This window comes from Arachis ipaensis, chromosome B8 (assembly GCF_059453495.1).
Source record: "Arachis ipaensis isolate K30076 ecotype BB chromosome B8, ASM5945349v1, whole genome shotgun sequence".
NCBI lineage: Eukaryota > Viridiplantae > Streptophyta > Magnoliopsida > Fabales > Fabaceae > Arachis > Arachis ipaensis.
This window is the reverse complement of record NC_142443.1, coordinates 73,597,520-73,669,608: the sequence shown is the minus strand read 5'-3', so window position 1 is coordinate 73,669,608 and position 72,089 is coordinate 73,597,520. Positions and strand designations below refer to the sequence as shown.

General features: G+C 38.3%; 1 protein-coding gene across 1 annotated transcript; it reads left to right on the top strand.

Annotated features, from left to right (window-relative positions):
* Positions 1–22,815: 22,815 nt before the first annotated feature.
* Positions 22,816–64,294, top strand: LOC107611161 (uncharacterized). Its single transcript, XM_088495630.1, has 2 exons — positions 22,816–23,659; positions 64,131–64,294. Exons 1-2 carry the CDS (start codon positions 22,816–22,818, stop codon positions 64,292–64,294), a joined length of 1,008 nt encoding a protein of 335 aa, XP_088351756.1.
* Positions 64,295–72,089: the final 7,795 nt, after the last annotated feature.

The window sequence follows — 72,089 nt, the reverse complement described above, 5'->3', positions numbered from 1 at the left end:
TCCTAAATCCTAAGAGAGAGGAGAGAACATCTCTCTCTAAAACTACATCTAATCCTAAAATTGTGAATATTGTATCCATTACTAAGTTGTTCTCCGTATATCTTTTGATTCCTCCATTCTCTAGCTTATATTCTGTGTTTTTGGTTTGGATTTGGGCCGAAAAAGGGCCCAGAAATCGATGGAGGCGTTTTCTGCAGATTCCTGTACGTGGCGTCTGTCACGCGTTCGCGTGGGTCACGCGTTCGTGTCATCTGAGAGTTTTCCTTGTCACGCGTACGCGTCGGTCACGCGTACACGTCATTTGTGTTTTGCTCAAGGCACGCGTTCGCGTCGTCTACGCGTTCGCATCGCTGCATTTTCGCGCTAGGCACGCGTTCGCGTCGTCCATGCGTTCGCGTCGCTGCCTTTTCTTCAAAACTCCATTTTTGTGTTTTCCTTCCATTTTTGTAAGTTTCCTTTTTGTCCTTTAAGCCATTCCTGCCCTATGAGATCTGAAAATACTTAACACACAAATCACGGCATTGAATGGTAATAAAGGATAATTAAAATTAATATTTTTAAAGCATAGAAAATATGTTTTTCACATATATCATAAAATAAGGAAGGGAAAGTAAAACCATGCAATTTACATGAATAAGTGGGTGAAGGATTGAATAAATCACTTAAATTGATCACAAAATACATCGTAAAATTGATGCGTGGCAGAAGTTACCAAATTTAGAGATTTTAATTAAGAGACAGCGTTGCACGTATAGCTCTTAATCGGCTAAGATCTGCCTCACCAATTTAAAAAGGGTTGTCACAAATTTTAGAAATAAAATGTTGGGAGTATGAGTCCCAGGTCGCCTCCTAACGAGTTGCAGGAAAGAGTGCTATTTTATTAACTAGGGGTTTTCAGAAAAATTGAGTTTTGATAATGAGTAATTAAAATGCTTAAAAATTAAAACAATAAAAATAAACTTGAAAATGATTATTAGTACTCTAAATAAAAGGCCTTGACTGGGGAAATAATTAAGTGGAACTTCTATCCTTGTTGGGATCTTCTCAAGTGTGGTGTAAAAAGGTTGTTGTTCTCACTCGATTACCCCTTACTAAATAAGGGAAAGTATGGTGATTGAACTAACTCTTACCCTCAGATCCTATTCCTCTCCCTTGGGGAGGTCTAGTGTTAGTAGGTATGGAATTAGCTAACAACGTCCAGTTTAACCAAGCACTTGAGCATTCCAACTCAAGTATCACCTCTTAATCAACCCCCATGTCAAGTAGAAATTCTACTCTATTGACATGAAATTAATAATAATAAAAATATGAGAAGACATAATTAATTAAAATAAAATAGAGAATTAAAATTAATTAAATTAAAAATAACTCTATATATTAATAAATTCAAAACGCAACATAATTATCTGAACAGAGTCAATGAGTAACTAATTAAAAAAATAAGGGAATAAGGAAACAAACTAAAGTAATGTCTTCAACGGAGGTAATGAGTCTCAGCATCCAAAAATCCAAGCAAAAGCATAAACTATCAATGTAACACTAATCTAGATTCAGATCTAAAACTGAAGTAATCCTAATGTGATGAATCTGAATGTCTGTGGATGCGTGTTGAGTTTCTGCATGTTCCCTAGGTTTAGTCTGTATTTCTGGGCCGAAAACTGGGTCAAAAAGTGGTCCGAAATCGCCGCCAGTGTATTCTGTTATTTTTGCATATCGCGCAGGTCACGCGTACGCGTCGTCCACGCGTTCGCATCAGTCAGAGATTTTCCTTGTCACGCGTTCGCATGGTTCACGCGTTCGTGTCACTCGTGCAGACTCCAATCCACGCGTTTGCGTCAGGCACGCGTCCGCATCGTTGCGAATTCTCCATTTCGTACGTTCACGTGGGCCATGCGCTCGCGTCATTGTTCGCTGGTCATCTCCTAAGTTTCTTGTGTTCCTTCCATTTTTGCAAGCCTCCTCTCCAATTTCCAAGTCATCCATGCCCTATGAAGCCTGAAACACTTAACACACGGATCACGGCATCGAATGGGATAAAGGAGAATTAAAATACATAATTAAAAGTCTCTAGGAAGCAAGTTTTCAACCATGGAGTGATTTTGGACAGGAATTGTAAATACATGCTAATTATATGAATAATTGGGTAAAGATTTGATAAAACCACACAATTAAACACAATATAAACCATAAAATAATGGTTTATTATCATGCTTTCAAGGTTTTGCTTTTCATCTAACAATCAACAAGTATTTGATGCATGTATGCAAGTATCATGAGGTCTTTTAGAAGGTTGTAATGGGGTTGGGATAAGGGTAGGATGAATACATGGCTAAGTGGAATAAAAGATTGAATCTTTGATTAGCTTAACTATCCAACTCAACCTATATCAATCAAATCACAACAGTGCATCCTTGCCACCCATTACTTCTTTTCACACACACATTCATGCCTTAGTTTCTATTCAAAACACATATGCATTTCTTATTCATTTTTTTCTTTCTTTGGGATAGCTTTTGTCCCATCTTATTACTATATTTTTTTTCTTTCATTTTATTTTTTTTCTATTTCTTTTTCTTTTTTTTTTTTTTCCTATGACAAATGCATATGGTTAAAGCAAATTGATACATGAATGTGTACCCATTTTTCTAAATTTTTCAATAAGTACCCAAAACAAAATTTTTCTCTACCAATGCTCCCCAAAATTTCCTCCACACTTAAATGACACACACACCTCAACCTAAGCTAATCAAAGATACAATTCAAGGTTATTCATGATTTTCCGCTTAGGGTTGTAATGTGCTAACAATTAGAACAAAGGGGATTAAAAAGCTCAAAAGGGGTTAACAAGGGTAGATTCAAGGGAAAGCCTATATGGGTGAGTGAGTTTAATTCAAAGATGGCCTCAATCATGCTAAATTCAATCACAACATCAGACATTGGAAATAAAGAATCAAGCAAAACTAATATTACAATCATAGAAGGTGATATAGCACACAATGAACAAAAATTGTGGTTATAATGTGTAACCACTCATTAAAGTTCAAAGACTCACAATGTATTTTATTCTATCTCTCTTCTATATTCCAAAAAGAAATCATTCAAGCAAGTTTGAAAACAATTTTCTCAATCAATTCAATAGAATGCCCTTAAACAGAATTCTTTGAAATCCTTGTTATTTTTCACTAAAATTATTTCATATATGTATGTATGTTGTGATGGATGTAAATTTTTCAAAATTTCCCAGTTCTTTTCCTAATTTTCAACAAACAAAAATTAACATGAACAATTAGGATATAATTGAACTAGGTGCTATGATATTCATATCATCCAATCACAACTTCTATCTATAAAATATATACTATGAAAAAGAAAATGCAATGCAACAATCAAGAACACTCAAAATATATACAAGAAATATAATAAAAGAAAAAAAATAAAGTGCAAAGTGTTCGAAAAAGAAGGTTAACGCCCCAAAATGACAAATCCTCCCCCACACTTAAGCATTGCACGGTCCTCCGTGCACGAACACGATCCGGGGAGAATGTCTCTAAGTTCTTCCACCTTCGGTTGGTAGATGCGGGGGCTCGGGTTGTTTGGAGATTGCCAAGTCCCATGTATGCTCGGCATCTCCATCCTCGGTTTCCTCCTCCTCTCCCGGCTCCTTGCCTTCATGTCTCATCCTCAAAAAGAGTGAATAAGGTATAATTAGGAATCATAGGGCAAGTAGCACAAAAAGGTAAAGGAGAGAGTAAATAAGCATCTAATTGAGAAATTTTACATAGTAGTGTGGAATACACACAACGGCCGGTTAAAGTGGCATCCACACAATGAAAAGTAAGCATGAGTTCCTTAACTAAATGGCCTAAGATGCAAGCAATGAATGAGCATCAACTAAGCACATGAAAACTTAGGCAAGTACAACAAAAGTAAATTGAATGTAGGAATTATTGGATATTGAAGTTGTACAAGTGAAAGAGCAAAATTGATATAAAATAGCACACCCAACAATAACCAATGCAATGATGAAGAGAACTACCTATTCATCTTTAAGAATAATCAAATAATCACATGGAAAGGTGCTTGCTACAAAAAGTGACAAGTCTTGATAAGAATCAAGTCAAGTCAACACAAACAAATGCAAAGCATTAACAAGAAGCAAATACCTTGTGATGTGATTATATTGACTTAAAGACCATGATGAACAAGCAATTCTATTCAATTCAATATGTACTTGTTAAAAAATGCACCAAATAAGAGACAAAAAGTCAATTTCTAAATCAATTTGGTGCTTAGTAACTCAAGACAATGATCAAGTATATGATTGAAATTCCAATCCAAAATAACATTATAATCATTAAAAAGTGCACAATTCTTGATTAGAATGCCAAACAAGGATATAGTCTAACACATATGGTAGCTACAACACATGCATTAAACAAAAAGTTCATCCAGGCATTATGTCAAACACATGGGGTGCAGTGCACATATTCATCATTTCAAGCAAAAATTCAAGCATCGACAACCCATAAGTCAAAATTGAATACTTGCAATGCAATAAACAATTAATGAAGCAAAACTCAAGCTAGATTATCAAAACTAAATAAAGAAGATGAAAATTAAGCAAGTAAATAAACAAAGCAGAGAAGGTAAAACAAGAAAATTAAAAAGTTAAAGAATGGAAAAGAAAGGGATAGGCAACAGTGGCACTTGTGTTAGCCACTGCGAGGCTCACGGCGACGGAGTTTTGCCGGAGAAGAGAAGAATGGGAGAAGAAAAAGAAAGAAGGAAGAAGAAATAAGAGAAAGAAAGAAAAGAAGAAGAAAGAAAGAAATAGAGAAGAGAGAAAAGACATGTGCGGACGCACAAGGTTGTGTGCGGACGCACGGAAGGAAGGGGGTATGCACGCACAGAGGCATGCGGGCGCTGCGAGCAGAAGATGTATCGCAACCTGTGCAGACACACAAGCTGTGGCAAACGCACAGAATGGAAAAAGAGGTTGCGTTCACACGCACAAGGGGTGTGTGTGCTGCGACCAGAGGGTTGCCAAGGGCTGTGCGGGCGCACATCTCTATGCGCGCGCACAAGTGGCCCTTTTTTTTTTAAAGTGTGCGGGTGCACGCAAGTTGTGCGGTCGCACAGGGGTAGAGAGGGGGGTAGTGTTCCCCTGCACGAGCTGTGCGCAGGCTAGGAACAGAGGGAGCGTTGAAGGGTGTGCGTGCGCACGTAGCTGTGCACACACACAGGAACTGAAAAACAGGGGAACTGTGCAGACGCACAAGGCTGTGCGTACGCACAGGTCTCTGTTCCTACGACAAAAATTTTTCCTCTAAGGTATCAAACTTGGCATCCAAAACAGGTTTTCAAGTCTCAAATCATCATAAAACTCCCAAACACATTATTTCACTAAAATTAACTAACAACCATAAAAATAAAACTAATCCAACCAAGAAAAATAACCAATTATTCATGAAATAGAAGCTAAAAGAGAGAAGGTTAGAAGGATATTACCATGGTGGGGTGTCTCCCACCTAGCACTTTGGTTTTAAGTCCTCAAGTTGGACTTTTTGGGTGAAGCTTGTGTCATGGTGGCTTATGCTTCCACTCATCCTTGAGTTGCCAACCATGCTTGCTCTTCAAAAATCCTTTGGGATCCCACACAAATTACATCAAGCTCCCAAGCAACCTCAAGCAAGAATTTGGAATCCAAAATTGTTGGTTGCACAGTTGTATGCTCGGATCCCACACTTTAGTTTCTCTATCATCCTCTTGTTGACTTTCACTTGTGCCCTTGGATGAATAATCTCTCCAAGCACCTTTGAAGCACCTAATTGAACCTTGTGATCTTCCCAATTGGACCTTTCACCATTCATACTTTGAATTTCTTTGGAACCCAACACCCATTCCTTCACCATTTAACACTCCAAGAAGCACCTTTAGTTGATAATCCGTTTCCAAGAGAGCAAATTGATGCAGTCCTATAAAGCTCATCGAGGATATTGTTACCCACTCAATTTGTCCTTGGGGTAGAGTTATCCTATCAAGCTCTTGCACTCTTGCTTCCACTTCATGGGTGATCACCTCTTCCTCACCACTCTTTTCTAGCTCTTCCCCTTCTCTCTCAAACTCTAAAGGGAAAGCTTCCTCAAGATCATTGAGGGGGTTGACCAAGGTGGACAAAAAATCATTGATGATGCAATCTACTTCTTGATCAACTCCCTCAATTCTCCATTTAACTCTTCTGATTCACTAGCTCTACTTTCCTCCTCATGTTGCAACTCTTGTTCTAGCATTACTTCTTTCCCTTGAGGCTCCATGTTTTCCTCCTCACTACATTCCTTCGTTGCTCCTCCACATTCCTCAAGGAGAATGTCTTGATTGCTTGAGCGTAGAGAGGCTAAGCGGTTTACTGCGTCGGCTATGGTAGCCATAAACTCCCCTTGTGTCCTTCGAAACCCTTCTTACTCTTGAAAGAATGCTTGAAGGTCTTGTTCTTCTTGGGGCAAGGGTTGGAAAACTTCATATTGAGGTGGAAGAGAAGTTTCAAAAGTTGGGAGAAAGGTTGTATATGTGGGAGGTGTGTCTTGTGGGTGGGGATATTGAGGTGGTGTATAAGGGAGTGATGGTTCATATGGTTGGTAGCAAGGTGTATAGACATTCTGATTCCATGGAGGTGTGTGGTGTGGTACTTGAAGGTTTGGTGGTTGGAGGATATGTATGGGGTATCCTTCATATCCTTGGGTTTGATATTCATATAGGGGAGAGTGTGGCTCGTTGTAGTATGAGGGAGGTGTTTGCCATGAGTGTTGCTCATACACAATTGGATCCTCCCTTACTTGGTTCTCCCACTCCATGAAGCAATTCCAATTTGAATTCATCATACCCTACAAAATACTTACAACCAAGATCTAAGCAACAAAGGTGATAGCTCATAGAGAAAGTAGGAAATAAAAACAAAATACATTAACAAGCAAGAAAAACAAACACCTAAGTATAAACGAAAATAACCGAACAACCAAAAAGTAAGATATTCACACTATCAACATATTTACAACAACCAAAAGATAGCACTCAATTGCATCCCCGGCAACGGCGCCAAATTTGATAAAGAAGAACTATTGTCGATCTAGAATTTCTCAAAATAGAATATGTTCGTTGCAAGTATAGTCTAGACCAATAATGAATTCCCCAAATCAAATGTTTAAATTCAATACAAAATAACCGAGATCAAAAAAAGGGGGGTTTTGAAATTGAAAGTGTCACGCTTTTGGTTGTGGAGGCAAAGGGGGGTTTTGAAATCAAGGAACGAAAGATTAAAATAACTAAGCAATATAAGAACTAAGAGATGATCAAAATTGGGAATTAGTGCAAGTAAAAAGGAAAGAAGATCAAAACTAGTGAAAATGTTATAAATGCAATAAAAGGGCCTTGACTTGGGAATGGGGATCCAAGGAATCCTATCATCGCCATAACCACAACTATGATAATTATGATAAGTCAGTCTCGCCTAGTCAACCCCAACCATCGAGTGTAACAACCCTAATTTTCGAGTACGCGAGATCTTTTCTGAAGGCACGGATTTCTCTGGAAGATCAATAAAGGAAACACCTCTGATATATCATCAAGCATCTCAATCCTCAATGTCATTATGTCATCATTAAGCTATAACTTCTTTCGAGGCAAGCTCGATAACGCAGTAACGAAGAACCTAGTTTTTGAACCGTATCGGTTAGGAGTTTTGATTATGTTTTTTGTAAATAATCTCAGTTTGATGAACCGGACTCGATTTATGAGAGAAGAGAGATAATAGGATAATATTATCATTATATTATTATTAGAAGGTGCTTGAATGATATTATAAGGTTACCTGGTCTGTTTTAGTTAAAAACAGAAAATCAGTTTAACCGGGTTCACAGCTTACTGGTGTAGCTTAGCACCAGCACTCTCTGATGACTTTAGCAATGCTAAGGCCTCATTATACATGTTTTATTCTCATATTAAATATGTTACTAGTGTCATTTATGCTAGTAGCTCAGAAAATAATTTTTAGAGATGTTTTTACAAGTGTTCCGATACATCTAGTTTTAGTAGTTATACACCTGAGATATTTTAATATTATTTTAACCCACCTCCAAGCCAACCAATCACAACTCACCCTACACCCCCAAGACCTCCAAGGCTGTCTCATTTCATTATTTTGTCCGAAAATAACAAGAGAGAAAAGAGAGAAACTTTCATGAGCACTTAATCTTCAAAGCTTGATTTCTTCTGAACTAAAACTCAAATCAAAATTCTGATTTCACCAAAATGATCCTCTCTTCTTCCTCTACATAACCATGTAACTTATCAAGGCAGAAAATTAGGTGAGATGGCTGTCTCCCTCCTTCTTCAATTCGGTTTTCAAGGAAACATGCTTAAATAAGTGTTTTCTTGATGTTCTTCCTTAGATCTCTTGCTTAGCTTGACTTATGGGCCAAAGATCTTTGATTTCCTGAATGTTTAAGGTGACGATAACCTTTCTAAGATGCTGCTGAAGTTCGTTTAGTTGATGGTTTAGAGTTTTAAAGTTGTTCTTGATGTGTTTTAGGAGGAAAAAGTGCTTTAAGAACACTTCAAAGAGTAACCGGATTTGGAGCAGCAAATCAAGGTAGGGTTTGACGAAATTAATCTTGTTTATTTGTGTTTGAGTTGTTTGAATGTTGTATGATTTGGCTGTGCTAAAAATTGGTTGCATATATGATTGATTCTTGGTGAAAATTTGGCAAAATTTTGATAAAATTTGATGAAATTCAAGATTTGAGTTCATGTTCTTGGGGCTGTTGGAAAAATGAAACCCTAGGCTTAAATTGAGGTTCAATTTGTGTTAAAATCATGTGGAAAATATGGGATTTTAGTGGCTGCTAATTTATTATGAATTATGGTAAAAATCGGTTGCTGAAAAGAGTGAAAAACGGGTAAAAACAGAGAAAGAATTTGAAGAATTTATGAAGAACACGAAGAACACTTTGAGTATGATGAAGAACATTTAAGAACACCTTTTAGATCTTAAAAAGGGCAAGGTTGTAATTATTTTGGTGTTTGAGGGGTTATTTGGTAATTTCTAAAAGTTAGGGTGGTAAAAGTAGAAATATTAAAAGTTACGGGTGGTAAAAAGTGAATTTTAAAGGTTAAATATTAAAGTAAAGTTAATTTTCAAAAATTTAATAATAAAATAATAAATAATAATAAAATATTAAATAATAATATTTAATTAAAAATAATATTTTAATAGAAATAATAAAATAATGTGGAAAAGGCAGTTTTCTGTAAAAGCTTTAGAAAGACAACTTTAAGCGCAAAATCTCATAATTACCTTCATAAAATACTTAGGGAGTGGTAATAACATGTTAGTGAGGCAAAGATAAATGAAAGATAAAAAGTTAAAGAAAAGATAAACACCAAAGAAAAGTCTGTAAAGTTTTAATGACAGAAAATAGACAGAGATTAGTAAACGAACTAGGAGCAACATAGTTAGTTCTTGAGTTGCACCCAGGGTTAGGTATAATATGAAAAGTTAAACTGTTTCAGTATAGACTTAATGAACCTATACTTGGGACAGGCTAACTATTCATATCGAAATTTACATAAGCTTTAAATACATACGTTAAGAAAAGAAAAGAGTAACCAGAGTAGAGTAAAGAGATATAGAGAACAGAATAACCATAATAGAGTAAATAGATTAAGAGAAAAGAGTAATCATATTAGAGTAGAAAGACAAAGAGAAAAGAGTAATCTGATAAAGAGAAATGGTTTGAGTTAAGATGTTGTAAAAGTGAAAGATGTAAAGTTTGTATAGTATGATTGAACAGAGAAAGAAAGAGGTACTGCATAAGAATGTGAAAGTGATGATAAATAATGAGAATGATAATGAATGATGATAATGAGAATGATTATGTGATGATCTGTTGCGTGAAGGCAGTCAGATAGATGGTGGTACGACCACTGAGAGTGCTTTCCTGGGATACTTAGCTATAATGCTATTCTGTAAGTCAGAGGACTCTTACAGAGGTATCGAGAAAACAAAACTAGCATATACTCCTGTAAGTCAAAGGACTCTTACAGTGAGTGTGTGTGTGCTCTTGTAAGTCAAAGTACTCTTATAGTGAGTGTGTTGAGCAGATATAAGTTAACTAACTCCGCCATGCAAGTCAAAGGACTCTTGTAGTGGGTTGCTAGTGCCACCCTGCAAGTCAATGGACTCTTGCAGTTGTTTGCCTCACAAGTCAAAGGACTCTTGCGAGGAGCATTTCCAACAGGGAAGCCTTACCTGGTCAAAGGACTCCGGGTAACGTCGGGAGCGGGTATGTAACCGACAAATGATCTCATTACCTGCACTAGGGCTAGACATGCATCATACTTGGTTGTGCATTTTCTCTATTATGTTTGTGGCATGAATGTATGCTTTCTTTGTTTGTATTCTATTCTCTGTGTTTGTGGTTGTGTTATTTTTTTGTATTCTTCCGTTTGTGTTCTGCTATCTGTTTTTTCTATCTTCTCTATTTATCTGTATCTTCTATTTACTGCATTCTGTATTCTGCTATTTACCTGCAAAACAACACGGAATTAATTAACTTAACTAATTACCCCGGCCCTACTAAGAACTCCCCAGTTCTTACCCCTTCTCTCTCCCTTCCCCCTTCAGATGGAAGTAAGAGTACCTTACCGTAATTCGTTGATGATGGTTCTGCAAAGAGGATTCTGCTCTAGATAGTCTTCTGAGTCTAGGGTTAATATCGTTCTCTGGTTATATTTATATACTGTGAGACCAGCCAATGTCTACACCACATTTGTACGTGAACTTTAACCTAAATCTTGTGTACGAGACTCCTGTTGTGTGGCCACTTGATGAGGTACCAGAGAGACGTCATATGGCAATGTCTGATCATAAAAAAGGAGTAACAAATGATGTTCTACCTTTTGATGATATTCCACCTGACTTAAGTTTTGAAGACTTAGAACGTACTTTCCCTCGCTTTAGTAGTTTAGAGGGACTAGGTGAGTATAGAGTCTAGGCTAGCCTGGGCGCCAGCTTAGGGACTTCTTGAACAGGTCAGGGCCTGGGATGTTGTATGTATATATATGTATATAGTTATTATCTAGCTATATCTAGGGGTATCCTAACTAAAAGTCTATACTTAATAAAAGCTAGATCACTGAATGTTGTTGACTGCTTGTGATGTATTTATGTGTGGTTGTTTATAACTGTTTTATCTGTTATCAGTTGTGGATTTATTATGAATGATTCCGTCTATTAATCCAAATGTTTTCAAAAAAAAAGTACCTCGCAAAATAACTACGTTTTTAACAACAAATCAGTCTCATATAATAAATAATAGATAATAATTAGGAAGACAAGTTGGTAGCGCTCAATTTCTAGTATGATCATGACGTACCAGAAATTGGGTCGTTACAATTTGGTATCAGAGTAGTTCGTTCCCAGTAGAGCCTGGGGAGTGGACTGACTAGGCTTCATTGCATACTCTGTTGTGTGTCTCATGCTGTTAGATCTTCAAGAAACATTTGGCATGAATGTCTATGAGTGCTCATTTTGGTAATATTCGTGCCTAGCTTGAGATATTAAGATTGATCACCTTAATATTGATTGTTTGATGCGGATAAGACCTCAATGACTGTGAATAGGCATGGTTTAATTGAGCTCCGAATGATGATTCGACGTGAGCCACAGCTATCTTCATAGCTGTTATAATCTTCATGGATATGGCTGTGTGAGATTTGGATGTTGTAAGGAACGAACCGATCTCTTCGTTAGGATGTCTTGAAGGAAATAGACCGCTTGAAGAAGGATTCTTGCACACGGTTGAAATTTTGAGGGCAAAATTTTCTTTTAGGAGGGTAGAATGTAATAACCCTAATTTTCGAGTATGCGAGATCTTTTCTGAAGGCACGGATTTCTCCAGAATATCAGTAAAGGGAACACCTCTGATATATCATCAAGCATCTCAATCCTCAATGTCATTATGTCATCCTTAAGCTAGAACCTCTTTTGAGGCAAGCTCGATAACGCAGTCACGAAGAACCTAGTTTTTGAACCGTATCGGTTAGGAGTTTTGATTCTGTTTTTTGTAAATAGTCTCAGTTTGACGAACCGGACTTGATTTATGAAAGAATAGAGATAATAGAATAATATTATCATTATATTAGTATTAGAAGGTGCTTGAATGATATTATAAGGTTACCTGATCTATTTTAGTTAAAAACAGAAAATCGGTTTAACCGGGTTCACAGTTTACTGGTGCAGCTTAGCACCAGCACTCTCTGATGACTTTAGCAATGCTAAGGCCTCATTATACATGTTTTATTCTCATATTAAATATGTTACTAGTGTCATTTATGCTAGTAGTTCAGAAAATAATTTTTAGAGATGTTTTTACAAGTGTTCTGATACATCTAGTTTTAGTAGTTATACACCTGAGATATTTTAATATTATTTTAACCCACCTCCAAGCCAACCAATCACAACTCACCCTACACCCCCAAGACCTCCAAGGCTGTCTCATTTCATCATTTTGTCCGAAAATAACAAGAGAGAAAAGAGAGAAACTTTCATGAACACTTAATCTTCAAAGCTTGATTTCTTCTAAACTAAAACTCAAATCAAATTTCTGATTTCACCAAAATGATCCTCTCTTCTTCCTCTACATAACCATGTAACTTATCAAGGCTGGAAATAAGGTGAGATGGCTGTCTCCCTTCTTCTTCAATTCGGTTTTCAAGGAAACATGCTTAAATAAGTGTTTCTTGATGTTCTTCCTTAGATCTCTTGCTTAGCTTGACATATGGGCCAAAGATCTTTGATTTCCTACACATTTAAGGTGAGGATAACCTTCCTAAGATACTGCTGAAGTTCGTTTAGTTGATGGTTTAGAGTTTTAAAGTTGTTCTTGATGTGTTTTAGGAGGAAAAAGTGCTTTAAGAACACTTCAAAAAGTAACCGGATTTGGAGTAGCAAATCGAGGTAGGATTTGACGAAATTAATCTTGATTATTTGTATTTGAGTTGTTTGAATGTTGTATTATTTGGCTGTGCTAAAAATTGGTTGCATATATGATTGATTTTTGGTGAAAATTTGGTGAAATTTTGATGAAATTTGATGAAATTCAAGCTATGAGTTCATGTTCTTGGGGCTGCTGGAAAAACGAAACTCTAGGCTTAAATTGAGGTTCAATTTGTGTTAAAATCATGTGGAAAATTTGGGGTTTTAGTGGCTACTAATTTATTATGAATTATGGTAAGAATCGGTTGCTGAAAAGAGTGAAAAACGGTTAAAAACAGAGAAAGAATCTGAAGAATTTATGAAGAACTCGAAGAACACTTTGAGTGTGATGAAGAACATTGAAGAACACCTTTTATATCTTAAAAAGGGCAAGGTTGTAATTATTTTGGTGTTTGAGGGGTTATTTGGTAATTTCTGAAAGTTAGGGTGGTAAAAGTAGAAATATTAAAGTTACGGGTGGAAAAAAGTGAATTTTATAGGTTAAAGGTTAAAGTAAAGTTAATTTTCAAAAATTTAATAATAAAATAATAAATAATAATAAAATATTAAATAATAATATTTAATTAAAAATAATATTTTAATAAAAATAATAAAATAATGCGGAAAAGGCAGTTTTCAGTAAAAGCTATAGAAAGACAACTTTAAGCGCAGAATCTCATAATTACCTTCATAAAACACTTAGGGAGTGGTAATAACATGTTAGTGAGGCAAACATAAATGAAATATAAAAAGTTAAAGAAAAGATAAACACCAAAGAAAAGTCTGTAAAGTTTTAATGACAGAAAAACAGACAGAGATTAGTAAACGAACTAGGAGCAACATAGTTAGTTCTTGAGTTGCACCCAGGGTTAGGTATAATATGAAAAGTTAAACTGTTTCAGTATAGACTTAATGAACCTATACTTGGGATAGGCTAACTATTCATATCGAAATTTACATAAGCTTTAAATACATACGTTAAGCAAAGAAAAGAGTAACCAGAGCAGAGTAAAGAGATACAGAGAACAGAATAACCATAATAGAGTAAATAGATTAAGAGAAAAGAGTAATCATATTAGAGTAGAAAGACAAAGAGAAAAGAGTAATTTGATAAAGAGAAATGGTTTGAGTTAAGATGTTGTAAAAGTGAAAGATGTAAAGTTTGTATTGTATGATTGAACAGAGAAAGAAAGAGGTATTGCATAAGAATGTGAAAGTGATGATAAATAATGAGAATGATAATGAATGATGATAATGAGAATGATTATGTGATGATCTACTGCGTGAAGGCAGTCAGATAGATGGTGGTACAACCACTGAGAGTGCTTTTCTGGGATACTTAGCTATAATGCTATTTTGTAAGTCAGAGGACTCTTACAGAGGTATCGAAAAAACATAACTAGCATATACTCCTGTAAGTCAAAGGACTCTTACAGTGAGTGTGTGTGTGCTCCTGTAAGTCAAAGGACTCTTACAGTGAGTGTGTTGAGCAGATATAAGTTAACTAGCTCTGCCATGCAAGTCAAAGGACTCTTGTAGTGGGTTGCTAGTGCCGCCCTGCAAGTCAAAGGACTCTTGCAGTGGTTTGCCTCACAAGTCAAAGGACTCTTGCAAGGAGCATTGCCAACAGGGAAGCCTTACTAGGTCAAAGGACTGCGGGTAACATCGGGAGCGGGTATGTAACCGACAAATGAGCTCATTACCTGCACTAGGGCTAGACATGCATCATATTTGGTTGTGCATTTTCTCTATTATGATTGTGGCATGAATGTATGCTTTCTTTGTTTGTATTCTATTCTCTGTGTTTGTGGTTGTGTTATTTTTTTGTATTCTTCTGTTTGTGTTCTGCTATATGTTTTCTCTATCTTCTCTATTTATCTGTATCTTCTATTTACTGCTTTCTGTATTCTGCTATTTACCTGCAAAACAACACGGAATTAATGAACTTAACTAATAACCCTGGCCCTACTAAGAACTCCCCAGTTCTTACCCCTTCTCTCTCCCTTCCCCCTTTAGATGGAAGTAAAAGTACCTTACTGTAGTTCGTTGATGATGGTTCTGCAAAGAGGATTTTGCTCTAGATAGTCTTCTGAGTCTAGGGTGAATATCATTCTCTGGTTATATGTATATACTGTGAGACCAGCCAATGTCTACACCCCGTTTGTACGTGAACTTTAACCTAAATCCTGTGTACGAGACTCCTGTTATGTGGCTACTTGATGAGGTACAAGAGAGACGTCATACGGCAATGTCTAATCGTGCAGATGAGTAACAAATGATGTTCTACCTTTTGATGATGTTCCACCTGACTTGAGTTTTGAAGACTTAGAACGTACTTTCCCTCGCTTTAGTAGTTTAGCGGGACTAGGTGAGTATAGAGTCTAGGCTAGCCTGGGCGCCAGCTTAGGGACTTCTTGAACAGGTCAGGGCCTGGGATGTTGTATGTATATATATGTATATAGTTATTATCTAGCTATATCTAGGGGTATCCTAACTAAAAGTCTATACTTAATAAAAGCTAGATCACTGAATGTTGTTGACTGCTTGTGATGTATTTATGTGTGGTTGTTTATAACTATTTTATCTGTTATCAGCTGTGAATTGATTATGAATGATTCAGTCTATTAATCCAAATGTTTTCAAAAAAAAAAGTACCTCGCAAAATAACTACGTTTTTAATAACGAATCAGGCTCATATAATAAATAATAGATAATAATTAGGAAGACAAGTTGGTAGCACTCAGTTTCTAGTATGATCATGACATACCAGAAATTGGGTCGTTACATCGAGGAGTAAGTCAAGCAAGCATAATTGACCATAATCCATAAGTCCTAACAAACTTACCAAACTTGTTGATAAAGTGCTAGCGTTAATGGAAACAAGAGTCAACTAACTACCCAAGAATTACCACTAAATGTTGGACATTGTGACTCTAGTATCCTAGGAACTCAAACCACAAGCCAAGGTGAGAAAATCTACTCAAAACTTAAAGTTGGCATTTTCACAAACACCTTGTGTGCATAAAAGTAAAACATGGGAAATTGTAAAGGAAAATGGAAAACTATAACCAACTATCAACAAAACCAATCATAAACAGGTAATCAAACATAAAGGAAGCATGAAACATAAAATTCATTGATCAAAACTTCAAAAAACACAAAATTGCAAATATGAACAAGTAACTTGATCCAAAAGGAAATGAAAGTAAAGACAATGTAATTAAAAAAGAAATTGAGAGTACTTATAATTAAAGAAGAAAAATCCAAAAGAAAAGCTTGCTATAAAATGCTACAATGGAAATGGAAATTAAACCCTAGGAGAGCTCTCTACTCTACACTACTCCTACTCCTAATACTATATGAAAACTATGGAAAATAAAATCTAAATCCTAATGAAAGCTTCCAATTCATATGTGTTGAATTCTCCTTATATAGCACTCCAAAATTAGCATCCAAGCCTTCCAAAATGGGCCAAAAGGCCTTAGAAAATGCACAGCACGCGTTTCATTAACAAAATCACGTGCAGAGACCTGTGCGGACGCATAGACATATGCGTCCGCACACTTGGCTGAATGGGCTCCTGTGCGTTCGCACGCTGGCTTGTGCACACGCACACTTGGCTGATGCAGTCTTGTGCGTACGCACGCTTGCTTGTGCACACGCACACCTTGCTGTGTGTGCTTTTCCTTGTTTTTCTTCATGTTTTCTCCCTTGTACATGCTTTCTTCCACTTTTGGTTATCCATTCTTCCCTCTAAGACCTGAAAACACTCAACAAACATGTCATGGCATCAAATGGAATAAAAGTGGAATTAAATTGCTCATTTCAAGCACAAAAATGCATGTTTTCACATTTAAGTTCAAATTAGGGATCAAACACAAAAGTATGCTATTTTGGTTCTAAAGTGTGAGTTCATGTGCGAGAATCCATCCAAATTGAGTCAAAATATACCATCAAATATGGACTCATCACGTGATACACCAGGCTGGGCGTGGCATGCCAACCCCATCATACACCATGGGCGTGCCATTTGAACTTGTGGGCATTGCACGCCAGTTCACTAATCCAGAAGGGGACACACACTGGGCATGCCACTTGGTATCGAAGGCGTGGCACGCCAACTCTGACCCAACGCTTGGGCGTGCCACTTGAGGACCTAGGCGTGGCACGACAGGCTTGAAGGAGTCACACCAACATGGGTGTGTGATGAGCGGATATTTTATACGCTTTTTGGGGGTATTTTCATGTAGTTTTTAGTAGGATCTAGCTACTTTTAGTATATTTTTATTAGTTTTAATGCAAAAATCACATTTCTGGACTTTAATATGAGTTTGTGTGTTTTTCTGTAATTTCAGGTATTTTCTGGCTGAAATTGAGGGACCTGAGCAAAAATCTGATTCAGAGGTTGAAAAAGGACCGCAGATGCTGTTGGATTCTGACCTCCCTACACTCAAAATAGATTTTCTGGAGCTACAGAAGCCCAATTGAAGCGCTCTCAATTGCGTTGGAAAGTAGACATCCAGGGATTTCCAGCATTATATAATAGTCCATACTTTGCCCAAACTTTGACGACGCAAATTGGCGTTTAACGCCAAGTCTTTACCCTATTCTGGCGTTAAACGCCAGAAACAGGTTGCAAACCAGAGTTAAACGCCAGAAACAGGCTACAACCTGGCGTTTAACTCCAAAAAAAGTCTTTACACATGGAAGCTTCAATGCTCAGCCCAAGCACACACTAAGTGGGCCCCGGAAGTGGATTTCTGTGCTATCTATCTTAGTCTACTCAATTTCTGTAAACCTAGGTCACTAGCTTAGTATAAAAACTAATTTTAGAGATTTATTTTGCATCTCATGACATTTTTACACTTCACATTGTATTTCTAACGGCATGAGTCTCTAAACCCATGGTTGGGGGTGAGGAGCTCTGCTGTGTTTCGATAAATTAATGCAATTACTACTATTTTTCATTAATCACGCTTGTTTCTATTCTAAGATATTCACTCGCACTTCACCCTGATGAATGTGATGATCCGTGACACTCATCATCATTCTCACCTATGAACGTGTGCCTGACAACCACCTCCGTTCTATATGCACTAGCTTGAGTGTGTATCTCTTAGCCTCCTGGTTCACGATCAGTGTCTTCGTGGTATAGGCTAGAATTATTGGTGGCCATTCCTGAGATTCGGAAAGTCTAAACCTTGTCTGTGGTATTCCATGTAGGATCTGGAAAGGGATGACTGCGACGAGCTTCAAACTCACAAGTGTTGGGCGTAGTGACAGACGCAAAAGAATCAAAGGATTTTATTCCAACATGAGTGAGAACCGACAGATGATTAGCCATGCGGTGACAGCACATTTGGACCATTTTTACTGAGAGGATGGATGGTAGCCATTGACAACGGTGATCCACCAACATAAAGCTTGCCATGGAAGGAGACCTGCGTGCGTAAAGAAGAAGACAGTAAGAAAGCAGAGATTCAGAAGACAGAGCATCTCCAAAACCTCAATCTGTTCTCCATCACTGCATAACAAGTATTATTTATTTTATGTTAATTACTTTTCATAAACCCAACCATTTTTATTATTAATTTCTTGACTAAGAATTACATAATAACCATAGCTTGCTTCAAGCCGACAATCTCCGTGGGGTCGACCCTTACTCACGTAAGGTATTACTTGGACGACCCAGTGCACTTGCTGGTTAGTTGTGCGGAATTGCAAAAGTGTGATTGTGATTTCATGTACCAGCGTGCCACTTGAACACCATGGCATGGCACGCCAGTACAAGTTTTCAGAGGAGGAGGTGAAGGTCCAAACACTTGGGCGTGCCACTTGGTATCGAAGGCGTGGTACACCAGCTATCATCATTGACTTGGGCGTGCCACTTGAGTCTTAGGCGTGGCACGCCAGCTATAATCTTTGACTTGGGCATGCCACTTGATATCGAAGGCGTGGCACGCCAGTTTCAGCAACCAAAGAAGAAGAGGACTGGGCGTGCCACTTGAGCTTCAAGGTGTGGCATGCCAAGACTAGAAAACCATGGGCGTGCCACTTGAATGCTGGGCGTGGCACGCCAGCTACTAGAACAAGAAACCATGCACATAATACATGGGCATGGCACGCCACCTGTTGGTCGTGGCACACCAGTTATGTTTTCCAGAAACGTTAAGAAAGTTCTTGTGGGCGTGGCACGCCACCTACTGAGCGTGGCACCCCAGTATTAAACTCCAGAGAGGAAGATGAGTTGCACACAATGGGCATGGCACGCCATCTACTGGGAGTGCGTGCCACGCCAGTTCAAATTTCCTGGGAAAGAACAAGAAGAAAAAGCCTGGGCGTGCCACTTAGGCTCGAAGGCGTGGCACGCCAGGCTAACCAAATGTTTAAGAAGACCCTGGGCATGCCACTTGGGCTCAAAGACGTGGCATGCCAAGCTAATCAATATTCAGAAAACCCCTGGCGTGCCACTTGGGTTCGAAGGCGTGGCACGCCAGGGAGGTTGATGCAAGGGGGAGTGCCACTTAAGGAGCTGGGTGTGGCGCGCCAAGCCAAACTTAGTGGCTAGGCATGACACGCCACTCAAACGCCAGCCACACACCAAGCTAAAGGGTCACGTTTTATGAGTTTTCCTTTTCCCTCCAGCTGTAATTTTCTTTTCTCTTTTGTATTTTCTTAATTCTAGTGATAGGAGTAGTATAAATAACCCTTAGAAGTACTGAAAAAGTTATTGGAAAGTTAGCTTTTGGACTTATAAATTTTAGTTTCACTTTTTACACTTCACTTCATCTCTTCCATCTCTTGTACTTTTTTCTAAGCTATGAGTAGCTAAACTCCCTCTCATTGGGAGAGGGAGCTCTGTTGTACTTGATGGATTAATGATAGTGAATTTCTTCTTCTCTTCATGTTCTCTTTGATTTGCTAGAAGGAATTTCGTTCTTCATGCTCATGTTCAATCATCTTGGGAAAGAAGTTGAATACAAAATGGGTTTCATGGGAACCTTGGAAAAGGAAACATGAAATCATGCTTGAAATCCCTTCTCACAATTGAGTAGATCTGGGTTTTGGGATTGGATATAGTGACATATAATTCACCCACTATTTGGATCTATGAGGATGTGTGGTATAATCAGGGACCAAGCATATCTCTCTTTATGAGCAATTAGACCAAGGAATTGGCTGATTATCAAGATTTGAGAGATTGAATCACCAAGGGATTGAGGGTCAATCAATCTAATTGCCAAGAGGTCAATGAGTTGCATGATTGAAGATGAGATGAGCTGGATTTAATCCAAAGAGAGCAAGATCTCCTAATCCCAATAAATTTTCCCTATTCTTATCTTCCATATTCTTTATAGCTTTTTTTATATTATGTCCTTCCCCATTCCCATTTATAATTCAGTCATTTACATTCCAGCACTTTACATTCTTGCCATTTACTTTTCTGTACTTTACTGCTTCTCTTTACTTTTGAGTCATTTATATTTCTGTTCATTTAGAATTCTACAGTCACCATCTATATTGCTCAACTTGACTAATTCACCTAGTGATTAAAATTGCTCAAATCTACCAGTCTCTGTGGATTCGACCCCACTCCTAGTGGGTTATTACTTGACGATATTTTTGGTGCGCTTTCCAAAAGAACAGATTCATTATTTTATATGGGGAGTGAATTCCGGTCATCAAATTTTATGGCGCCATTATCGGGGATTGGTTTGAATTTGACAATGATTAAATTGATGGGTAGCTAGATTAAGCAATTTTAATTACCCTGCTAATTCCTTTAATTTCAGTCACTTATTTTCTTCTTTTTTCATTTGATTATTTCAGCTGTTCATTGTCTATATTTCCATTTTTTTTCACTCCATCAACTGTTTGATTAATTACACGAACCAAACTAACCATAAGTCTTAACAAGGGTGATTCCTTCACTTGTCCTCTGCTTGCTGTTTGTTGAATGTATGATAGGTAGAAAAGGAAAAACTTCATTCTCTTTTGATAGTCAACCCGAGAGGACCTTTCTTAGATTAAGGAGGGAAGCAAGAGGCAAAGGAATAGTTGGAGAGGATATAGTGAAGGAAGATCTGGGAGTTACTATGGAGGAAGAGGTGCATAACCATGTTGGAGAAGATGCTGGCAATCATGTTGGGCAAGAAAGGAGAGTTCTAGGCTCTTACATCAACCCAAATCCAGAAAACTGTGGTAGTAGCATTCTGAAACCAACAATTTATGCTAACAACTTTGAGTTAAAGCCTCTACTCATCACACTTGTTCAAAACAATTTCTCATTTGGAGGGAGTGTCCAAGAAGACCCCAACCAACATCTGACTATATTCTTGAGGATTTGTGACATTGTAAAGTCAAATGGTATACACCCTGACACCTACAAACTATTTTTGTTTCCCTTTTCTCTTAGAGATAAGGCATCAAAGTGGTTGGAAGCATTTCCTAAGGAGAGCTTGACAACTTGGGATGATGTTGTGAACAAATTCCTAGCAAGATTCTATCCTCTACAAAGAGTCAATAGATTGAAAGCTGAGGTACAAACCTTTAGACAACAAGATGGTGAAACTCTTTATGAGGCCTGGGAGAGATTCAAAGACTTGACAAGGAAGTGCCCTCCGGACATGTTCAATGAATGGGTACAACTACACATCTTCTATGAGGAGTTATCATATGAGTCAAAGCAGGCTGTAGATCATTCTTCAGGAGGCTCACTCAACAAGAAGAAGACAATTGAAGAAGCCATAGATGCCATAGAAACTGTGGCCGACAATGAGTACTTCTATACCTCAGATAAAACTAAAAAAAGAGGAGTGATGGAGCTCAATTCTATGGATGCTTTGTTTGCTCAAAACAAAGTGATCACTGCACAACTAACAGCTCTAACCAAGAAGATGGAGAAGAACCAAGTCTCAGCTGTCCAAGCTCAAGCCCCTCCACAAGAAGGAGATACACCAGAAGTTGAATATGAATGGGAGTAAGCAAACTATGTGAATAATTCCTCTAGACCACCATATGATCCCAATGCCAAGACATACAACCCAGGTTGGAAGAACCACCCAAATTTTGGATGGAGAAACCAACAAAACCACAGCCAAGATCACAAACCATACCACTCCAACCAATACAACAATCACAACTCCAACCATCAATCAAGCAACAACAGACTCTACCACAACTGACAAAATACACCCTACCACAACTCACAAAATGCACCATACCACTCCACCTAACAACCATACAACAATCACCCTCAAGATGCATTGTCCTCAAACATGCAACCATGTGATATCAGCAACTTTACAAAATTGGAAGCTGCTATAGCATAACTAACAGGGACCGTTTCCACTGTTTTAGAGAGACAAATGCAAGCTGACAAAAAGATAGACGCAAACCAAGAGGAGTTCAGATCTAACATAAGGAACCAAGGGGCAGTAATTTCAAAACTGGAAGCACAACTAGGGAGCTTGTCTGAACAGATACCAATGCCTACACATACATTCCCTAGTGATACCATGGCCAACCCAATAGGGGAATGCAAGGCCGTCACACTAAGAAGTGGGAAAGTTGTGGAGGAAGCATTCCCAAGTCAAAGCAACCAAGAAGAAGCTGCAAATGAATCTGAAACCAAGAAAGAAGAAGAGACCCCTGCACCATCCCCACCAAAGCAAGTCCTAAAGTTTTATGTGCCAAAAGCACCCTATCCATAAAGGCTGAGGAAGGATGGGAAGGACAGCCAATTTTCTAGGTTCCTGGAAATCTTTAAGAAGCTCTAAATTAACATGCCTTTTGCTGAGGCATTGGAGCAAATGCCACTCTATGCCAAGTTTTTAAAGGATCTCATGACAAGGAAAAGAAACTGGGGAGAAAAGAAAACCATAGTGCTCACAGAGGAATGTAATGGCATCATACAAAAGAAGCTTCCACAAAAGATAAAAGATCCTGAGAGCTTTCAAATCTCCTGCATCATAGGGGATATTAACATTGAGAAAGCATTATGTTATCTGAGAGCTAGCATCAACCTCATGTCCTTGGCCATGATGAAAAGAATGAGAATTGAAGAGGCCAAACTAACAAGAATGGCACTTCAATTGGCTGATAGAACATTCAAGTTTCCTTATGGGGTGGTGGAGGACTTGTTGGTGAAAGTAGGAGAGTTTATCTTTCCAGCTGATTTTATTGTGCTAGATATGGAGGAAGAGGCCAACACATCAATCATCCTAGGAAGGCTATTCCTAACTACTGCTGGAGCTATAATTGATGTTCAAAAAGGAGAGTTAGTCTTGAGATTGCATGAAGAGAAGATGGTTTTCAATGTCTTCAAAGCAATGAGTTATCCCAAGGAGTCCATAGGTGAATGCATGATGGTGGACACAATGGAAAAGATGGTTCAAGGTGTTTTAGAAGAAGAACAAGGTGAAGAAGCTATGGAGCTAGAGCAACAAGCTTTTGGTGGGGAACTACCAGAAGAAACCATGGAAGATTCAATCATGTTGAACCACACAAGCAACAAGGATGTGGAAGCACCAAAACTAGAGTTGAAAACCCTACCTCCAAGCTTGAAGTATGCCTACTTGGGTGACAACAACACATACCCAGTAATCATCAATTCAAGCTTGAGTGAGGGTGATGACTCCATATTTTACGATATATTTTGGTTTGATTTGAGTGGATTTCATCACATAAACCCACATTTATTCATCTAAATAGCATGCTTTTGAGATTTCTTCCTAAATTGTGCTAAAAAGTGAAAACATGCTCTTTTGTGCCTAATTTAGTCAATTTTTATTCACTTTAATCCCATTTGGTGCCTTGATGTATTTGTTGAGTAATTTCAGGTTTCCAAGACATATATGGGTTGAAGAAGTGAGGAAAAGAGCATGCAAAAGGGAAGAAACCATGAAGAAATGGAGTTTGGAATTTCCAGCACCCGTGCGTACGAACAAGTATGCGTGCGTACGCACAAGAAAGATTTGTGAGCGATGCGTACGCATGACCGACGTGTACGCGTGACCCGAGTTATGTCAGCCCATTAATTGCAAATCGCTGGGGGCGATTTTTGGGCCTCTAGAACCCAGTCCAACTCATTTCTGGAGCTATATTAGGCCAAAGGAACGCTGAATAAAGGGGGGCAATTAGAGTTCTTCTCTTAGTTTCTAGAGAGAGAAGCTTCTCCCTCTCTCTAGAATTAGGATTTTTAGCTTAGTTTCCTTTTAATTTCAGCACTTTAATTCTTGTTTTAATGTAGTTTCCTTTATGTTTTCTTGTTCTCTTGTCTTTATCTTCTTAATTCCTCTTGTTATTTTCTTTATTTTGCTATTTTTATGTTCATGAATACTCTTTTTAACTTTAATTTTAATTAATACAATTTATGTTTTCATGTCATTTATTGCTTTCTTTAGTTGTTATTGCTATTTTCTTGCTTTGGTAGCTTTAGAATTTATTTTAATGTATTTTAATATTATTTTATTTTCATGCACACCAAGTGTTTGATAAAATGCTTAGATTAGTTTTTACTTAGTTTTTCTTAACTCTTGGTTTGGATTTGTTGACTTTGGTGATCCTTGAGTCATTGATGTCCATTCTTGTTTGATATATTAGAGTAGTTAGTTGATTTGGTTTTCCTTGACGCTGTGTGACCCCTTAGTGTTGACATAGGACTTTGGGATTGAAATCAACTATACCTATTTGGACTTTGTGGTCAATGATTAGGATAGGTAGCCTTAGTCCTCAATTACTTGCCAAGAGGTTTCTTGTATTTGAAGTTTCCTTTCCCTGCATTTAATTGCTTTGACTTTTATTGCTTTGATGTTAATTTCTTGCATGTTTAGTTTTCACACTCTTGGTTGAGAAATTAGGTGTTTGGGTGGAATTGAGTTGTGGATGTTCATTCCGCATTGTGTGAGAATAGTTAATTGGTTTGGTTTTTGTTGACGCTAGTCTTTCACTAAGTAATTAGTGAGTTGACTAGGACTTATGGATTGAGATCAATTACGCCTTTTGACTAATTCTCAAGGAGGATTGACTGATTTGGATTGATTCTACACAATTGCCATGTTTGTAGTTCACAACTAGGATAGGTGATGCCAGGGCATCTTGGCTAGTTTTACTAGCCATTTTTTGTATGCTTTAGGTTGGTTTCATGCATTTTCTTAGGAAATAAGCAAGTATTTGGTTGAAAATGCATTCATACCATGATTCAAGCAAACATTGTGAATTTTGAATGATTTTATGAGAATTACGCATGAATTGAATGATAAAATGGATGATTCATAATCTCATGATTGGTTTCAGGTAACAAGAAGCAGAGAAGAGCCACGTTAGTGGCTATGTTAGTGCCACTAACGTGGCCATTAACGTAGAAGGAAGGAAAGTTTGGAACGTTAGTGGTAAAAGTAAACACCACTAACGTTAGCGAAGGGCAAGAAGACCCACGTTAGTTTCCACGTTAGTTACATTAACGTGGGAGCTAACGTGGAAGAAAAGAGAAGCCCCAACATTAGTGAGAAAGTTAATGGCATTCACTTTGAAGAAGGAGCAGCGTTATTGGCAAAAGTGAGTGCCAATAACGCTAGCGAAGCAAAAGAAGACCCACGTTAGCTTCCACGTTAGTTACATTAACGTGGGAACTAACGTGGAAGGAAAGGGAAACGCCAACGTTAGTGGAAAAAGTGAGTGCCACTAACATTTGCGAAGCAAAGGAAGCCTGACCATTAACGTGGGCAAAAATCTCACCTGGAAGCCTGACCATGCCTTCTTCAAACAAGAATAACTTGAGCCACAAAACTCCAAATGAGGTGATTCCAGTGGCATTGGAAAGTAGGATTCCAGAGCTTTCCAAGCATATATGGAACTACATGATGGACACTAAATTTGAGTGAGAAAACCTGCCCCAAAAGTGCAAAGATGAACATGGTATCAACCTGTAGTAAGGCCAGCTGACCTCTTCACCTTCCAAGAAGTGTAACTCGAGCTGTAGAGCTCCAAATGATGCGCTTTCAAAAGCGTTGGAAAGTAGACATCCAGGGCTTTCCAACAATATATAATAGTATGGGGTGGACATTAATTTTGAGATCTAGAACCTGGCAATATTAAGCCCCTGATCGCTAACGTTATTGTGACTCGCTTTTTCCAGTAACGCTAGCGACTATGCCAGCGACCTTGTCCACTTCAAAGGAGCATAACTTGAGTTACAGAGGTACAATTGAGGTGATTCCAATTGCGTTAGAAAGCTGACATTCAGAGCTTTCCAAAGATATATAATATTCTATAGTGGGCATGAAATTGGAGTACAAACCAGAGGTATTTTTTAAGCCCCAAAACACCAACTGGGTAGCAAGTGTGACGTTAGCCACACTAACTTTAGCACTAACGCCACACTTGTAGTGTTAGTGTGGCTAACGGCAGCAATAACACCAAGTCACCCTGGACCTCAATTTTATTTACTTCTCTCTCAAGTCCACTTCAAAGCTCAAGCAAGTAAGCCCACAATTGTCAACTAATCAAGGCCACAAGAAGCATCTAGAATAGGAATTTTCATTTAATTGTAATTTACTTTTAGTTTCATTTCATTTTGTAATTTAGGAGAGCCTATATAAGGGCCTTAGTTTTTACTTTCAATTAATTTGGGAATTGGGGGATTGAAGAGGGGTCTTCGGACTCCCTCCCCTCACACACTTTTCCTTCTCTTTCTTTTCTTTGTACTTTTCATTTATGAATTTTGAAGTTTCAATTTTACTTTTAATCTTCATCTTTACTTTTCTGCACTTTCTTTCTTTTCTATTTTGGTAGAGTAATGATCAACTAACTCTTTTCATTGGGTTAAAGAGCTCTATTGTGATTCATCCACTTGGGTAATTGTCTTGGAAGAAAAATTTCTCATACTTAGATTTTCTCTGAACCTTGGAAGAGGAATGAGGAAATCATGCTAGAAATGCTCTCTCACATTGGATTAGATTGGGGGTTGGATGGATATTGTGACATTTAATCTTACCAATACTTTGATCTATGAATGTGTGTGGTATAATCAGTGACCAAACTTCATCTCTTCCCATGAGCAATTAAATCAAGGAATTAGGAAATTGTTCAAGCTTAGAGAGATTGGATTGCTAAGGAATTGGGATCCAATCACTTAAGATTGCCTAGGAGATCAATGAATGCATTGATTGAGGAAGAGATGAGAATAAACTTGATCTGGAGGATTGCAATATCTCTTGATCCCAATGTTCATTTTATTTTTAGTTCTTACATTTACTTTTCTTGCCATTTTACTTTTCTGCACTTTATTGCTTTTCCTTTCTTTTCTATCAATTTACAATTCCTCCTGCTCATCATCCAAATCTGAACCGTCTGAGTAGGATAATCAATTAACCATTGATTGCTTAATCCATTAATCTCTGTGGGATTCGACCTCACTCTTTTGTGAGTTATTACTTGACGACAATTCGGTATACTTGCCGAAGGGAAATTTGTTGAGAGACAAGTTTTTCTAGCATCAAGTTTATGGCGCCGTTGCCGAGGATTAATTGTGATTAACAAACTACCGGTTGATTGATTTACTAGATTAGACACTTTTCTTTTGTCTTTGTTTTCTTTTGTTTCTTATTTTCTTTTGCTAACTAATTGTTTGTGATATTGCCTCATTAAGAATCCTTCATTTATTACAATGGAGATTCTAATTTCTTTTGGTGATTATTGTTTGAGACAGAGTTTTTTGCAGGAAAGAAAGGAGCATCCATCATATTTTAGTCAATCAAATTTCATGGGAAACTCTCTACCACCATAGAATGATTCACTTTACTATGCTCATGGTGGGTGGGAGTATCAAGAACATGAAATAGGGTACTTCCCAGAGCCACAAAATGGTCCATATTTTGGCAAATTTGATCACTACTCAAGTTGTGGCTGGAAAGATCAAAATCAAAGAGATTTCACTCATTCATACCCCATTCATCAAGAGCCATCACCTCTCAATTATACAACCTCACCTCCAAGTTTTATATGCCTAAATTCTTCATCATTTGAGTATGCCTCAGCACAAAAGTCTATCCCAAATCCATACAATGCATTTCACCATCCATAAAACTCAATCCACTACCCACAAGAGTCATACCACTTTCACAACACACAACAACAAAACAACCAATTCCATTCACAAGCCAACCCCAACCAACCATTACAACCTACCCAACCTCCTTTAGATAGACTTGCTAGGATGGAACTCATCATTGAAGAACTCAAAAAAAGTAGAAAAGAAGATAGACTCGCTAGGATAGAACTCCTCCTTGAAGAAATAATAAAGACAAACGAAGAGGAGAAAATAGCAAAAAGGGACCATGAAGAAAAATTGAGACAGAATGCACAACTCTATTCTGAAGAACAATTCATTGAAGAGCTGAGATTACAAAGAGAGACCACTCCACTCTCTCCAGAAACAGAGGAGTTCATTCAAAGGTCAAGAAAAAGAGAGGTAGTCAATCAAGGGAGCCCAGACTCCAATGAAACAGAGAGTTACATAGAGGGTGAGTTCATTAAACCACCAATTCAAGAAGCTCTTGATGAAGAGAATGCTCCAACCATCATACAACACTGGTGCACGAAATTGTGATTCACACTTTTCACAACTCCGCACAACTAACCAGCAAGTGCACTGGGTCGTCCAAGTAATACCTTACGTGAGTAAGGGTCAATCCCACGGAAATTGTTGGCTTAAAGCAATCTATGGTTATCTTGTAAATCTTAGTCAGGAAATCAATTATGATTATCAGTTTGAATTGCAAAAAATAAGAGAGCATGAAATAACTACTTGTTATGCAGTAATGGAGAATATGTTGGAGTTTTGGAGATGCTTTGTCTTCTTAATCTCTGCTTTCCCCTGTCTTCTTCTTCACGCACGCAAGGTTCCTCCTATGGCAAGCTGTGTGTTGGTGGATCACCGTTGTCAATGGCTACCATCCGTCCTTTCAGTGAAAAGGATCCAGGTGCGCTGTCACCGCACGGCTAATCATCTGTCGGTTCTCACTCCTGCTGAAATAGGATCTATTGATCCTTTTGCGTCTGTCACTACGCCCAACCTTTGTGAGTTTGAAGCTCGTCACAGTCATTCAATCCCTGAATCCTACTCGGAATACCACAGACAAGGTTTAGACTTTCCGGATTCCCAAGAATGCTGCCAATGGATTCTAGCTTATACCACAAAGATTCTGATTAAGGAATCCAAGGGATATTCATTCAATCGAAGGTAGAACGGGAGTGGTTGTCAGGCACGCATTCATAGATTGAGAATGGTGATGAGTGACACAGATCATCACATTCATCATATTGAAGTGCGAATGAACATCTTTGATAGAAACAAGCGTGTTTGAATGGAAAACAGAAATAATTGCATTAATTCATCGAGACACAGCAGAGCTCCTCACTCCCAACAATGGAGTTTAGAGACTCATGCCGTCAAAGAGTACAAAGTTCAGATCTAAAATGTCATGAGGTGCAAAATAAATCTCTAAAAGTTGTTTAAATACTAAACTAGTAACCTAGGTTTACAAAAAATGAATAAACTAAGATAATTGGTGCAGAAATCCACTTCTGGGGCCCACTTGGTGTGTGCTGGGGCTGAGACTTAAGCATCTCACGTGCCTAGGCTGTTTCTGGAGTTGAACGCCAGGTTGTAACCTGTTTCTGGCGTTCAACTCCAATTTGTAACCTATTTCAGGCGTTTGACGCCAGACTGCAACATGGAACTGGCGTTGAACGCCAGTTTACGTCATCTATCCTTGAGCAAAGTATGAGCTATTATATATTGCTGGAAAGCCCTGGATGTCTACTTTCCAACGCAATTAATAGCGCGCCATTTGGACTCCTGTAGCTCCAGAAAATCTATTTCGAGTGCAGGGAGGTCAGAATCCAACAGCATCTGCAGTCCTTTTTCAGCCTGAATCAGATTTTTGCTCAGCTCCCTCAATTTCAGCCAGAAAATACCTGAAATTACAGAAAAATACACAAACTCATAGTAAAGTCCAGAAATATGATTTTTATTTAAAAACTAATAAAAATATAATAAAAACTAACTAAATCATACTAAAAACATACTAAAAACAATGCCAAAAAGCGTATAAATTATCCGCTCATCATAACACCAAACTTAAATTGTTGCTTGTCCCCAATCAACTGAAAATCAAATAGGATAAAAAGAAGAGAATATACAATGAATTCCAAAAACATCTGTGAAGATCAGTATTAATTAGATGAGCGGGGCTATTAGCTTTTTGCTTCTGAACAGTTTTGCTTCTATAGGAACTTAGAATTCAGATAGTGTTATTGACTTTCCTAGTTCAGTATGTTGATTTTTGAACACAGCTACTTTATGAGTCTTGGCCGTGGCCCTAAGCACTTTGTTTTCCAGTATTACCACCAGATACATAAATGCCACAGACACATGACTGGGTGAACCTTTTCAGATTGTGACTCAGCTTTGCTAGAGTCCCCAATTAGAGGTATCCAGGGTTCTTAAGCACACTCTTCTTTTTGCTTTGGATCTCGACTTTAACCACTCAGTCTCAAGTTTTCACTTGACACCTTCACGCCACAAGCACATGGTTAGGGACAGCTTGGTTTAGCCGCTTAGGCCAAGATTTTATTCCTTTAGGCCCTCCTATCCACTGATGCTCAAAGCCTTGGATCCTTTTTATTACCCTTGCCTTTTGGTTTTAAGGGCTATTGGCTTTTTCTTTTAAAATGATACTTCCTATATGGTGGACACTAAATATGAAGGAGAAAACCTACCCCGAAACTGCAAAGATGAATATGGTATCAACCTATAGTAAGGCCAGCTGACCTCTTCACCTTCCAAGAAGTGTAACTAGAGCTGTAGAACTCCAAATGATGCGCTTTCAAAAGTGTTGGAAAGTAGACATCCAAGGCTTTCCAACAATATATAATAGTATGGGGTGGACATTAAGTTTGAGCTCCAAAACCTGGCAATATTAAGCCCCTGATCGATAACGTTATTGTGACTCGCTTTTTCCAGTAACGCTAGCAACTATGCCAGCGACCTTGTCCACTTCAAAGGAGCATAACTTGAGTTACAGAGGTACAATTGAGGTGATTCTAGTTGCGTTAGAAAGCTGACATTCAGAGCTTTCCAAAGATATATAATACTCTATAGTGGGCATGAAATTGGAGCACAAACCAGAGGCATCTTTTAAGCCCCAAAATACCAACTGGGTAGCAAGTGTGACGTTAGCCACACTAACTTTAGCACTAACGCCACACTTGTAGTGTTAGTGTGGCTAATGGCAGCAATAACGCCAAGTCACCCTGGACCTCAATTTGATTTACTTCTCTCTCAAGTCCACTTCAAAGCTCAAGCAAGGAAGCCCACAATTGTCAACCAATCAAGGCCACAAGAAGCATCTAGAATAGGAATTTTCATTTAATTGTAATTTACTTTAAGTTTCATTTCGTTTTGTAATTTAGGGGAGCCTTTATAAAGGCCTTAGTTTTTACTTTCAATTAATTTGGGAATTGGTGGTTTGAAGAGGGGTCTTCGGACACCCTCCCCTCACACACTTTTCCTTCTCTTTCTTTTCTTTGTACTTTTTATTTATGAATTTTGAAGTTTTAATTTTTGTTTTAATCTTCATCTTTACTTTTCTACACTTTCTTTCTTTTCTATTTTGGTAGAGCAATGATCAACTAATTCTTTTCATTGGGTTAAAGAGCTCTATTGTGATTCAATGGATCAATTATAGTTCTTATTCTTCTTCTTCTTTCTTTTCTCTTAATTTTACTATAGAGCTTTCGATCTTCATCCAATTGGGTAATTGTCTCAGAAGAGAAATTGCTCATACTTGGATTTCCTCTGAACCTTGGAAGAGGAATGAGGAAATCATTCTTGAAATGCTCTCTCACATTGGATTAGATTGGGGGTTGGATGGATATTGTGACATTTAATCTTACCAATACTTTGATCTATGAATGTGTGTGGTATAATCAGTGACCAAACTTTATCTCTTCCCATGAGCAATTAAATCAAGGAATTGGGAAATTGTTTAAGCTTAGAGAGATTGGATTGCCAAGGAATTGGGATCAAATCACTTAAGATTGCCAAGGAGATCAATGAATGCATTAATTGAGGAAGAGATGAGAATAAACTTGATCCGGAGGATTACAATATCTCTTGATCCCAATGTTCATTTTATTTTTAGTTCTTACATTTACTTTTCTTGCCATTTTACTTTTCTGCACTTTATTGCTTTTCCTTTCTTTTCTATCAATTTACAATTCCTCTTGCTCATCATCCAAATCTGAACCGTCTGACTAGGATAATCAATTAACCATTGATTGCTTAATCCGTTATTCTCTGTGGGATTCGACCTCACTCTTTTGTGAGTTATTACTTGACGACAATTCGGTATACTTGCCGAAGGGAAATTTGTTGAGAGACAAGTTTTTCTAGCATCAATAGGAAACCTAGATTACACATGGTGCACGAATTGTAAATCACACTTTTCACAACTCGTAACATTAATCAGCAAGTGCACTGGGTCATCCACGTAATACCTTACGTGAGTAAGGGTCGATCCCACGAAGATTGTCGGCTTGAAGAAAGCTATGGTTATTTTGTAATTCTTAGTCAGATTGAGGTTTTGGAGATGCTCTGTCTTCTGAATCTCTGCTTTCCTACTGTCTTCTTCTTCACGCATGCAGGTCTCCTTCCATGGCAAGCTGTATGTTGGTGGATCACCGTTGTCAATGGCTACCATCCATCCTCTCAGTGAAAATGGTCCAAATGCGCTGTCACCGCACGGTTAATCATCTGTCGGTTCTCACTCATGTTGGAATAGAATCCATTGATTCTTTTGCGTCTGTCACTACGCCCAACAGTCACTAGTTTGAAGTACGTCACAGTCATCCCTTCCCAGATCCTACTCGGAATACCGCAGACAAGGTTTAGACTTTCCAGATCTCAGGAATAGCCGCCAATAATTCTAGCCTATACCACGAAGACTCTGATCATGAACCAAGAGGCTAAGAGATACACACTCAATCTAAGGTAGAACGGAAGTGGTTGTCAAGCACGCGTTCATAGGTCGAGAATGATGATGAGTGTCACGGATCATCACATTCATCACGATTAAGTACAAACGAGTATCTTAGAATAGAAACAAGCGTGATTGAATAAAAAAATAAAAGTAATTGTATTAATTCATCGAGACACAACAAAGCTCCTCACCCCCAATCATGGGGTTTAGAGACTCATGCCGTCAGAAATACAAAGTTCAGATCTAAAAATATCATGAGATACAAAATAAATCTCTAAAAGTTGTTTAAATACTAAACTAGTAACATAGGTTTACAGAAAATGAGTAAACTACGATAGATAGTGTAGAGATCCACTCACGGGGCCCACTTGGTGTGTGTTGGGGCTGAGGCTTGAGCTTTACACGTGCCTAGGCTGTTTCTGGAGTTAAACGCCAGTTTATAACCTATTTTGGGCGTTTAACTCCAACCTGTAACCTGTTTCTAGCGTTTAACGCCAGAATGGAATATGAAACTGGCGTTAAACGCCAATTTACATCGTTTATATTTGAGAAAAGTATAGACTATTATATATTGATGGAAAGCCCTGGATGTCTACTTTCTAACGCAATTAAGAGCATGCAATTTGGACTTCTGTAGCTCCAAAAAATTTATTTCGAGTGCAGGGAGGTCAGAATTCAACAGTATCTGCAGTCCTTTTTCAGCCTCTGAATCAGATTCTTGCTCAGGTCCCTCAATTTCAGCGAGAAAATACTTGAAATCACAGAAAAACACACAAAGTCATAGTAAAGTCCAGAAATGTGAATTTTGCATAAAAACTAATAAAAATATAGTAAAAACTAACTAAATTATACTAAAAACTACCTAAAAACAATGCCAAAAAGCGTATAAATTATCCGCTCATCACAACACCAAACTTAAATTATTGCTTGTCCCCAAGCAACTGAAAATCAAATAGGATAAAAAGAAGAGAATATACTATAAATCCCAAAATATCAATGAAACTTAGCTCTAATCAGATGAGCGGGACTAGTAGCTTTTTGCCTCTGAACAGTTTTGGCATCTCACTTTATCCTTTGAAGTTCAGGATGATTGGCATCTATAGGAACTCAGAATTCAGATAGTGTTATTGATTCTCCTAGTTCAGTATATTGATTCTTGAACACAGCTACTTTATGAGTCTTGGCCGTGGCCCTAAGCACTTTGTTTTCCAGTATTACCACCAGATACATAAATGCCACAGACACATAATTGGGTGAACCTTTTCAGATTGTGCCATACTCTGCTAAAGTCCCCAATTATAGGTGTCTAGGGTTCTTAAGCACACTCTGTTTTTGCTTTGGACCTCGACTTTAACCGCTCAGCCTCAAGCTTTTCACTTGATACCTTCACGCTACAAGCACATGGTTAAGGACAGCTCGGTTTAGCCGCGTAGGCCATGATTTTATTCCTTTGGGCCCTCCTATCTACTGATGCTCAAAACCTTGGATCCCTTTTACCTTTGCCTTTTGGTTTTAAGGGCTATTGGCTTTTTCTGCTTGCTTTTTTTTTCGCAAGCTTTTCTCTATTCACTGCTTTTTCTTGCTTCAAGAATCATTTTTATGATTTTTCAGAACATCAAATAGCATTTCTCCTTTTTCATCATTCTTTCAAGAGCCAACAAGTTTAACATTCATAAACAACAAATTCAAAAGACATATGCACTGTTCAAGCGTTCATTCAGAAAACAAAAAGTATTGTCACCACATCAAAATAATTAAACTAGTTTTAAGGATGAATTCGAAATCATGTACTTCTTGTTCTTTTGTGATTAAAAACATTTTTCATTTAAGAAAGGTGACGGATTCATAGGGCATTCATAACTTTAAGGCATGGACTCTAATCTTTATTCATTATTTAATAGAAATAATATAAAATAGGCATAAAAGCAGACAATCAGTAATAAAAGAGAGGAAATTAAAGACATAAAGACAAATGACTCTAATTCTAATACTCATGTACTCTTAAAAATGGATAAAAGGTTATCATAGAGTTAGGACTCAACAACCTTTGTTTTGGGAGGTAGATGCCTCTTTAGTCTATGGGGTGCTTGGCCCTTCAAGAGATAGCTTCTGGCATTTTAGTTCCTTTAGTTCACGCCCTTGCTCTTCTTGTTCCATAAGCAGTTTGCAGAACATGCTGTTTTCATTTTTCTGTTCTTCCTTCAGTTGATCCATAGCTTCTTGCAACTTGGTGATGGATGCTTCTATTTGAGGGATTTCCGGGAGGAATTCCTGTGCTCTCCTCTTGATGGGGTCGTCCTGCAGTTATTGTCCTTCCATTGACTTTTTGGTGATTGGTTGCTCAACTGAGATATATTCATCTACTCCCATCTTCACCCCAGCATCTTTACATAGCAGAGAGATTAAGCTTGGATAAGCCAATCTGGCATCTTTGGAGTTCTTGTTTGCAATTGTGTAAAGCTCACAAGAAATCAACTAATGAACTTCCACTTCTTTTCCCAACATAATGCAATGAATCATCACTGCTCTTTTGATGGTGACTTCAGAGCGGTTGTTGGTGGACAGTATAGAATGCCCAATAAAGTCCAGCCAGCCTCTGGCGACTGGTTTGAGATCTCCTCTCTTGAATTGGTTTGGGACACCCTTTGTGTTGGTTGTCCATTGGGCTCCAGGGAGGCATATGTTCTCTAGAATTTTGTCCAAGCTCTTATTTGGTCTCATCATTCTCCTATTAAAGGAGTCCGGGTCATCTTACAGTTGAGGCAGCTTGAAGATCTCTCTTATTTTGTCAGGGTAGGTGTGAACAATCTTCCCTCTGACCAGAGTTTGATAGTCATAGAATGCGGTTCCAGCTATTCTCTGCCTGTCTGTCAGCCACAGATTAGAGTAGAATTCCTGAACCATGTTTCTTCCCACCTTTGTCTCAGGATTAGCTAGGATTTCCCAGCTCCTATTTCGAATTTGCTCTTGGATCTCCAGATATTCGTCTTCTTTCATATCGAATTTAACTTCCGGGATCACTGACCTTAGACCCATTATTTTGTAGTAATGGTCTGAATGTTCTTTGGTTAAGAACTTCCCTTGATTCTAAAGTGGTTTTGGAATATTCTCTTTCTTGCCTCTTGTGGTGGTTTGTTTTCCCTTAGGAGGCATGATCTTGGTGGGTATTGGCTTAGTAATCACGGATAAACACACCAAACTTAGAGATTTGCTTGTCCTCAAGCAAAAGAAAGGAAAGGAGAGGGATATAGAGAGAGCCAAGTTTGAATTGTGAAGGAGAGGAGGGAGGCCGAACGAGGATTTAAAGGGAAGGGGGTGGGTTTTCGAAAATTTTTGAAAAAGATATGATAGAAAATGTGATTTGGAAAAGATAAGTATGATAGGAAAAGATATAATTTAAAATTGAAAAGATACGAAAGATATTTGAAAAAGATAGATTTGTTTTTAAAATTATTGTGAAGATTTGAAAAAGATATTGATGAGTTTGAAAAAAAATTTTTAAAAAAGATAGATTTGTTTTGAAAAAGATTTGAGAAGAGGTTGAAGAAGAATTGAGAAGGATGTAATTTTAGGATTAAGATATTTTTAATATTTTTGGAAAAGAGTTTGAAAAAAGAAAGTATGGGAACATGTTTATGCAAGAAAATATGGATGTAAATATGAAAATTTGAAAAAAAATCAAGTTGGGAACAAAAACTTCCTCCCCTCCACAATCCTGGCGTTAAACGCCCAACTGCTGCTTGTTTTGGGCGTTTAACGCCCATCTGTAGCCTCTTTTGGGCGTTTAACGCCCAGCTGTTGCTTCTGGCTGGCGTTAAACGCCAGAAATCTTTCGTCACTGGGTGTTTTTCTGAACGCCCAGGATGCTGCAAGTATGGCGTTAAACGCCCAGAATGGTACCCATTCTGGTGTTTAACGCCCAGAAAGGTATCATTACAGGCATTAAACACCGAGTAGATGCTTCTTTTGGGCGTTTAACACCCAGTTGTACCTCTTACTAGTGTTTTCTTGCCAGTGAGCTCCTTTTCTCTGTTTTGTACTCTGAATCCTTCTGTAACCCTGTGAACTTATGCAATTGATACTTTACCTTGAAGATTATTTATATTAAACTCGTATAATTATTATTTAAATAAAAATAGGTTTTGCTAATGGCTGGGTTGCCTCCCAGCAAGCGCTTCTTTATTGTCTTTAGCTGGACCTTGCTGAGCTTTTAATCTAGCCTCATCCTTGAGCACTCTTGCTCAACATTGCCTTAAAGATAATGCTTGATTCTCTGTCCATTAACAATAAACTTCTTATTAGAATCAATGTCTTGAAGCTCCACATAGCCATATGGTGACACACTTGTAATCACATATGGTCCCCTCCACTGGAATTTCAGTTTCCCGGGGAATAGTCTAAGCCTAGAGTTAAACAACAGAACATTCTGTCCTGGTTCAAAGATTCTAGATGATAGCTTTCTGTCATGCCACCTTTTTGCTTTTTTTTTTTTTGTAAAGCTTGGCATTTTTGAAAGCAGTGAGTCTGAATTCCTCTAGCTTATTCAGCTGGAGTAATCTTTTTTCTCCTGCCAAATTGGCACCAAAGTTTAGGAATCTGGTTGCCCAGTAGGCCTTATGCTCCAGTTCCATGGGCAGATGACAGGCCTTACCATACACAAGCTGGTATGGAGAGGTCCCTATAGGAGTTTTGAATGCTGTTCTGTAAACCCACAGAGCATCATCCAAGCTTCTCGCCTAATCCTTTCTACGGGTACTTACAGTCCGTTCCAGGATTCTTTTTAGTTCTCTATTAGAGACTTCAGCTTGTCTATTTGTCTGTGGGTGATATGGAGTTGCCACCTTATGGCTAATTCCATACCGGACCATAGCAGAGTAAAGCTGTTTGTTGCAGAAGTGAGTGCCCCCATCACTGATTAGTGCTCTAGGGACACTAAACCTGCTGAAGATATGTTTCTGGAGGAACTTCAGCACCGTCTTAGTATCATTAGTGGGTGTGGCAACGGCCTCTACCCATTTGGATACATAGTCGATTGCCACCAGAATATAAGTGTTTGAGTATGATGGTGGGAAAGGCTCCATGAAGTCAATACCCCATACATCAAACAACTCAATCTCCAAGATTCCTTATTGAGGTATGGCGTAACCATGAGGTAGATTACCAGCTCTCTGGCAACTGTCATAGTTACGTACAAACTCTCGGGAATCTCTATAGAGGGTAGGCCAGTAGAAGCCACATTGGAGGACCTTGGTGGCTGTTCGCTCACCTCCGAAATGGCCTCTATATTGTGACCCATGGCAATGCCATAAGATCTTCTGTGCTTCTTCTCTAGGCACACACCTATGGATTATTCCGCCTGCACATCTCTTAAAGAGATAGGGTTCATCCCACAAGTAGTACTTTGCGTCAGTAATTAATTTTTTCTTTTGTCGCTTTCTGTACTCCTTGGGTATGAATCTTGCAGCTTTACAGTTTGCAATGTCTGCAAACCATGGTGTTTCCTGAATGGCAAACAAATGCTCATCCGGAAAGGTTTCAGAGATCTCAATAAAGGGAAAAAGACGTCCCTTCTACTGGTTCTATCCGGGACAGATGATCAGCCACTTGGTTTTCTGTCCCTTTTCTGTCTCTTATTTCTATATCCAACTCTTGCAGAAGCAACACCCATCTTATGAGCATGGGTTTTGAATCCTGCTTTGTAAGTAGATATTTAAGAGTAGCATGGTCAGTGTACACAATCACTTTTGATCCTACTAAGTATGATCTAAACTTGTCAATGGCATAAACCACTGCAAGTAATTCTTTTTCTGTGGTTGTGTAATTTTTCTGGGCATTATTTAAGACACAGCTAGCATAATAAATGACATGCAAAAGCTTGTCATGCCTCTGTCCCAATACTGCACCAATGGCATGGTCACTGGCATCACACATTAGTTCGAATGGTAATGTCTAGTCTAGTGCAGAAATAACTGATGCTGTGAGCAGCTTAGCTTTCAGAGTTTCAAACGCCTGCAGACACTCTGTGTCAAACACAAATGGCATGTCAGCAGCTAGCAGGTTGCTCAGAGGTTTTGCAATTTTTGAAAAATCTTTTATAAACCTCCTATAGAATCCTGCATGCCCCAGAAAGCTTCTGATTGCCTTAACATTGACAGGTGGTGGTAATTTTTCAATTACTTCAACTTTAGCTTGATCCACCTCTATTCCCTTGTTTGAAATTTTATGCCCAAGGACAATCCCTTCAGTCACCATAAAGTGACATTTTTCCCAGTTTAAAACTAGGTTGGTCTCTTGGCATCTTTTCAGAACAAGTGCTAGATGGTTAAGGCAGGAGCTGAATAAGTCTCCAAAGACCGAAAAGTCATCCATGAAGACTTCCAGAAATTTCTCTACCATATCAGAGAAGATAGAGAGCATGCACCTCTGAAAGGTTGCAGGTGCATTGCACAGACCAAAAGGCATCCTTCTGTAGGCAAACACTCCATAAGGACATGTGAATGCCGTTTTCTCTTGGTCCTGAGGATCTACTGCAATTTGGTTGTAACCTGAATAGCCATCCAAAAAGCAGTAGTATTCATGACCTGCTAAACTTTCTAGCATCTGGTCTATGAATGGTAAAGCAAAGTGATCCTTCCTGGTGGCTGTATTAAGCCTTCTGTAATCAATACACATACGCCACCCTGTAACTGTTCTTGTAGGAACCAGTTCATTTCTTTCATTATGAACCACTGTCATGCCTCCCTTCTTGGGGACAACTTGGACAGGGCTCACCTAGGGGCTATCAGAAATAGGATAAATAATCCCAGCCTCCAGTAACTTGGTGACCTCTTTCTGCACCACCTCCTTCATGGCTGGATTTAGCTGCCTCTGTGGTTGAACCACTGGCTTAGCATCGTCCTCCAATAGGATCTTGTGCATGCATCTTGCTGGGCTGATGCCCTTAAGATCACTTATGGACCACCCAAGAGCTGCCTTGTGTGTCCTTAGCACTTGAAGTAGTGCTTCCTCTTCCAGTGTATTTAAAGCAGAGCTTATGATCACCGAAAAAGTGTTACCTTCTCCCAGAAATGCGTATTTCAGGGATGGTGATAGTGGTTTGAGCTCAGGTTTAGGAGGTTTCTCCTCTTCCTGAGGAAGTTTCAGAGGCTCTTTCAATTCCTCTGAATCCTCTAGATCAGGCTGAACATCTTTAAAGATGTCTTCCAGCTCTGATTCGAGACTCTCAGCCATGTTGATCACCTCTACCAGAGAGTCAATAAGATCAACTTTCATGCAGTCTTTTAGTGTGTCTGGATGCTGCATGGCTTTGACAGCATTCAACTTAAACTCATCCTCATTGACTCTCAGGGTTACTTCTCCCTTTTGGACATCAATGAGAGTTCATCCAGTTGCTAGGAAAGGTCTTCCTAGAATGAGAGTAGCACTCTTGTGCTCCTCCATTTCCAGCACTACAAAGTCAATGGGAAAGGCAAATGGCCCAACCTTGACAATCATGTCTTCAATCACGCCTGATGGGTATTTAATGGAGCCATCAGCAAGTTGGAGACATATTCGGGTTGGTTTGACTTCTTCGGTTAAACCAAGCTTTCTGATAGTGGATGCAGGTATTAGGTTGATACTTGCCCCAAGATCACATAAAGCTATCTTGGTGTAATTACCCTCTAATATGAATGGTATCATAAAGCTCCCGGGATCTTTAAGCTTTTCTGAGAAGCTTTTCAGAATGACTGCACTGCATTCTTCAGTGAGGAGAACTCTTTCAGTTTCTCTCCAATCCTTCTTATGACTCAAGATCTCTTTCATGAACTTAGCATAAGAGGATATTTGCTCAAGTGCCTCTGTAAACGGAATCTTTATTTCAAGAGTCCTGAGATAGTCTGCGAAGCGGGCAAATTGCTTATCCTACTCCTCTTGGCAGAGTTTTTGAGGATAAGGCATCTTGGCTTTGTATTCCTCAACCTTAGTTGCTGCAGGTTTATTTCCTACAGAGGTGGTTGGAGAAGCCTTTTTAGAGGGGTTGCTATCAGTACTTATGTGTGTCTGATCCCTCACTAGCATTTGAATGCCAGGGTTAGAAGCTGGATTGGCGTTGGACGCCAACTTCTTACCTGTTTCTGGCATTTGAACGCCAGAACTGAGCTTCCATTGGGCGTTTGACGCCAACTCCTTGCCTGTTTCTGGCGTTTGAACGCCAGAGTTATTCCTCTATGGGCTCTTACTGTCCTCAGAGGGGTTTTGGATAATATTTTGCTCATCCTCTATCAGTTGTTCTTTTCTTGGCTTTTTGCTGCTCTGTAGTGAGGTATTTAATGTTTTTCCACTTCTTAATTGAACTGCCTGACACTCTTCTGTTATCTACTTTGATAATTGCTGTTTTGTCTGATTCAATTGTGCTTCCATATTTTTATTAGCATTTTTAGTGTCTTGTAGCATCTCTTTGAATTCTGCTAGCTGTTTTGTTAGGAAACACAATTGTTGATTGAATCCAGCAACTTGTTCTGGAGGACCAAGTTTAGTAGATACTGCTTCGACTTCTTTTTTTATGGAGGACCCACTACTTATGTACAGATGCTGATTTCTAGAAACTATATCAATAAGCTCTTGAGCCTCTTCAATATTTTTTCTCATGTGTATAGATCCACCAGCTGAGTGGTCCAGAGATACCTGAGCTTTCTCTGTAAGCCCGTAGTAGAAGATGTCTAATTGCAACCACTCTAAAAATATTTCAGAGGGGCATCTCCTTAGCATCCTTCTGTACCTCTCCCAAGAGTTATAAAGGGATTCATCATCCTCTTGTTTAAAGCCTTGGATGTCCAGCCTTAGCTGTGTCATCCTTTTTGGAGGGAAATATTGATTCAGGAATTTGTCTGATAACTGTGCCCATGTTCTTATGCTTGCTGTGGGTTGGTTATTTAACCACCTCTTAGCTTGATCTTTTACAGCAAATGGGAATAGTAACAGCCTGTATACATCCTGATCTACCTCCTTGTCACGCACTGTGTCAGCAATTTGCAAGAACTGTGCCAGAAACTCAGTAGGTTCTTCTTGTGGAAGACCAGAATACTGGCAATTTTACTGCACCATGACAATGAGCTGAGGATTTAGCTCAAAACTGCTTGCTTTGATGGGAGGTATACAGATGCTACTCCCATATGCAGCAGTAATGGGGTTAGCATATGACCATAGAGTCCTTCTGGACTGTTCATTTCCACTTAGATCCATGATGGAGAAAGGGAGATGATGTGAATTTGCAAGTAAAATATATTTTTATTTTTATTTTATTTAATTAAAACTAACGAAAAAAATTGAAATAAAATAAAGTCAAATAATTAGAAGATAAATTGTAGATTTCGAAAATTAAAAGAAAAGGAAAATAAAAAGAAATTTGAATGTTGAATTGACTAATTAATTGAAAAGATTTGAAAATTTTTGAATATGATTTTCGAGAAAGATTTGAATTTTGAATTTTTAAAACTAAGATAAGATAAAACAAAAAATAAAAATATGAATTTTTAAAGGAAAATTTCGAAAATCAATTAGAACAGAGAGGAAAGATATTTTTTTGAATTTAATGAAAAAGAGAAAAACAATAAAAAGACATAAACGTAAAATTTTTAGATCTAATGCTCTTTATTTTCGAAAATTTGGAGGAAAAATACCAAGGAACACCAAACATAAAAATTTTAAGATCAAAACACAAGAAAGACTCAAGAACACCTTGAAGATTCACAAGAACACGAAGAACAAAAATTCAAAGACTCAAAGGACTCACGAACATAAAAAAAAAGAATACCAAACTTAAAATTTTTAGAAAACCAAAAATAAATTTTTGAAAATTAAATAAAAACTAACAAGAAAACACCAAACTTAAAACTTGACACAAGATTTAAACAGAAAACTCTAAAGATTAATAAAGAAAAATAATAATTTTTTGGAAAATTTTTGAAAAGAAAATAAAAGACTCTGACCCAAAAGACAAAATTTTCCTAATCTAAGCAACAAGATGAACCGTCAGTTGTTCAAACTCGAACAATCCCCGGCAACGGCGCCAAAAACTTGGTGCACGAATTGTAAATCACACTTTTCACAACTCGTACCACTAACCAGCAAGTGCACTGGGTCGTCCAAGTAATACCTTACGTGAGTAAGGGTCGATCCCACAGAGATTGTTGGCTTGAAGCAAGCTGTGGTTATTTTGTAATTCTTAGTCAGGAAATCAATGATAAGAGGGATTATATTTATGAAGAGTAAATAGCATAAATTAAATAATACTTGTTATGCAGTAATGGAGAACAGATTGAGGTTTTGGAGATGCTCTGTCTTTTGAATTTCTGCTTTCCTACTGTCTTCTTCTTCACGCACGCATATCTCCTTCCATGGCAAGCTGTATGTTGGTGGATCACCGTTGTCAAAAGCTACCATCCATCCTCTCAGTGAAAATGGTCCAAATGTGCTGTCACCGCACGGCTAATCATCTGTCGGTTCTCACTCATGTTGGAATAGAATCCATTGATTCTTTTGCGTCTGTCACTACGCCCAACACTCGCGAGTTTGAAGTACGTCACAGTCATCCCTTCCTAGATCCTACTCGGAATACCGCAGACAAGGTTTAGACTTTTCGGATCTCAGGAATGGCTGCCAATAATTCTAGCCTATACCATGAAGACTCTGATCATGAACCAAGAGGCTAAGAGATACACACTCAATCTAAGGAGAACGGAAGTGGTTGTCAAGCACGCGTTCATAGGTTGAGAATGATGATGAGTGTCACGGATCATCACATTCATCACGGTTAAGTACAAGCGAGTATCTTAGAATAGAAACAAGCGTGATTGAATAAAAAAAAACAGAAGTAATGGCATTAATTCATTGAGACACAACAGAGCTCCTCACCCCCAACCATGGGGTTTAGAGACTCATGCTGTCAGAAATACAAAGTTCAGATCTAAAAATGTCATGAGATACAAAATAAATCTCTAAAAGTTGTTTAAATACTAAACTAGTAACCTAGGTTTACAGAAAATGAGTAAACTACGATAGATACTGCAGAGATCCACTTTTGGGGCCCACTTGGTGTATGTTGGGGCTGAGACTTGAGCTTTACACGTTTCTAGGCTGTTTCTGGAGTTAAACATCAGTTTGTAACCTGTTTTGGGCGTTTAACTCCAACTTGTAACCTGTTTCTGGCATTTAACGCCAGAATGGAACATGGAACTGACGTTAAATACCAGTTTACGTCATTTATCTTTGGACAAAGTATGGACTATTATATATTTCTGGAAATCCCTGGATGTCTACTTTCCAACGCAATTGAGAGTGCGTCATTTGGACTTCTGTAGCTCCAAAAAATCCATTTCGAGTGCAGGGAGGTCAGAATCCAACAGCATCTGCAGTCCTTTTTCAGCCTCTGAATCAGATTCTTGCTCAGGTCCCTCAATTTTAGCCATAAAATACTTGAAATCACAGAAAAATACACAAACTCATAGTAAAGTCCAGAAATGTGAATTTTGCATAAAAACTAATAAAAACATAGTAAAAACTAACTAAATTATACTAAAAACTACCTAAAAACAATGCCAAAAACTGTATAAATTATCCGCTCATCAACACACTTCTTTCCAAGAGTCCTTTAATTGCTTTCTGTTCAATTCCTTGCATGCTTGTTTCAATTCCTTGCTATTTAGATTCCCTTTCTCTATTGCTTTCATTTCCAAATCCCCATGCCCTTTCTCATAGCCAATAATATGACACTTAATTGTAACTCCTAGGAAAGAACGACCCGGGGGCTAAATACTCTCGGTTTATATTTGGTTTGAATTGTGATAACATTTGATTGATGGCCAATTTGTTGGGTTAGGACTATACTCACAACGCCAATTCCATTTTTGATAATCGAATTCCTAACCTATGCAAATTGCTCTTGTCTATCAAATTTGGCACCGTTGCCGGGGAGTTGCAATGGTGTTGTTTTTGGCTATTGTATATATGTTAATATGTAAATAGCTTACTTTTTGGTTGTCTTTTGTTAGGATTGGAATCCCGGAGGACATTGGACATTCGAGACATTGGTGGAGAAGTCAAGCACAAGCCATCATAGCAAGGGCTCTCCCAATTGTCTAACTTTAAGACATTAAATAAAAGTGTTTGGTAACATTAGTTTAATTTTGACAATTCTTAGGATAATTTTGGTTTGGATCATGAATTTATGGGTTCTTTCATGTTTTGGTATTGAGTTTTGATTGAGCTAAGGCTTGATACCTTAGAATTTGAAAGAAAAAATTTTGGGAAAAACAGGGCATGTGCGTGCGCACACCCTTGTGCGCATGCACACAACAACGAAAATTCACCTTCTGTGCATACGCACACTAGCCTTTATGCCCTCTGTTCGCAGCGCCAGCACCCCTTGTGCGCGTGCATTTCCCTGTTTTTTGCGACCTGTGTGTCCGCATGTACCTGTGCGTACGCACACATGCCCTTTTTGCACTCTTTGTGCGAGCGCACAAGCTTGTGCGCCAGCACGCCAACTTGCATCCCTTCTGTCGGGAGCGTTGGCACAGCCCCCTGCCCTATTTACTTCTGTGCGCGCGCACGGACCTGTGTGCACACGCACACATGATCCTTTCCTTAAAAAAAAAATCGCCTTTCTGAGCGCGGGCACAGCCCTGTGCCCATGCACACCCCAAAATAAGGCTTTTGGTCGCGGCGTTAGCATACATAGTGCGAATGCACAACCTTTTAATTATTTCCCATCAATGCGTATGCGTGCCCCACGCGTACGCGTCGCCTTGCGTCTTCGCCACACCACGCGCATGCATTCGTTATGGGTACACGTGACCTTCTGTGCATGCGCACAGCCCTTTATGCCTGCGCACGCCCCTGTTTTCACCCACTAGACCTTTCTTTTCTTCTCTTCTCTCTACTTCTTCTCTTCTTTTCTCTTCCACCCCTATCTTCTCTTGCTTTTACCTTGCTTTTCTACTTGTTTTACTTAGTTTTCATTGCATCATTTTTATTTTACTAATTATATTAGATTTAGTTTACTTGGTTGTTAATTGAATAAATTGCAAGTGTTAAAACTCCCGGTTTATATTTGTTTTGTATTGTGACATCCTTTGTGATAACATTTGATTGATGGTCAATTTTTTGGGTTAAGACTATACTTACAACGCCAAATCCATTTTGATAATCGAATTCCTAACCTATGCAAATTGTCTCTTCGTCAGAGGGACAAGAAGAGGAACTTATCCATGTGCTGAAGCAACACAAGGATGCCATAGGATGGACACTTGCAGATCTAGATGTGATTAGTCCTTCAATGTGTATGCATAAAATCCTCCTTGACAAAGATGCCAAGCCCTCAAGACAGCAACAAAGAGGGCTAAACCCAGCAATGAATGAAGTAGTCCAAAAAGATGTGTTGAAGTTGTGGCAAGCAGGGGTGATTTACCCAATCTCAGACAGACCTTGGGTGAGCCCAGTGCAAGTAGTCCCTAAGAAGGGAGGGGTCACTATTGTACCAAATAGTGACTGGCTGGTGTATGTGAATAGATTATAGGAAGCTTAATGAAGCCACCAGGAAGGATCACTTCTCCGTACCTTTCATGGATCAGATGCTAGAAAGACTTGTGGGCCATGAATATTACTGCTTCTTGGACAGTTATTCTGGCTATCTCCAAATAGTTGTAGACCCCAAAGACCAAGAGAAGACCTCATTTACTTGTCCCTATGGTGTCTTTGCTTATAGGAGAATGCCCTATGGATTGTGCAATGTGATGGGTGGAAATCAGATTCCACACCAAAACTCACTAGCAAGTGTACCAGGTCACATCAAGTAGTAATTACTGACATGAGTGAGGTCGATCCCACAGGGATTGATGGATTGAGTAATTTTAGTTAGGTGATGAATTTAGTTAAGCAAACACTTGATGATTTGAGTGAAACTTGAATAGCAGAAGCTAAATTGCATGAAAATAAAAGGGAGAGGGAAAATTGACAGAAAAATAAAGTGCAGAAGAGTAAATTGCATGAAATTTAAAGTGCAAGAAGGTAAAAGAGCTAAAACTTAAAGTGCAAGTAACGTAAAATGACTGAAACTTAGATAGCAAGAAATGTAAATAGCTGAAGCTTAAAGTGTAAGAAAACTAAATTACTGCATCTAAATTACTGAGAAACTTAAATTGCTTGAAGATTAAAGGGATTTGGGAGCTGGGACTTAGAATTTAACAAAAAATGCAAAATGTAATCATTCAGAGAAGTAGAAGATGAAATGAGTTGCACAAGATCCAGACAGAAAAGGAAAATTTCTTGAAGAAGTAAACATAAAGAAAATTTTTCTCAATTATGAAATCTATAAGAAAAATTGAAGATCTAAGAGGAGCAATGAGATTAGAACACAGATCTAGATCTCAATTACACCCTTGATCAAACAGAAAATAAATTGCAGAAGAAATGTAAATGAAACAGCAAATGAAACTCAAATCCAATTTCTCAATTCTCAGAATTTTGCCGAAAAAGAACAAAGATGAATTTCAAAGCAATAGTTGAAACAGAATTCCTTCAATCTCAATCCAAAATTTGAAGCAGAAAGTAGAGGCTGCAGAAGAAAGTAAAATGAAAACTAGAGAAAAACTCAGATCCAATCTCAAGTTCAGAGCTCTCAATGAAAACTAAAGTTAAAGAAACTGAAAATTGAGCTAAAAGGTAAAATGTAAAATTGAGCAAAAAGTTAAAACTAAAAAAAATGAAAAGAAGTTCCTTTTCAAATTAAGCTAACTCCTATTTATACACTTTCTATTTTTGATTTTCAGAATTTGGAGTGGGCTTTTCAAATTGGTGAAGAAGTGGATCCAAATTGGCTTTTGATTGAAATTGGACTCAGGAACCACCTCTAGTAGAGCGCTCAGTTATGTAAAATAACGTAGCGCTCCCTTGCCTTCTTCCTGGGCTCGTGCCAAGCCCATATGCATAGCAAAGTAGCGATCAGTTAATGAATTGAACGTAGTGCCCTTTGCCTTGGAGTGAGGCTCCCACTTCGAGCCTTGGTGGCTTCAATTTTACCAATTCCCTTGTGAAGCATAGCACTCAGTGAACTAAGTTCACGTAGCGCCCTTTCTTTCATGTACTTGTCCCCTTCTTCGAATCTTGGTGAAGCCATTTTGGCCAATTTCCTTGCCAAGCCTTGTAGCGCGCTTCTCTTGGTTCATGGGTTCGAACCTTGGCTGCCCCCTTTGGTTTCAATGCGCTTTGCTTTTCTTTTGTTGAGGCCCACGAAAATATTAAAACATTTAACGTAGTGCTCTTGGTTTCTTTGGTTCCTTTAAGCGCTCAGTTGGGTAATTGAGCGTTGGCCTTTCTTGCTTTGGATGTGCACCACAGTTTTATGGCCATGGGTCACGCTTTTCAAAGCGTGGCCTATGGTCCAAAGCATGTTCTAAGATTCCTTTTTCTTTTTTTTCATCATTTCTTCACCTACAATTAATCAAAACAACCAATCAAAGCATCACCAAATTCACAAGGTTTATAAATCATTCAAAAACCAACTAATTCTAGCTTAAACCTTATGATTTTGTGTCAATTAAATGTTGATTGATTGATTCAACATAACCATGCAAATCCACTCCAAATCAATTACTTATAATGCAAGAAAGTGCATAAAACCTAATGAAACAAGTGAAAAATGCTTGAAAAGCTAGCATAAGATGACTTGTCATCACAACACTAAACTTAAATCTTGCTTGTCCCCAAGCAAGCACTAAACATAAGAAGAAATGAAATAAAACAAAGAAGCATACATGTCTTTAAGTAGCCGATAATTGAACTTGGTTCATGTGATTTTATGCAGACAAATGTAGCTTAATTATTCTTAGCTATCTGATATGAAATGTTTCCTTAAAGGTTCACTAAAGTTGCTGCTATGCTGCCTTGCTTTTTGATTGATCCCTGTTAGCTTTTGCTTTCTTTCTTTTGCTTAGAAAGCTTATTCATTAATGAAAGCTTGGTGGCAAGTGTTGCAGCAGCCTTTTGGCTTAGTTTTTGCTCAACACTCTTTCACCACAGACACTTGGCTCACAATTTCTTCCTAGTAACATTGATGCCCATCATCTCTTTGGATTACTAAATACTTTGTAACTAGGTTGCTCTTGATAATGGACTTTCGGTTGGCAATCCCAGATTAGTTAATCCAAGTGGCCAAGTTTTAAAATACTCCTCAGAACCTAATTGTCCAAGCATATCCTAGTACAAAAGCACCACAGGCATATGTCCTAGGGTCCAAGCTATTGGTGTCTAGCCTTATTGTTTGTTTCTTTGCCAATTCTTGGCTTTTTTTTTTCTTTCTTATCTTGCTTCATTCTCAAGGGATATTCATTGATAACAGACTTTATAGCAGCAAACTAATTCACACTTCAAAGAACATGTTATTATGCAACTTTTGTTATTGAGCTAATCATTAAATCAAACAAGTACCACCACTGAATTCTCATTCTAATTTCTACAACATTGGACAATCACTTTCTCGTTTCAAACATTTTTTCTTTTATTTATGCAGAAGGGAAACAAAATAAGATTCAAGCTGATGAGTTATGACGAGTATAATATACTGGCTAGCAATCTTAGCAAACATTCACACATACACTTAATTGACACTTCAGCAAGATATATAGGGGACTCTAAGTTAAAATACTTCACAGCAACAAGGATTAAGTATCAATAAAACCTGTTGGGAATGTCTCTCAGCTTTCCTTCTATCCTTATCGTTTCTCTCTGTCATAGTTCCTTTGGGCAATGATGCAGACCCCCTCCACAGGTTGAATGTTTTCCTACAGTATCCTTAGAAGTTGCTTGTTTCTCGAGCCCTTAGGCAAATGGTTAGCATGCATGAATTGTTTGTGGGCTTTTGAACTTAGTTTGGTGTGTGAACACCAAACTGAGTTCCTTACCAATGTTTCTTATGCATCAAGTCAACCATATGTGAACCCTTTTGTCTTTGCTAAAGGTAATAAAACTAAAAACTAGAAAACAGACACTGGTTAAGTAGTTTCTCTGATTGCTTGGAGCTAGCAACCCTTTATGCAGAAGGTAAAATTGTGTTTTTAAATGATATTTTTGGTGGAACACCAAACTTAGCATCCTTCATTCTCCCTTAAATTCTTTTGGTGTGCAACACCAAACTTAGCTCCTTGCAATATAGATAAAGCTACTCAGCCTTGTTTATTGAAATAGTTGGGAAAAGAAAACTACCTTTGGTTGGGTTGCCTCCCAACAAGTGCTCTTTTAATGTCACTAGCTTGATATCTTGTTCTTTGATCATGGAGGCTGAAAATCATAGTGCCTTAGCTTTTTTCCTCTTACTGTGAACTTTCTTTCGGTCTCCTCTTTGATGATCTCTAGGTGTTCAAGTGAAAGGATCCAGTTCACAGTATAGTACTCAGATAATTGTGGACACACCTTTATTGGTTGGGTGTTTAACATCACTTTATCCCCTGGTGAGAAGCCTTCAGTGGGGATTTTCTTGTTTCTCCACCCTTTTGGCCTCTTCTTCTTTTCTTTCTCAGAAGATAATTCATGCCTTGGTGGTTCTTTATCTGGAGTGTCGAGGTTCTCATCTGGGGGTTTTGGATATAGTTCCTCCTTGATTTCTTTGTTCTGTTGCACCATCCCTACTTCTTTCAAGCATGGGTTTAAAAACCTTGGAGTTGACTCCTTAATTGTCTTCTTTGAGCTATGATCTCTAGCCTTATCCATCTTGCATTCTTCTTCTTGAGTGGGCTCATGTAAAGTCTTGAAGACATGAAATGCTAGGTGCTCATCATGCACTCTTAGCAATAATTCCCCTTTTTCAACATCTATCAATGCCCTGCCCGTAGCCAGGAAAGGCCTCCCCAGAATGATGGGAGTGTTAGGGCTCTCCTCTATATCCAAAATGACAAAATCAGCCGGGAGAAGAAATTTTCCCACTTTTACCAGTGCATTCTCTACAACTCCAAGTGCTTGCTGAATGGATTTGTCATCCATTTGAAGAAGTATTCGTGTGGATTTCAGCTCAAAAATTTGGAGTTTCTTCATTAGAGACAAAGGCATCAAGTTTATGCTTGTACCAAGGTCACAGAATGACTTCTCAATTGTTATGTTTCCTATGGTGCAAGGTATATAAAAACTCCCAGGATCATCTTTCTTCTCTGGCAAATCTCTTTGGAGAATAGCACTACATTCCATTGTCATCTCAACAATTTGTCCTTCTTTTAGGGACTTTTTCTTCGTCAGCACTTCCTTCATAAATTTGGCATACAATGGCATCTGTTCAAGTGCTTCTAAGAAAGGAATATTGATGCTGAGTGTCTTGAATATGTCCAGAAACTTTGAGTATTGCTTATCCTTGTTTTCTTTTTTGAACCTCTGAGGGTATGGAAGTTTGGGGACATATGGCTTTACCCCTTCCTTCTTCTCTTGTAGCTGTGGCTTAAGGATGTTCTTGTCTCCCTTTGAGATTTGTGCCTTCTTGGTTTTCTGATCTTCTTTACTTCTCCCCTCTATCTCTTCTTGTGGAACTTCTCTGTTGTATTTTTCCTGATTGATGTGGCTTCCTTCTTCATAGTCTTTTCACTTCCCATTATGATTGCCTTGCACTCCTCCCACTTTGTAGCTTTTCCTTTGTCCCTTGGGTTGTCTTCAGTGGTACTGGAAGAGGTATTTGCTCTCTTCTCACCCATTTCTAAAATTTGCTTAGCCATTTGCTCCATATGCCTCTCAAGATTTCTGATTGAAGCTTCTTGGTTTTTGCTTGTTATGGCTTGATCTTTTCTTGCTGCTTCTTGATCTTGTCTGACCATCTCTTAAGTTTTGATGAGTTTCTCTATTAATATATCTAGACTAGAGATTCTTTGAGAGTCTGGATTTGGTTGTGGTTGTGTGAGATGAGATGGTTGTTGCTGAAGGTTGTTTGAATTATCTACGGGGATATTTTGTGGGTAGAATGTGGATGTGGAAAAGTTATTCTGGTGGTTTTGTGAGTTGTTATGGGGTTGGTGGTATGTGTTTTGTGGGTTTTTGAATTGGTTAGTATTATTGGATGAATGGCTTTGGTTGTTTGTGTTGCTGAGGCTGCTATAGTTTAGGTCCCTTTGTCCTTGATTCTGGTGCTCACCCCACCTCAAGTTAGAATGATTCCTCCAGGATGGGTTGTGTGTGTCAACATGGAAGTTGTGTTGGAACGAACTTGAGGTGTTATTCATATGTTGCACCTACTCAGGGCTTTGTTGCTCATAATTGAATGTCCCGAAACCTTCTTCAGATTGCTTCCACCCATGTGAGGTTTGAGATTGGCCTTGTGTATTTACTGCAGAAATTTACAGTCCATTAATTTTCTTGGCCATCATTTCCATTTGTTGCTGAAGTTGTTGATGAATCTGTTTGTTTTGTGCCAAGAGAGTGTCAACACTTTCATGCTCCAAGATACCTTTCTTGGGAGTTGGTTGGCGTTGCATTTGATGAGCAAAGAAGTATTGATTATTTGCCACCATGTCTATGAGGTTTTGGGCTTCCTCTACTGTCTTTATTAATTACAAAGAACCTCCTGCTGAATGGTCTAGTGCTTCCTGATCTTTCAGAGTGAATCCTACATAGAAATTCTGAAGTATGTCCCATTCATTGAACATTTCAGAGGGACATTTTCTAATCAAGGCCTTGTATATCTCCCATGCCTTATAGAGGGACTCTCCATCCATCTGTTTGAAGGTTTGCACTTCTGTCTTCAATCTAATAATATTCTGAGGTGGGTAGAATTTGGCTAGGAATTTGCTCACTAAATCTTCCCAATTATTGATGATTTCTTTGGGAAATGTCTCTAGCCATTGAGAGGCCTTATCCTTCAGAGAGAATGGAAATAGCAGTAGCTTGTAGATGTCTGGATGCACACCACTTGTTTTGACAGTTTCACAAATCCTGAAGAAGATGGATAAGTGTTGGTTTGGATCTTCAAGTGGACCTCCTCCATAGGAGCAATTGTTCTACACCAGAGTAATAAGTTGAGGCTTCAACTCAAAGTTATTTGCATGAATGTTGGGAGTAAGTATGCTACTTCCATAGTTTCTTGCATTGGGGATAGTGTAAGAGGCCAACACCCTCCTTGCAGGTTGAACATTGTTGGTTACTTCTGCCTCATCCTCCATGAATTGCGCAATCACAAATAAACCAAATAAAAACTGAACATTCTAATGCTAGAATGTGGTTAGAGGGATAGATAACACAATGTGTCAAACAGTTAATATGCTTAAAAGAAAACAAAAGAAAAATGCTTAATCTAGATTATCACCTTACATAATCGTTGTCAATCTAGATCAATCCCCGGCAACGGCGCCAAAAACTTGATGGGTGGAAATCAGATTCCACACCAAAACTCACCGGCAAGTGTACCAGGGCGCATCAAGTAGTAATTACTGACATGAGTGAGGCCGATCCCATAGGATTGATGGATTGAGCAATTTTAGTTAGGTGATGAATTTAGTTAAGCAAACACTTGATGATTTGAGTGAAACTTGAATAGCAAAAGCTAAATTGCATGAAAATAAAAGGGAGAAGGGAAATTGATAGAAAAATAAAGTGCAGAAGAGTAAATTGCATGAAACTTTAAGTGCAAGAAGGTAAAAGAGCTGAAACTTAAAGTGCAAGTAACGTAAATGACTGAAACGTAAATTGTAAGAAATGTAAATAGCTGAAGCTTAAAGTGCAAGAAAACTAAATTACTGCATCTAAATTACTGAGAAACTTAAATTGCTTGAAGATTAAAGGGATTTGGGAGCTGGGATTTAGAATTTAACAAAAAATACAAAATGTAATCATTCAGAGAAGTAGAAGATGAAATGAGTTGCAGAAGATCCAAACAAAAAAGGAAAATTTCTTGGAAAAGTAAACAGAAAGAAAATTTAGCTCAATTATAAAATCTAAAAGAAAAATTGAAGATCTAAGAGGAGCAATGAGATTAGAACACAGATCTAGATCTCAATTACACCCTTGATCAAACAGAAAATAAATTGCAGAAGAAATGTAAATGAAACAGAAAATAAAACTCAAATCCAATTTCTCAATTCTCAGAATTTTGCAGCAAAAGAACAAAGATGAATTTCAGAGCAAGAGTTGAAACAGAATTCCTTCAATCTCAATCCAAAATTTGAAGCAGAAAGTAGAGATTGCAGAAAAAAGTAAAATAAAAACTAGAGAGCAAGACTCAGATCCAATCTCAAGTTCAGAGCTTTCAATGAAAACTAAAGTTAAAGAAAATGAAAATTGAGCTAAAAGGTAAAATGTAAAAGTGAGCAAAAAGTTAAAACTCAAAAAAAATGAAAAGAAGGTCCTTTTCAAATCAAGCTAACTCCTATTTATACACTTTCTATTTTTGATTTTCAGAATTTGGAGTGGGCTTTTCAAATTGGTGAAGAAGTGGATCCAAATTGGCTTTTGATTGAAATTGGACCCAGGAACCACCTCCAGTGGAGCGCTCAGTTATGTAAAATAACGTAGCGCTCCCTTACCTTCTTTCTGGGCTCGTGCCAAGCCCATATGCATAGCAAAGTAGCGCTCAGTTAATGAATTGAACGTAGCGTCCTTTGCCTTTGAGTGAGGCTCCCACTTCGAGCCTTGGTGGCTTCAATTTTGCCAATTCCCTTGTGAAGCATAGCGCTCAGTGAACTAAGTTCACGTAGTGCACTTTCTTTCATGCGCTTGTCCCCTTCTTCGAATCTTGGTGAAGCCATTTTGGCCAATTTTCTTGCCAAGCCTTATAGCACGCTTCTCTTGGTTCATGGGTTCGAACCTTGTCTGTCCCCTTTGGTTTCAATGCGCTTTGCTTTTCTTTTGTTGAGGCCCACGAAAATATTAAAACATTTAACGTAGCGCTCTTAGTTTCTTTGGTTCCTTTGAGCGCTCAGTTGGGTAATTGAGCACTGGCCCTTCTTGCTTTGGATGAGCGCCACACTTTTATGGCCATGGGTCACACTTTTCAAAGCGTGGCCTATGGTCCAAAGCGTGTTCTAATATTACTTTTCCTTTTTTTCATCATTTCTTCACCTACAATTAATCAAAATAACCAATCAAAGCATCACCAAATTCATAAGGTTTATAAATCATTCAAAAACCAACTAATTCTAGCTTAAACCTTATGATTTTATGTCAATTAAATGTTGGTTGATTGATTCAACATAACCATGCAAATCCACTCCAAATCACTTACTTATAATGCAAGAAAGTGCATAAAACCTAATGAAACAAGTGAAAAATGCTTGAAAAGCTAGCATAAGATGACATGTCATCACAACACCAAACTTAAACCTTGCTTGTCCCCAAGCAAGAAAAGAATCATGTAATAAAGATTGACAATCCAAGGTAAGAAGAATAGCAACTCAATGTTCATGGTTAGCTAGTTTTCTATGCATGCTACAATCACAAAAGAATTGTAAATGATTGATGCTTCTATCTAGCTCATTTTATGAAATATTTTCCTTATGTTTCTTCCTTGAAACAAGCTTTTGATTTTCTTATTAGCTTCTCCTTTTGGGTGCTTTTGTCCCATGAGTTGATAAAAAAGCTACGACTCTAAATGCTTTATTTTCAAGTATTACCACTTGACACATAAGCACCACAAGCATTGAATTAGAGGACTTCATTAAGCTCCTTTGTTTCTTTTCTTGACTCTCTAATCATTGATGCTCAGAGCCTTGAGCTTTGAGGGAGTGCATTTGCACTTGAGCCTAGCCTTGACTTCTAAGTGTTTTGTTTTCAAGCTTTTTGCCTGATACATAAACACCATAAGTACTTAACAAATGAATTGTCATTGGTACTCAGAGCCTTCACCTTTCTCATTCTTTCCCTTTTTCTTTTCTTGCCTTAATTTGCAATTGCTTCTTCAAGGTTTTTATGATTTCAAAAGATTTCACAAAATGTCCTAGATGAAAACTTCAATTAAATAAAATCTAATGCAATTGAGCAACAATTAACCATACTAGCCTTCCAATACTTGTATGCACATGCTGAGTTCTTCTTTAATTCCTTGTTTGTTTATGATCATAATACTTTACTGCTTTTGAATTCACAAAACTCAAGTTGGTAGTCATAATGTCACAGCAACATGTTACAGATCAAAATTCAGGCTATGCTTATTCATACCACACATGTATACAGAGAAGATAAAGACAATCATGCAATTTAAAGTGCTGGAAACAAATGAGAGGAAAAAGAACTTTACAACCTTGTGATTCATCTTCTCTATTGTTGTCATCTTCCTCCCATTCTTCCCTTTCCCTTATCAAACTCAGAATGCTTGCTCATCCTCAAGCAACAATTAGAACACTGGCTATGGGGCTAACATGGATCATGAATGTCTTACACAATGAAATGTTAGTAACACGTGTGTTTTAAGCAAGCAAAATTAAGGATAACAATCAAGACACAAGAGACAGAGACATTGTGATTGCAAACATAAGAGGGTGTGCATGACACATGGCATAAAAGATAACTGGCACACCAAACTTAGTGTGACACTTTCACTTGGAATTGATGCAAGTATCTAGTAAGGATTGGAACCAAATTTTGTTGCATAGCAACACCAAACTTAGAATGCAATCATATGTCAATTTATTTGAATTAAAACTAAGCAAATGAATCTGTTATATGCTAAGTACAATCACCATGCCAAGAATCTGTCATGAATAAGGATCTCTTGGTGATGTATTAACAAAAATAGTTGATAAAAGAAAGCATTAAAAACAAGTAAATGACTAAAACAAAGAGAAAACTAAAATTGTCCAACTAAGAAGAAAAATAACACTACAAAGGGCATTATGATTATGCATACAAGTGGTGTTGCTGAATGAATTGCATAGAAAATTAAGTGGCACACCAAACTTAGAATCTTAGTGTGACACTCTCAATTAGAATTAATGCAATCATCCAGAGGGATTGAAAACAAATTGTTGCAGGGCAACACCAAACTTAGAATGTAATCATATGCCAATTTATTGAAATTAAACAAAGCAAACAAAGAAAGTAAACAAAACAAATGAAAGAAATGTTACCTACGGTTGACATATTCTTCACTTTCTTCCTCTTCTTCCAGTTTGTTAAGAGGAATGACCTCAAGGGGGGAGAAGACTCAGCTATTGTCCCTTGTCTTGGCCTTTCCTCAGCAAGCTTCCTTTTGTAAATGGCTTGATTGAGCTTGCTTGCTGTATCAGGGACAGGATTGGTGCTCTTGTTAGTTGCTTTCACTTCTTTGGATTCAAGTCTTGGTTGCTGTGTGATTATTGGAGCTTTATCTTCATCAAATGCCTTTTGAATTGTTGGTTCCATGAGCTCTTCCTCCATTCCTTCTTCATAATTTTCCATTAAATCCTTTGGAGGTGACTTTTCATGTTCTATTGTCACTTCAATCAGCCTCTGTGGATATGGAGTTTTAGGTTCAAATGCCTCCTCCACCTCATTCTTCATTAAAATTTTGCTGGACACAGGGACCTCTTCTTGCTCTTTCACGTCCTCTTTTGCACTCAACAATTGATCTAAAACCACTTCCATATTTTTGACAAAGGTTTCTTTTACTGTCCAAGCTTTTTTCGTCTCCTCTTCATATCTCTTAAACATAGACTCAAGCTATGAGAGTCTTTGGTTCAAGGAAGTTGGTGTGGTTTGTGAGTTTTGGCAAGGATTTTGTGTGGAGACAAAGTCCAGTGATGAAGAATTTTCAAATGAAAAACTAGGAGGTGAGGTTGGACAGTTTTGCATAAGTGAATTGAAGGCACGTTCAAGTGAAGATGGCTCTTGATAAGTGGAATATGAATAATTGAAATTCCCTTCCCAACCACGGTCTGTGTAACTGTCATCACAGTATGAGTTACTTTGTGGCTCTGGGAGATGTTCATGCTTTTTCATTCCTTGGTCATACTCCCAACCACTGTTAGAATAATGACATGAATCATTTTGTGGTGGTGGTTGGTATCCCATATGATTCTCTTGCTCATCTTGTGGTTTTGAAGGATATCTCCATTGATTGGAGTGCTCAGAAATTGTGATGACTTGGTGATATTCTCAGCCACCATTAGAGATTGGTGATGGTGGGTAATATCCCATAAATTTTGTTTGATCATAAGATGAGTTGAACTCCATTTACATTTTGTAAAACACAACACCATTGACAATTGAAATTCATGTCTCAGAGAAGAATTTCTTAGTGAGGCAATAACTCAAACACCTTAGTTTCAATCTAAAACAGAAAACAAAAATAAAGAAAATGCTTGATCTAGACTTCTCACCCACTTAATCATTGTTGATCTAAATCAATCCCCGGCAATGGCGCTAAAAACTTGATGGGTGGAAATTAGATTCCAACACCAAACTCACCGGCAAGTGTACCGGGTCGCATCAAGTAGTAAAACTCAGAGTGAGGTCGATCCCACAGGGATTGATGGATCAAGCAACTTTAGTGGGTGATTAGTTTAGTCAAGCTAACATTGGTGAATTGAAGTGAAATTAAAGCAACAGAAAGTAAATTTACAGGAATTATAAGGTGCAGAAAGTAAATTGCATTGAAGCTTAAATGACAAGGAAAATAAATTGCAGCAGATCTCTCTTGCAGGATTAAATTGACAGAAGCTTAAAGAACAAGGAATGTAAATTGTAGTAAATATAAATCAGCAGAATGTAGATTGAACAAAAGCTTAAAGAGCAAGAAAAGTAAATTGCAACAAAATGTAAAGGGGGTTGGGTGTTGAAAATTAAAGAGACAGTAAATCAGAACTCAGAACAAGAAATTTAAATTGCAGGAAAATTAAATTCAGATCACAGCAAGCTCAAACGTAAATTAGCAAGGACGTAGAGAATTTAAATTGCATAGGAAGCAAACTCAGCTCAAGCAAAATGTAAAAGTGCAGAAAAGGAATTGCAGAAGAGAGAATTGTAGAGATTGAAAGTATATAAGCGAAATCGCATTGGAAAGAAAATGAAGCATAGAAGAAAAGAGAACCCAGATCTGATTTCCAATTCTCAAATTCAAATAGGAAAATTAGAAGAGATTTCTCTACTCTACTCCTACTCCTACTACTCTCTAATGGAGCCAGCCTTTTTCTTTTTTAAAATATAACAGATGCCTTTATATAGGCTTTTTACAAAATAAAAAATGAAATTGAAATTGAAAACAAATTACAATTAAATGAAATTCCTAATCTAACTTGTTCTTGTGCCTTTGAGTGATGATATGGGCTTTGCTTGCTTTGGATTTGAAGAGAGATGGGTCCGGTTGGCCTTAGTTCAATTGGTTTGGAGCATGTGGGTCAAGGTTGCTTGGTTCAAGTTGGTTTGAGGCATGGGGCACCTCCCAGTGAAGCGCTCAGTTAAGTAATGCAACATAGCGCTACTTGAAACCTTGCCTAGCGCTCACTTATTGAGCGCTCAGTTCACTCATTGAGCGCTACCTAGTGCATAGGATGGCCTCCCAAGTGTGAAAGTCACGAAAAAGTTAAAAGAAGTAACGTAGCGCTACATTCCTTGTGTGTTGGTTTCCACTTTCGAGCCCTGGCTGTCCCCTTTTGCCAATTTCCTCATCATGTGTAGTGCTCAGTGAGTGAAGAAAACGTAGCGCTACACTTAGCTTCCCTTGGTTCCCTCTTCGAACCTTGCTGGCTTCACTTTGGTTGATTTTTGGGCCTTAAAGATACATTTCACTTGTGCCTCAATTTCATGCCAAATATGGATTGATATATATCGTTGGAAAGCTCTGAATGTTAACTTTCCAATGCAACTGGAAGCACATCAATTGGACATCTGTAGCTCAAGTTATAGCCCTTTGAAGGAGGCATGGTCATGCTGTCACAAGGCTAAAAAAACCCCGAAAAAGTTAACAATTTTAACGTAGCGCTCCATGTAATTGAGCGCTAGCCTTTGTTTCCTTCATTCATGGTCATGGGCCATGCTTTTAAAAGCGTGGCCTAAGGCATCAAAGTGTGCTCCGAAACTCTTTTTTTCTCCTTTTTAGCTTATTTTGTGCTTTTTTTTTGCTTCTTTTTCTTCTTATTTCCTACAAAGTTTATAAAAAATCAAAAGATTAAGGAAATATATCATTCAAGCATAAAAGAATGTAATATTTAAGCACTAATCATCAATTTCTTGTATGAAAAAGCATAGAAAAACATGACATGATGACATGTCATCACAATGCACCTGCAACATTCCAAAGGTGCATGCTCTCCATATTTTCTGACATGATTGAAAGATTTATTGAAGTGTTTATGGATGACTTTTCTGTATTTGGTGATTTATATTCTAAGTGCTTGCACCACTTAGCCTTGGTGCTAAAGAGATGCCAACAAACCAACCTAGTTTTGAAATGGGAAAAATGTCACTTTATGGTAACAGAGGGGGTGGTTCTTGGTCATAAAATCTCTAAGAAAGGCATAGAGTTGGACAAGGCCAAGGTGGAAGTGAATGAAAAATTGCCCCCACCTTACAATGTCAAAGCAATTAGAAGTTTCCTAGGAATGCTGATTTTATAGAAGGTTCATTAGAGATTTTTCAAAGATTGCCAAACCTCTAAGTAACTTGCTTGTCTCTAATGTACCTTTTATCTTTGATAGAGAATGCATGCTAGCCTTTGATAAGCTTAAAAATAGACTTTTCTCTGCACCTATCATAGCACAACCTTGCTGGGATTCATCCTTTGAATTGATGTGTGATGCATCAAACTTTGCTGTTAGTGCTATTTTAGGACAGAGGAGGGATAAGCTGGTACATGTTATTTATTATGCTAGCAAAGTCCTTAATGAGAATCTTACACCACTGCAGAGAAGGAACTTCTTGCCATAGTTTTTTGCATTTGATAAGTTTAGATCATATCTTATTAGTTCTAAAGTCATTGTGTTTACTGACTATGCAGCTCTCAAATATTTGCTTACCAAACAAGAGTCCAAGCCTAGATTGATAAGGTGGATCTTGCTACTCCAAGAGTTCAATATTGAAATCAAGGATAGAAGTAGAGTAGAGAACAAGGTGGCTGACTGATGCACCACTATTTCGTGGTACATCTTGTGCCTAATTGAGTGGATTTTATCCACTATTGTCACACTTATTCATGTAAATTGCATATTTTACATTTTCCTTCCTAATTCTGTGCTATGATTGAAAACGTGCTTCTTTGGCCTTAAATTTGCTAATTTTAATCCTCTATTGTTACCATTTGATGCCTTGATATGTGTGTTAAGTGATTTCAGGGTTTATAGGGCAGGAATGGCTTAGAGGATGGAAAGGAAGCATGCAAAAGTGGAAAGAATACAAGAAATTGAAGGAATTGCTAAGCTGTCCAGCCTGACCTCTTCGTACTTAACTGACCATAACTTGAGCTATAGAGGTCCAAATGAGGCGGTTCCAATTGCGTTGGAAGCTAACATCTGGGGCTTCGAAATGATATATAATTTGCCATAGTTTCCCTGAATATAGGCGATGCGCACGCGTGCATCACACGCACGCGTCGCATCTGCGAAATTCCAGCGTATCAGAATTTGCCTCCAGCGATTTCTGTGCTGTTTTTGACCCAGTTCTCGGCCCAGAAAACACAGATTAGAGGCTACAGAGTGGAGGAATGGAGAGACACTTCTCATAATTCATAATTTTAGGATTTAGATGTAGTTTCTAGAGATTTTAGGATTCCTAGTGTTATGCTTTTGAGTTGGATATTACAAAGAGTTTCTACCTCCGTTGAAGTCATTATTATTCTAGTTTGTTTTCTTTTTCCCTTACTCTTTCATATCCTTAATCCTTATTCAGAGTTATAATTGGATTGTTTTAGAATTTATTAATGCAAGAAGTATTTTTCCATTTAAATTTTATTATTTGTTTAATTGCTTCCAATTGATTTTAATTATCATATTCCCTTTTTACTTCTCTTATAAGTTTACGAAGATGGTATTCATGTTGACAGAGTAGCCTCCCAACTTGACTTGGGGGTTGATTAAAAGGAGACTCTTGAGTTGGAATGCTCAAGTGATTAGTTAAATTGGAAGTTGTTGGCTAATTCTCTATTTACAAACGCTGATCCTTCCCAAGGGAGAGGATTAGGATTTGCGAATAAGAGTTAGCTCAATCACTTGACATTCCTTTACTAATTGAAAATAACAACCTTTTGATACTATACTTGAGAAAATCCAACAAGGATAGAACTTCCAATTAATCATTCTCCCGGTCAAGGATTTTTATTTTGAATACATAAATCTCTTTTAATTTACATTGCTTTAATTCACAATCATTTATTTTTCCATTCTTCATTCCAAAATTTCTCAGAAACAAAAACCCATAACCAATAGTAACACACCTCCCTGCAATTCCTTGAGAGACGACCCGAGATTTAAATACTTCAGTTATTACTTTTTAGGGGTTTTGTTACTTGTGACAACCAAACTTTTGTATGAAAGGATTCTTTGTTGGTTTAGAAACTATACTTGCAACGAGAATTTATTTGTGAAATTCTTTACCTTAAAAAATCCGTTCGTCGTTGCCGGGGATTCTTTCTTTACTCTTTTCTTCTTCTTTCCCCTTCCATCATATTTTCTTCACCTCACATTCTCCATTACCTCTCTTTATCACCTTCTTTTCAAGGTTCTTTCTTTCTATTTTCTTTCTTCCCTTCTTATTATTTATTTATTTTTGTATTATTTTACTTGGTGTTAGAAATCTAATTGGGTGATTGTTTTCTTCTATAATTGCTTGTGGATTATTAAGGAGTTGTTTGATAATTATCACAAATTATTTTTATGGTTGCTTGCATGTTCAAATTTAATACTTTCAATAACATATTTACCATGCATACTAAGTGTTTGTGAAAAAGCCTGTATGGCATTATGCTTTTTTAATTATTCTATCCTTCTACTCTAATGCTTGTTTTTCACAAAACCCTTTCAATATTTTATTAATTGAATATAATTGTCAATACAAACGTGATTGTTCGTTTGTTACGAGTGATAATACATTTTAACTATTGATGCTTGATCTATGCTACTCATGCCTTTGCCTGCATGCTAATAAACATCTTGCATCTACTTGCCATAATATGCACTTGCTATATTTCCGTTGATGAACTGATCACATGTAGTCGCGACCATGTGTTAACGATATCCTTCTTTAACTTGGCAATTAATTATCACTTGTACTATCCTCCACCTTGCTTTAACCCTTAGCTTTACATGTTACCTTCCTTTTCCCTTTTCAGGATGGCCACCAAGAAGGGTAAAGAGAAAGCTGCTCCCAAACCACCGGCAAGGAGAGGAACAAAAAGGGCGCTAGCTGTGGAACCATCTTCAACATCAGTAAAGCCCTCAATAAAGCGAGTCAAGAGGATCATCAAGGTCAATGACACTGAGAAAGCTTTTCCGGCCAGAGACACTGCGCGGTTCACTAACCGTTACTGTGAGCAGATGTTCCCATTCCTGGATGAGAGGAACTACAATAATGAGCACCTACTCATCCTCCCTACCCACATTGTTGATTTTGTAGAGTCTCGCATTGAGCGCAGACAATGGGGATTCTTACGGAGATAGCCACGGCAGGTTAACCTTTCATGGGTAGTTGAATTCTACTCCAATTTTCACATGCCAGCCCTGCAGTCTGTCTATGTCCGTTAGAAGCAAGTCCGTATTTCCCAAGGGGCCATTTAGCGAGCTTTAGATCTCCCCCCTGCTCCAGAAGGATTGGACGCATACCAAGAAGCCTCTTTCAAGCACCAGACATACCAATTTGACTGGGACGACGTCCTCAGAGTTATAGCACAACCTGGCAGCAGATGGATCTATGGATACCATCGATCCCGACCTAAGGGCATATTGGCTTCAGCACTTACCTTGGAGGCTCGAGTGTGGGCACAGATTATGCCCCACTACATCTTTCTGAGCACCCACAAGTCTTCCTTCACTGCAGACATGGCTGTTCTCCTCTGGTGTATCCTTACAGACCAGCCTCTCAACTTACCAAGACACCTCCTGCACGCCATGGGACACGTACAGATTATGTCCTACCCTTTCCCGCCTTGGTTTCAGATCTAGTCTCGGCAGCCGAAGTCTCCTACAGAGCTGGGGACACCAAGACCATACTTCTGCGGGACGATCAGTATGTCCCCAATGGGAAGTACATCAGACCCCAAGCAGCCACTACCAGCCGGATTGCAGACCCGACCAGAGATATTCCTTCTCCTTCCACATAACAAGCATCTTCAACAGATTAGCTGCTTGTTCGGATACTTCAGAGATTGGACCGGCTTGACTGGCAGGCAAAGAGAATGGAGCGCCGTAACAAGGGCCAATTTACATACCTCAAGGAGCTTATTGTTGGCAACCACCCACCTGAAGAAGAACCAGATACTCCGGACTCTACTTCACCTACCAGCACTGGGAGCCATGACGACCCCGACTGTGGAGATGCTATTACCAGCCCCCCTTTGTTCCTAACTGATGGCACCGAGGACGGTGCCAAGCTTTAAGTATGGGGAGGTCGGTCAGTACCTGACTTCTAGAGGTAATCTCTCTCTTAACACCAACATTTTAGTCTTTCTTGTGTTAGATAGAATAGATTGCATGATAATAATTGTTTGCCTGTATGTTTGTTTGGTTAAAGGAATAAATTTCTTTTCAAGACTCTATTTTATTATATTTCACTAATTTAAATTAAAACTTTTTTGTTAAACTTGTTTGAAGACTGTAATTTGGAACATGAATTGTAGCTAAGAACACATAACCTAGTGAGATTTTTGAGCCTAATTGTATGGTTACATTATCTAACTATGATATTTTATTCTTGTGTGTTTTCTTCTCTCTGACTGCAATCTATATTTTGTTCCATTCTATATATCCAACGTTTAATGTATTTATATGCATGCATATGATTGAGGCCATCATTTGTTATTAGCTCACTTATCCCAAATAGCCTACTGGTGAACGAAATTGTGATTACACTTTTCACAAATCCGCACAACTAACCAGCAAGTGCACTGGGTCGTCCAAGTAATACCTTACGTTAGTAAGGGTCGATCCCACGGAGATTGTCCGCTTGAAGCAAGCTCTGGTTATCTTGTAAATCTTAGTCAGGAGATTAACGATAAAAATGATTTTGTTTAAGAAAAGTAAATAACATGAAATAAATGGTACTTGTGATTCAGTAATGAGGAACATGTGAGGTTCTGGAGATGCTCTGTTGTCTGAATCTCTGCTTTCCTACTGTCTTCTTCTCCAAACACGCATGGCTTCCATCAATGGCAAGATGTATGATCCTCTCGGATGAAAAATACCAGGTGCGCTGTCTGCACGGCTAATCAACTGTCGGATTTCTCATCTCGGATGAAAAATACCAGGTATAGCTACCGCACGGCTAATCATCTGTCGGTTCTCACTAGCGTCAGAATAGGATCTCTCTATCCTTTTGCACACTGTCACTGCGCAACATTCGTGAGTTTGAAGCTCGTCACAGTCATCCCTTTCCAGATCCTACTCGGAATACCACAGACAAGATTTAGACTTTTTGGATCACAGAAATGCTGCCAATTGGTTCTAGCCTCTACCACGAAGGTTCTAATTTTATGAACTCGGTCCTTGGATCTGAGACCCAAGAGATACACACTCAAGTTGTCGCCCAATGACTACGTTGAGCTCAGATAGAATGGGAGTGGTTGTCAGGCACGCGTTCATAAATTTGAGAATGATAATGAGTGTCACGGATCATCATATTCTCTATATTGAAGTACGAATGAGTATCTTAGAATCGAATCAAGAATGATTGAATAGAAAATAGTAGTAATTGCATTAATCCATTGAAACACAGCAGAGCTCCTCACCCCCACCCATGGGGTTTAGAGACTCATACCGTAGGAGATACAATATGAAATGTAAAATGTCATGAGTTACAAAATGAATCTCTAAAAGTAGTTTTTATACTAAACTAGTAACTTAGGTTTACAGAAAATAAGTAACTAACTACAGATAGTGCAGAAATCTACTTTCGGGGCCCACTTAGTGTGTGCTAGGGCTGAGCATTGAAGCTTTCACATGCATACGCCATTCTTGGAGTTAAACGCCAGCTTGGGTGCCAGTTTGGGCGTTTAACTCCAGTTTTGGTGCCAGTTCTGGCGTTTTACTCCAGAAAAGGGTCTCTGGCTAGCGTTTAACGCCAGTTTGGGCCATCAAGTATCGAGCAAAGTATGGACTATTATATATTGCTACAAAGCCCAAGATGTCTACTTTCCAACGCAATTGAGAGCGCGCCAATTGGGCTTCTGTAACTCCAGAAATCCACTTCAAGTACAGGAGGGTCAGAATCCAATAGCAATTGCAGTCCTTTTTCAGCCTCTGAATCAGATTTTTGCTCAGGTCTCTCAATTTCAGCCAGAAAATACCTGAAATTACAAACTCATAGTAAAGTCCAGAAATGTGATTTTTGCCTAAAAACTAATAAAATTATAATAAAAAGTAACTAAAACATACTAAAAACTACCTAAAAACAATGCCAAAACGGTTTAAATTATCCGCTTATCACAACACCAAACTTAAATTGTTGCTTGTCCCCAAGCAACTAAAAACAAAATAGGATAAAAAGAAGAGAATATACAATAAATTTCAAAATATCAATGAAGCTTCGTTCCAATTAGATGAGTGCGACTAGGAGCTTTTTGCTTCTGAACATTTTTGGCATCTCACTTTATCCTCTGAAGTTCAGAATGATTGGCATCCATAGGAACTCAGAATTCAGATAGTGTTATTGATTCCCCTAGTTCAGTATGTTGATTCTTGAACACAGCTACTTTATGAGTCTTGGCCGTGACCCTAAGCATTTTGTTTTCCAGTATTACCACCGGATACATAAATGCCACAAACAATAACTGGGTGAACCTTTTCAGATTGTTACTCAGCTTTGCTAGAGTCCCCAGTTAGAGGTGCCCAGAGCTCTTAAGCACACTCTTTTTGCTTTGGACCACGACATTAACCACTTAGTCCCAAGCTTTTCACTTGGACCTTCATGACACAAGCACATGGTTAGGCACAGCTTGATTTAGCCGCTTAGGCCAGGATTTTATTCCTTTGGGCCCTCCTATCCATTAATGCTCAAAGCCTTGGATCCTTTTTACTCTTGCCTTTTATTTTAAAGAGCTATTGGCTTTTTCTGCTTGCTTTTTCATTTTCTGTATTTTTCGCCATTTTTTTCCGCAAGCTTTGTGTTTTTCACTACTTTTTCTTGCTTCAAGAATCAATTTTATGATTTTTCAGACTATCAATAACATTTCTCTTTTTTCATTATTCTTTCAAGAGCCAACAATTTTAACATTCATAAACTTCACTATAAAAAATATGCACTGTTCAAGCATTCATTCAGAAAACAAAAAGTATTGTCACCACATCAACATAATTAAACTAATTTCAAGATAAATTTCGAAATTATGCACTTCTTGTTCTTTTGCAAATAAAAACATTTTTTCTTTTAAGAAAGGTGAGGGATTCATGGAATCATTCATAGCTTTAAGACATAAACACTAAACATTAATAATCATGTAATAAAAATAAAGACAAGGCAGAACTAAACATAAAAGCAAACAAATAACAATAAAAGAAAGGAAATTCAAGACATAAAAATAAACGACTCTAATACTAATTCTCATGTAGCTCTTAAAATAGGTCTCTAATGACAAAGGTTATCACAGAGTTAGGACTCAACAACCTTTATTTTGAGATATACTTGCTCCTTCAATTTGTGGGACGTCTAGCTCTTTAAGGGGCAGCTTCTGGCGCTTTAGCTCCTGTATCTCACGCCCTTGTTTCTCTTGTTCTTTGAGCAGTTTGCAGAGCATGCTATTTTGATTTTGCTGCTCTTCTTTGAGTTGATCCAGAGCTTCCTGCAGCTTGGTGACAGATGCTTCTAAGCAGGTCCAATATTCAAATTAAGGAATTTCTGGAAGGAGCTCATGAGCTCTCCTCTTGATGGAGTTGTCTTGAACTTGAGGTCCATCCATCACCTTTTTGGTGATTGGGCATTGAACTGGGATATATTCATCCATGCCTATCTGCACCCCCGCATCTTTACATAACAGACTGATCAAGCTTGGGTAAGCCAATTTAGCATAAGTGGATTCCTGGTTTGCAAATATGTAAATTTTACCAGGAATCAGCTGATGAATCTCTACTTCTTTCCCCAGTATAATACAGTGAATCATCACTGCTCTCTTGACAGTGACTTCAGAACGGTTGCTGGTTGGGAGTATAGAATGCCCAATGAAATCTAGCCAACCTCTAGCAACTGGTTTGAGATCTCTTCTCTTTAGCTGGTTTGGGACACCTTTTGTATTGGTAATCCACTCGATTCCAGGGAAGCATGTGTCCTCTAGAACTTGATCTAGCCTTTTATCTTTGGCCATTCTCCTATTAAAGAATTCTAGATCATCTTGTAGTTGAGGAAGCTTGAGAACTTCTCTCACCTTGTCAAAGTGGAAGTAAATAATCTTCCCTCTGACCATGGTCCGAAAGGAGTGGAAAGCAGTTTCCTCTAATCTTTGCTTATCCGTCATCCACAGATTTGCATAGAATTCCTGGAACATGTTTCTTCCAACATGTATCTTAGGATTAGCCAGGACTTCCCAGCCCCTGTTTCGAATCTGTTCTTGGATCTCCGGGTATTCATCTTCTTTCAGATTGAACCTAACTTTCGGGATCACTGATCTTCTGCACACAATTTTGAAGTAATGGTCTGCATGTTCTTTGGTGCAGAAATTCTCATGCACCCATAATGGCTTTGGAGTGCTTTCTTTCTTGCCCCTTGAAGTGGTTTTTCTTCCTTTGGGAGCCATGAGATTAGTTTGTTTTAGCTCAGGGATCACGGAAATCACACCAAACTTAGAGATTTGCTTGTCCTCAAGCAAAATAAAAAGAAAGAAGATGAATAGATGGAGAGAAGGATTCGAATGATGGGTGAAGAGGGGTTGGCCGAATGTTTATTTAAAGGGAGGGAGGGAATGGGTTTCGAATTATTTTTGAAAAATATAAGATAGGAAGATATGATTGATAAAGGATATGATTTATAGAATATGAAAGATTTGAAAAAGATATGAGGAAGTCAAATCTGAATTTTCGTTTATGCTTCTAAGAAATAAAAGATGATATGAATGAATTAAAAAGATTTGAAAAGAACTTGGAAAGATAAATGAGTTTTCAAAAATGTTTTGAGAAAGAATTGAAAAAGAATTAAAAAGAGTTTTTAAGATTATTAATTTTTAGGAATGGAAATAAAAAATGAATGTTTGTAATATTTTGATGAAGAAAATTATGAATTAAAACATGAATTATGAATTACCTCCACCTTGCTGTTCTGGCGTTAAACTCCCAAAATGATAGCCATTCTGGCGTTTAACGCCCATCTGGTGGCCATTTTGGGCGTTTAACACCCAACCAGGTACTCTGGCTGGCGTTAAACCCCAGAAATCCTTCTTTACTGGGTGTTTTTCTGAATACCCAGAAAGCTGCCTATTCTGGCATTTAACGCCCAGAATGATACCTTTACTGGCGTTAAACGCCCAGAATGGTAGCCATTATGGCGTTTAACGCACAAATTGCCTCTTTACTGGCGTTTTAACACCAGTGAGCTCTTTTTCTCTGTGATTCCTCTGCTTTATGTTCTGAATCTTTATTTCCTTGACTTGTTCACTGAAAAGCATTAACAAACATGAATAACAAAATTAAATAGACTTATATAATTGCTATAAACATCTAATTTTTTATAATGGCTGGGTTGCCTCCCAGCAAGCGCTTCTTTACTGTCTTTAGCTGGACTCTTACTGAGCTGTTAATTTAGTCTCAGTTTTGAGCACTCTTGCTCAATATTGCCTTCAAGATAATGTTTGACTCGCTGTCCATTAACAATGAACTTTTTGTCAGAATTAATATCCTGAAGCTCTACATATCCATATGGTGACACACTTGTAATCACATATGGTCCCTTCCACCGGGATTTCAATTTCCCAGGGAACAATCTGAGCCTGGAGTTAAACAACAGAACTTTCTGTCCTGGCTCAAAGACTCTAAATGACAGCTTTCTATCGTGCCATCTTTTTACTTTCTCCTTTTAAATTTTAGCATTTTCGAAAGCATTGAGTCTGAATTCCTCCAGCTCATTCAACTGGAGTAATCTTTTCTCTCCAGCTACCTTAGCATTAAGGTTTAGGAACCTGGTTGCCCAGTAGGCTTTGTGTTCCAATTCCACTAGCAAATGACAGGCTTTTCCATACACAAGCTGGTATGGAGAGGTCCCTATAGGAGTTTTGAATGCTATTCTGTATGCCCATAGAGCGTCATCCAGACTTCTTGCCCAATCCCTTCTACGGGTACTTACAGTCCGTTCCAGTATTCGCTTTAGTTCTTTATTTGAGACTTCAGCTACCCATTTGTCTGTGGATGATATGGAGTTACCACTTTGTGGTTAATTGCATATTGGACCAGAGCAGAGTCAAGGTGTTTATTGCAGAAATGAGTTCCTCCATCACTGATCGTACCCTAAGGACACCGAACCTGCTGAAAATATGCTTATGGAGGAACTTCATTACTGTCTTAGTATTATTAGTGGGTGTTGCAATTGCCTCTACCCATTTAGATACATAGTCTACTGTCACTAGAATATAAGTGTTTGAATATGATGGTGGGAAAGGTCCCATAAAGTCAATACCCCATACATCAAACACATCAATCTCTAAGATCCCTTGCTGAGGTATGGCATAACCGTGAGGTAGATAACCAGTTCTCTGACAACTATCATAGTCACGTACAAACTCTCGGGAGTCTCTATAGAGAGTAGGCCAGTAGAAGCCACATTGGAGAACTTTTATGGTTGTTCGCTCACCTCCGAAATGTCCTCCATATTGTGATCCATGGCAATGCCATAGGATCTTCTGTGCCTATTCTCTAGGCACACATCTACAGATTACTCTGTCTGCACACCTCTTAAAGAGATATGGTTCATCCCACAAGTAGTACTTTGCATCAGAAATTAATTTTTTCGTTTGCTTCTTACTGTACTCTTTGGGTATGAATCTCACAGCTTTAAAGTTTGCAATGTCTGCAAACCATGGTACCTCTTGAATGGCAAAGAGTTGCTCATCTGGAAAGGTTTCAGAGATTTCAGTAGGAGGGAGGGACGCTCCTGCTACTGGTTCTATCCGGGATAAGTGATCAGCTACTTAGTTCTCGGTCCCTTTTCTGTCTCTTATTTCTATATCAAACTCTTGCAGAAGCAACACCCTTCTTATGAGTCTGGGTTTTAAATCCTGCTTTATGAGGAGATATTTAAGAGCAGCATGGTTAGTGTGTACAATCACTTTTGATCCTACTAAATAAGATCTGAACTTGTCAATGGCATAAACCACTGCAAGCAACTCCTTTTCTGTGGTTGTATAATTCTTCTGCACGTCATTTAAAACACGGCTAGTATAATAAATGACATGAAGAAGCTTGTCATGCCTCTATCCCAATACTGCACCAATGGCATGGTCACTGGCATCACACATTAGTTCAAATGGTAATGTCCAGTCTGGTGCAGAAATGACTGGTGCCGTGACCAGCTTGGCTTTCAGAGTCTCAAACGCCTGCAGACACTCCGTGTCAAAGATAAATGTTGTATCAGCAGCTAGTAGATTGCTCAGAGGTTTTGCAATTTTTGAAAAATCCTTTATAAATCTCCTATAGAATCCTGCATGCCCTAGAAAGCTTCTGATTACCTTAACATTGGCAGGTGGTGGTAATTTTTTAATTACCTCTAACTTAGCTTGATCTACCTCTATTCCCTTATTCGAAATTTTGTGCCCAAGGATAATTCCTTCAGTCACCATGAAGTGACATTTCTCCCAGTTTAAAACCAGGTTAGTCTCTTGGCACCTTTTCAAAACAAGTGCTAGATGGTCAAGACAGGAGCTGAATGAGTCTCCAAATACTGAGAAGTCATACATGAAGACTTCCAGAAATTTTTTTACCATATCA

What these genes read in the sequence shown, in the direction of transcription:
- LOC107611161 (XM_088495630.1), top strand. Translation starts at nt 22,816, where the DNA reads ATGCCTTTTGCTGAGGCATTGGAGCAAATGCCACTCTATGCCAAGTTT. An exon ending in CAATTCAAGCTTGAGTGAGG is followed by an intron (nt 23,660 to 64,130) that starts GTGATGACTCCA and finishes CCTTGGTTTCAG; the next exon opens with ATCTAGTCTCGGCAGCCGAA.